This window comes from Ammodytes marinus (genome assembly GCF_949987685.1).
Source record: "Ammodytes marinus genome assembly, chromosome: 20".
In the NCBI taxonomy this organism is placed as follows: domain Eukaryota; kingdom Metazoa; phylum Chordata; class Actinopteri; order Uranoscopiformes; family Ammodytidae; genus Ammodytes; species Ammodytes marinus.
Window position 1 is genome coordinate 20,006,214 of NC_137224.1, and position 72,089 is coordinate 20,078,302.

The following is a 72,089-nucleotide window of genomic DNA, read 5'->3' on the forward strand; positions in this document are numbered from 1 at the left end:
TTGCATTGTGATCAGCCCCAGAAAATTGCAGGATGGAAGGTTTTGCATTCATTTTAAAATATATTGAAGGTGTCTGATTTGGGGGGGGGGGGGGGGGTTCTGAATCTGATCCCATTTCACGGTTGTTATGTTTTGCAGAAAGAAAAATGCTGATGATTGACCAACAAAAAATGTTTCCGAGTCAGTCACGCTCAGGGAAGTGGAACGCCATGTTCCTTACTGTGTAACTTTTAGTCATTATAACCTAGTGTATGCATATTTGTGTTCAAGTCATGCTGCAGTTTTACCAGCCTGGTTCAAGAGTCAAATGCTTATAAAGAAGCCAGGGCTAAAAAAAACATTGCATCCAATCAAGTAATGGTCAGATTCAATTCTCGACCCTATAGTTCTGAAGAAAACCAACTGCACAACGATTGTGATTTCACCTTCATTCACATCCACCTATACGCTGAGTCATGATGGCCCATCACACCTTAATCTCACCCCGACTGATTGTTGACAGCCACCAGCCGCCCCTCTATCCAGGCAGGCCCAGACTTGCCTTGTGAAATGATTAGACCTGCTTGTCTTACACCGGACACAATGGTTCCTTCCTCACAGCAGTGCAGCGCTATTGACCCATCGCTAACAGAATGAAACGAATAGGGCCAACCGCTTACTTTCCTCAGGAACAATAAGAGAAGCAATGTGGGAGAGCTACATTCCAACCATCTTTACAGTATTGACTGGGTACGGTACTGGAAATGTGACAAACACGTTCACTCTTCACTGTAAAAAGCTAATGTTTAATTGGGATTATTTAGTTTTTACATAAAAAGTGTAGTGGGGGTTTAGTGTGAAAGTGATACTTAGTGACTACTTAGTAGTACCCCAATAAATTTAACTAGTGCCACTTTTCTTGATTTAGAATTTTATCTTTCGATACTTTATACATTTAAGCAAGGGACATGTATGACAATCAAAAAATACAAACATGTGTGACGTGATTTGGTAGGTTACGGTGTCACATTTGCAATTCTATCCTACGAAAGTGGTTTAGAAGATCATTACAGTTTTTTACGATCGCTAAACCACAGTGGGCACAACTGGAACGACAAGTGCAAAACTCTAACAACAGTATGCAGAGCAGCGGTTCATTCGGACCAAACTGTAGCTCGTTTTTCATTGCTTAAACACAAATTTCAAAACTCTACACACCTATCTCATGGCTTAACCACAGCCTGCACAACACTGTGGATTTCCAGCACTTTTTTCAAATGCTAACACACTGCTGCCACAACTGTAGACCACACATTCAAAACAGAATGAATGCCTTTCAAACACTGCGGATTGCAATTTCAACTGAAACACTAAGATGTCTTGTTTTAGACTTGTTAGTGAACATACACTCAACAAAAATATAAACGCAACACTTTTGTTTTTGCTCCCATTTTTCATGAGATGGACTTAAAGATCTAAAATTCATTCCAGATACACAATATTACCATTTCTCTCAAACATTGTTCACAAATCTGTCTAAATGTGTGATAGTGAGCACTTCTGCTTTGCTGAGATAATCCATCCCACCTCACAGGTGTGCCACATCAAGATGCTGATCTGACATCATGATTAGTGCACAGGTGTGCCTTAGACTGTCCACAATAAAAGGCCACTCTGAAATGTGCATTTTTTTGCTTTATTGGGGGTCTGGGGACTCAGAACCAGTCAGTATCTGGTGTGACCACCATTTGCCTCATGCAGTGCAACACTTCTTCTTCGCATAGAGTTTATCAGATTGTCAATTGTGGCCTGTGGAATGTTGGTCCACTCCTCTTCAATGGCTGTGCGAAGTTGCTGGATATTAGTGGGAAGTGGTGCACGCTGTCGTATACGCCGGTCAAGCACATCCCAAACATGCTCAATGGGTGACATGTCCGGTGAGTATGCTTGTTTCAGCAGCTGTCTCAGTGGCTGGTCTCAGACGATCTTGGAGGTGAACCTGCTGGATGTGGAGGTCCTGGGCTGGTTTGGTTACACGTGGTCTGCGGTTGTGAGGCCGGTTGGATGTACTGCCATATTCTCTAAAACGCCTTTGGAGACGGCTTATGGTGGAGAAATTAACATTCAATGCACAAGCAACAGATCTGGTTGACATTCCTGCTGTCAGCATGCCAATTGCACACTCCCTCAATGCTTGTGGCATCTGTGGCATTTTGCTGTGAGACAAAACTGCACATTTCAGGGTGGCCTTTTATTGTGGACAGTCTAAGGCACACCTATGCACTAATCATGATGTCAGATCAGCATCTTGATGTGGCACACCTGTGAGGTGGGATGGATTATCTCAGCAAAGCAGAAGTGCTCACGATCACACATTTAGACAGATTTGTGAACAATGTTTGAGAGAAATGGTAATATTGTGTATCTGGAATGAATTTTAGATCTTTAAGTCCATCTCATGAAAAATGGGAGCAAAAACAAAAGTGTTGCGTTTATATTTTTGTTGAGTGTATATACAGTATAAAGGGAAAGCTCAAAGATATTTTTTTTTTGGGAAATGGACCAAGGAAGACAGGTTGTTGGAGGGAGAAGAGTGGCAGTGAGAGTGTGGATGTGTTGAGGAAGACCTAGAAGACATAGAGCTGTAATGTCTGATGAAATACAGTAAGGGCAACACTGATAGACCCTGTTGAGAATCATGGTCTCGCATTGAGAGAGGCAGGGTTGAGAGTGCAACCCAATCTGCAAAAATCTAAAGTTGCATCTGTAATACGAATTTTCCAGCAAACAAACAGCTTAGAGTTGCATCCTTACAGTAAATGACAACATTACAGGAATTTATTTCTGTATTACAATTTTAGAATATTTACACAGATAAATACTACATTTGGAAATGTTTTCAATAAAATATACAAAATGTTTATCTATTGAAGCAAACTTCTGATTTTCATTTCTTTTAGTTTTCCTAAAAAAAACTGGTATGTTATAAATAAACAATTTCATGTGAAAGAATTTCACCCTTTCATCAAAGAAAATATTATGTAATTTGCGTGAAATAACTCAAATTATTCAAACTGTAAAGATTAAAAGTTTGTAATTTGTGTATTGGGGTTTGATGCTAGTGTTTGTACTCTGAGCATATTCTGAGTGACAGTGTGTGTGTTATCTCAATGAGGCTGGTTTTTGCTGCACTGAACCTGTTTTGCAGGTGAAGTGAACTGTTCAGCTCCAATGACTGTTGGTAGTGCAGACTGTAGTTAGAGTTTTGCAGATAACAATTCCATGAACATGAATCCTAAGAGATGTAACCCACAGAGAGATGGAGGAAGGGGAAGGAGGGCATGGGGGTGGGGAGGTCGCGTGCATTTACATACACTGAGTGAGAGAGGGAGAGAGAAAGAGAGAATTACCAACCATCTGATCACACAGGGCATTCAGGGAAAGACTATTGTTAGAGTGATCGCTAATGAGACGTTTGCCTGTAGGTGCACCTGTGTGTGTGTGTGTGTGTGTGTGTGTATGTGTGTGTGTGTGTGTGTGTGAGTGTGCGTGTGTGTGTGTGTGTGTGTGTGTGTGTGTGTGCGTGTGTGTGTGTGTGTGTGTGTGTGCGTGCGTGTGTGTGTGTGTGTGTGTGGTAATTACTGACTGGGAGCGAATGAGTGGAGGAGGTCTTCAGTGCGGCTGGAGGACACATGGCAAGGAAGAGGAGGATTGTCCTGATGACAAGAGAGAGAGAGAGTTAATGTGTGTGTGCAGGGAGGGGGGCACTCAGGAAGTAAGTTATATTAAAGCCCTGAACAAGATCCGGCAAATCCCCCCTTGGCTTTTCTACTGCCAATGCACAATCCCCAAAGTGTTTAGCGCTACATGATGTTGGTGTTGCTAATGATGACAAACAATACACAATAGCTACTATGTGTGAAACAAAGCCGGGTGAATCCAGTCAAAGCAACAGGTTTATAAGGTGCTTCATCATTTCTTGAGTCAAATCGGACTTGCAATTGGAATAAGATGAAACTTTAATGATGAGTTTGCGACGCCACAATCCCTAAGGTCGATGGAAGATCTAAAGGCTTGGATAGGGACCAGGGGACCCGTAACCTTTGCAATGATATTAATATGGGAGATGTGTGTCACATTCTGTTTGATTATGAAGAATTTAAGCATGTTGAGGAAAAAGGAAAAAGAGGACTTTTGCAAAGTAAACAATCCATCTTGCTGAAGAAACCCTTTTACTGCGTCACTGCATTTCGTTAGATGATATTGTTTTGCCATTATTATAATCTATGTATTTTCAGACTGTTTTTATACCATGCAACTTGGTGAGTCAATAAAAAAAATCGGAATCGGAAATGTGTGGGAGCGGTATTCAGCATGAGTGGATGCATGAGCGCAGGATATGGAAAATAAATATAACATGACAGTGTGGTGGGAAAATCAAGCAAACAGTGATAATGTTGTATAGCATCAGGTTTATTTTCAATCAATATAGCAAGAATCTCCGCGGAGAGGTCACTGGTTCCAACACACGTGGGTATGTTACAAGGAGTGATAACCTTTCCTTAAATCGTCACATATTTAAGGAACATTTACTCCCCAGGGGGGGAGGCGTCTAACCGTATTTGAGGAATCTACACTTCAGTTTACACTAAAACACATTCAATATATACATATATCATTGCACTAAGGTCTATACAAGTTTATAGCAAATGTTTCCTATTGCATTAATAAGTATTCCAACATTTGAGTCCAGAGATACATCATATGCAAAATCTGCTACCACAACAGTGAACCCAAGATGTGAAATATTTACTGAGGCCTATGATGCCAACATGAACAACCGCTTACACACCTGAAATTTAAGAAACGTAAATAGATGAATGAAAACACTCTGACACACACACAGAGGAGGTTTGTCACTGTCAGTCCAGCTGGTGTATGTGGTTTAGGGGAGGAGGGGGGGGGGGGGGGCTATAACATTACTTTCAATCAGCTCTGTCATAGGTGCGATCATCAGACAGGTGTGTGCCAGGCCTCCCTTCCACCCTCCTCCCCTCACTCTCTCTCTCTCTCTCTCTCACACACACACACACACACACACACACACACACACACACACACACACACACACACACACACACACACACACACACACACACACACACACACACACACTCACACCCCTCCCCCAATTCGGTCGGCCTCCTTCACCTGATGGCCTGGGTGCTGAGCCTGAGGAGTGTGTGTGTGTGTGTGTGTGTGTGTGTGTGTGTGTGTGTGTGTGTGTGTGTGTGTGTGTGTGTGTGTGTGTGTGTGTGTGTGTGTGTGTGTGTGTGTGTGTGTGTCTTGGTTGGTACAATGAAGAGAGAGGGTCTGTCAGTGGCCACCTGTTTGCCAGCTGTCAGGGTCCCATTTCAGGGTCGCCTTTCTGTGCACGCAACAGCAGCTACCTCTATCTATCTATCTATCTATCTATCTATCTATCTATCTATCTATCTATCTATCTATCTATCTATCTATCTATCTATCTATCTATCTATCTATCTATCTATCTATCTATCTATCTATCTATCTATCTATCTATCTATCTATCTATCTATCTATCTATCTATCTATCTATCTATCTATCTATCTATCTATCTATCTATCTATCTATCTATCTATCTATCTATCTATCTATCTATCTATCTGTCTGTCTGTCTGTCTGTCTGTCTGTCTGTCTGTCTGTCTGTCTGTCTGTCTGTCTGTCTGTCTGTCTGTCTGTCTGTCTGTCTGTCTGTCTGTCTGTCTGACTTCTTTATGCTTCAATCTGTTCATTCACTGTAAATATCTGTCATTGACATGCACAACCCAAGTTTAATTTACAGCCATCCATTTAAGTTGAGATGAGGCGAGGATGAGTACAAGGAAGGAGTGTGTGTGTGTGTGTGTGTGTGGTACCTAAGTGTGTCTCGTTTGATGCTGATCAATGGCTCGTAGATACCATCCTCTTCATGTCACATTACCATCTCTATAGGGGCCGTGATGGGGAACCGGGGACGTGCTGCAAGGAGGGGGGAGGCGGGGGGGGGGGGGGGTTGTAAAAAAAAAGAATGAGTGATGGAAAGTGGGTGGCACGATATGGCCAGGAGGAGGAAGAGGAGGTGGTGACAGGATTGGGGGGTGGACTGGTGAAGGTGTGTGTGTGTGTGTGTGTGTGTGTGTGTGTGTGTGTGTGTGTGTGTGTGTGTGTGTGTGTGTGTGTGCGTGTGTGTGTGTGTGTGCGTTAGCGTGTGTGTGTGCGTGTGTGCGTGTGTGTGTGTGAGGAAGGTGAGTCCAGGGAGGAGAGATAATTTCCGACAAGGAGTGTGCAGGGGATGGGGTGGCAGGGCAGTGTATGGGGGGATGGGGTTGGGGGGTGGGGTGGTGGGGGGTCTAATGGCTTTGGGTGCTGCCTGCCTCTATTAAGCAAAGCGCCCACTACACCGCAGAATAAAGACCAGGGCTTCTCTCTGGATGTCGGCAGGGTCATTGATTCATCACCACTTGCTGCTCTGCCAGATTTCACACAGGAAAAAGGGGAGGGGGACGAAGAATATAATACAATTAGGCCTACGCATAGTGTTTCATGTGAAATCTATGGCACTTTTTTTTATTGTTACTTAAAGCTGCTATAAGAGTTGTTTTTACATAACAATGTGTTAATATGACAGGGCAAAAACAATGCGATAATGTGAAAAGGTGTCGCTAAAACTCACAGAGAATTGTCAAAGACTCTTGCTTTGTGGTATCATTTTTCTGGGTTGCTGTTTTGTGTGTTTTTATGTTAATGGTTTTGGTTGAGTCTCTCAGCTCTCATTGCGTTGCTTTTGCCCACATCAAGTAAACGATGGACTGCGCACTCCCCCCTTTACAGCATACATACACAGTTAGCGACAAGGTGGCTAATTTAGTGGAGTGTTTGGCAGCTAAGGAGACAGATATTACAGTAACCTCATGAGATGGTAGCTATGAGCAGTGCTAAAATGGAAAATATTGGAATAACATTATCTAGACGGCCAAAAACACTACTGCAAATGAATGTTTGAATCACTATTCTAATATCTGCTAGATGTTCAAATCCGCTATGCTCACACATGTGACTTGTCATGTTACCTTAAAAAAATGATAAGTCAACATTGCTTGTTTTTTTTACAGTCTCAAAGAAAGCATCACACAAATCAATTTTAGGTGATCATCTTTTTTGTTCGGATACTGTTTGATGCTATACTCAGCCCGTTTATTTCAAGCCATAATGGTTCAACCTGTAGAGAATGTTTCATTCAAAATTAACGATCAAGAAACTTTGTTATCTCATAAACCCTCAGCTAGAAAGCAAATGAGTTCAATTTCTTAACTGTCAAACTGTTACAGTTTTTCTCAGTCGCTTTGGTGCTTTTCTCACATCACTATTAACATTTGCACAGCAGTTAGTGCATTTCTCAAAACAATTAGTGCAAACTGCAAAACCTAGTGGATAACCTGCAAAAGTATGTCACTTGCTCAAAATGGATAGTTTATTCCTCAAAAGCAAGTATTCATGTCAATGAAACTGCCAGTGTCATCAAAATGAGAAGTCTTGACACCATCGTTTATGAACAAGATAGTCAAATGGCTTTGTCATGTTTTCATTATGACAGTTTATTCTCTCAGTGTTTTCCAATGCAAAAAAACAAGGTCAGAACTCGGTGACACTACCTGAAAATGCTCAAGACAGCACTATACACTACTTGTACAGCCATTTGAAAACTACAGTAAAGTTACACATTGCTGTAGTTAGGGGAGTAAGTGAGTACAAGACACTGAATACGTATGTTTCACATTTTTACTGTATATGCTCTTTGCAATTCTACAGCATTGTGCAAAAGAAAAATTCACTTCAGTCACTTATTTAGAACTAACATAAAAAAACACCCTTTTAGTAGAGCTGTGCACAAATGTGAACAATATAACAGGACATATTGTAACTGAACATATATAGGTAAATCATTCTGGCACATCCAGACGTTCCTGTCTGTCTGGCCACATATTTTCATACATCACAACGGATATTATCCCTTGCAATGCAGCGAGGAAAGTCATTGGTTACAACTAATACTTCACACACCTCCTCGTGAGTGAAAGCTGAAGTCCACCAGAGAGCAATTGTTCAATTTAGGAGACATTCCCAGGAAAAAATGATAAAGAAAGGTATAAAATTTGCTTGACAGAATTTGATAACTAGTTCAACAATTGTGTATGTAATGACTCAAGCAATGAAATGAAGACTATTAGTTTTATTGGGAATGACTATTCAGCATCCATTAGTATAGTTCATTTTGACTGACATGACATAAGCAAATGACAATGTTATAAAACAGCAGAGAATTGTATGAAAGCAACTGATACATGTCCAAAAGCATTTGCAATTTGTTCAGAGGACGGAGAAATTGCTACTATAATGTGCTCAAATGACTAAATGTTGCGGAGGTTGAACTAATAGTTATGAGAATTTTCATTCTGATCTGAGAAAAGCACCAAAGCAACTGAGAAAGATTGTAATATTAAAAAAAAAAAAATTGTTTCTCTTTTTGATTAGTCACCTTGGTCAATAAAATACTGGCATTACAGGAACACACACACATACAACGCACGTGCGTGCACACACATGCACACACACACGCAAAGGCACATGCGCACACATACACACACACACACACACACACACACACACACGAAATACAAAGGTTTGACAAGAAAAAGGTCACTGCAAAAGTTGGACAGAAAGCGCCTCTATACCCTCAAATAACCTGATGACCAAAATGTCAAATAGTTTGACAATCAATAACAGTGGCTAGCCATAGCAAAGGTCTTCATCCCTCCCCCCATATCTCTGAGTGTGTTGGGGAAAACACTGCCTCATTTTTGCACACAGATGCACATGTTCTTTGTACTACTATCTGTTTTTTTATTAATACATTCTTAGTGTGTGACCTCTGACCTGTCTTTGAAAAAAAAAATTGAAATTACAATCAGCTCTAGCATGGAGTGAATACAATAAGGTCTACTGTTGTATTTTGCATGCAGATGAGTGTTGTCTGTGCTTGCACTCTCAGAGCTCCTCTCTAAACATAAGTACACACTTAGTTAGACTCAATTACAGACAAGACGTAATGAACGCCGGAGCGACTGCATGTGTGTGTGTGTGTGTGTGTGTGTGTGTGTAGGTAGGATGAAGAAAAACCCAGTGGTCCAACGCTCGCCAAGGGAGCAACAGTAAGAGTCCTGCACGCCAATAAACCCTCCTGCTTGAATTAATGACATTCAAATCCCAAAGAAACAACATGGCAGTGTGGCAGGAATTCAAGCTTCCAAACAGTTCAACAGTCATGTAGTACTCTGGTCTCCCTGTGGGCTTGGGTTGCCATCTAGTGGGCGTTCACAGAGCACAACACAACTCCTCTCTTCTTCCCACTTATTCATTCCTCCTGAGGTCATATTAGCAATGAAGAGGTAGATTGACTGACCCAATAATGCCAGCAGGATGTAGGATGGTCTGAGGGGGGACAATGAATCTAATCTACATCAAATTATCTTTGAATGAAGTGTGCATGGGAAGCACAATTGTGCATTACACAATGCGTACGCCCATTTATGGCTATAGTCTGGAAGAGAACATCCCGAAAGGGACACAGCTCCCTTCAAAATGAAGTCAGCTGTTGCATGAATATGAAGGCCAGCATTTATAGTTGTTGTTGTTTCAGTAGTTCACCCATTCAAATGTGTATGTGCAATTTTCACGATAGACCATTTTCTTTTAAAGATATATATTTTTTAGGTATTTTAAACTTTTTATCGACATTTGAGAGGAAAGAGCACAGAGTGGTAATGAGGAGGGAGACGGGTATGACATCCAGTAAAGATCCACGGTGCGTTGGATTTGAACCAGCGACCACTGGGACAAGAACTGAGTTAATATGTTATGCCTCTACCAAATACACCACAATACACCATTGTATGTAACATTCTCAATCAGAATTCTTTTTACTTTATATCACCAAGGCTAAAACTTAATTGTTTCGGTTGAGGCTCGACCTCACAACCTCTTGCAGGTTACTGAAGTACTGCTCGCTGACCATGTGCGTCACTGGAGCTCATCGTCATGCAATAATATATCTTTATAACCTCTGATTGTTGAATGCCTGCTGAATAGATATAACACTTCTGTGATTCATTCGCACTGGAAAAAACCATTGATTAACTTGACAAAATGTCCTTATTACTTATTACGTATCCAAATCTATGACTTGTACAATTTCAAATAGATCTCAAGTTACAGATTGCCTGATTTAATGCCAAATCATCCAACTACGTTAAATGATGATCTTGATATTTACCTGAAAGTATCACATGGAATTATCTGAGGTATTGAGTGCAAACCCGCCCAAAGCACTGCATTACATCAATAAGGCTTTTGTCATGTTAATCAATGGCTTTTCACCGCAACTGATTTGGTTTCATCAAAACCAAGAGCTCCAGTGGCGCAATCGGTCAGCGCGCGGTACTTATAAGACAGTATCCTGCAGAGTGATGCCGAGGTTGTGAGTTCGAGCCTCACCTGGAGCACTTGAGTTTTAGCTTGATGGTTGAGGTCATGAAGAACTGATCAACCCACACATTCCAAATCAATAGTGCATAGTAAGGTGCTAAATCATGATCTTGAAACTAGTCAGTTGGATGATTTGACACCGAAATTCCAACAGAAAAAGCTGCTAAGTTTGTATACAGGTTGACTTCTGTTCAGAGGTGCTTTGACTTTTCACATGGAAATCTTACACGGTACAGTAAGTTTTGGGGTATTGAGTGCAAACCTGCCCATAGCACTGAAAAAGCTCATCAATTCTGCTTTGGTCATTTGGTTTTCCAGTGATAATAGATAACCGTTCATCAGACCTTGCAACTTGTGTTGATGGTTGACGGGAATAGACACATCTTGTAAAACTACACCTAAATCAAGCTGAACCCTAACAAAAAATGAAAGGTGGTAATATGTTCCTCCTCCCTTTGATGATCAACTTCAAACTATAACACAAGATTCTATCTGGAATCATATTACAATAACTGATAAGTGACTTAAAATCACTTTTCGGTATTGAATGCAGACATTGCATGAGCCCCAGTGGCGCAATCGGTCAGCGCGCGGTACTTATAAGACAGTAACCTGCGGAGTGATGCCGAGGTTGTGAGTTCGAGCCTCACCTGGAGCACTGGAGTGTTATCTTGATTGTTGAAGAAATGATCAACCCACACATTCCAAATATATATCCACTAGTGCCCAACAAATAAACTGTTAAATCATGAACACAACACTAGTAATTTTGATGATTTCACACAACAATTGCAACAGAAAAGCTGCCAACTATGTTGATTTCTGTTCGAATGTATGATGACTTTCACTCACGTTGAATTCTTACACGGTACAGCAGGTTTTGGGCATTGAGTGCAAATCTCACATAGCACTGAACAAGCTCTTATCAATAATGCTAACTTATGTTAATCAATGGTTTTCCGGTGAGACTGAACCACTGAAGGACCTGCCATCAGACCTTCAACTGTGTGGCTTATTGAAGATAGTGAAAGTGAATGAAAGAGCTCCTGTGGCGCAATCGGTCAGCGCGCGGTACTTATAAGACAGTAACCTGCAGAGTGATGCCGAGGTTGTGAGTTCGAGCCTCACCTGGAGCACTGGATTTTTAGCTTGATGGTTGAGGTCAACAGTAACTAAATATAATAAACTGTTAAATCATGATCATAACACTAGTTAGCTGGATTATTTCAAAAAGGATATCCTACAGAAAAGCTGTTGAGTTTTGTTCTAAGGGCCAGGACACACCGGCCCGATAATCGGCCATCGGAGAGTCTGGAGTGGGCGGGGACACAAATCTGTTTGGTGTGTTTGGTGACGTCAGCTGTCGTAGATGTCGTCGGCCTTCTTTTCAGCCGATTGAATGGAGTCGGGCAGTCTTTCAGTCGGAGCAATTTGATTGGTGGGGGGCTAGCAAATCAGTGAAGCCCGGAAGTGAGGCGGGTAGCACAAACAGCTAACAACAGTATCGCATCTCTAGCCATTGTTTTAATGTGTCTGTTTGTTACGTTCAGCGAGTACTCACATGCATCAACCCTTCTTGACTGCTCGACACCATGCTCGACACTCTCTGCTAAAAATGGTGCTTTTTATGGTCCATAGATATAATACGTATTTATATCTATGTTTATGGTCTAGAGAGCCGTCCCATCATTTCCGGCTTCCGTGTTTTTTTGGGCCACAATACAGATTAGCGCCGCCTGCTGTTATGGAGACATTACGTCCCACGCAAGCGCAAGAGCATACGGAATGTCAGTAGTCGGCTTGGTGTGTTCTTGGCACTTTTTTGGCCACGACGGGCAAACTGGAATTGCCTGAATCGGCAGACTCCATTTTCGGGCGACGGTCGGTAGTCGGACCGGTGTGTCCTGGCCTTAAGGTGATTTTACTTTCACTCACATGATAATCTTACACAGTACAAGTAGTTTTAGGTATTGAGTGCAAACCTGCAAATAGCACTGAATACGCTCTAATCCATAATGTTTTTGTTATGTTAATCAATGGTTTTCCAGTGAGACTGAACAACTGAAGCATGGTTTGCTTCCATCTCAACTTAAACTGTGTGAATGTCGATAGTTAGCCTGCTATCGGTGTATGAATGTGTGTGTGAATGGTAACGTGGGAAAGGAAACAGGTCTCCCTTGTAAAAGAGTATTCGGTCTCAATGGGATTTACCTGTAGAAATAAAGGTTAAAAAAAAAAAACTGTGTGAAGTTATTGAAGTTATTGAAGAAGGTGATGTTATGTTTATCTGCTCCAGTGGCGCAATCGGTCAGCGCGCGGTACTTATAAGACAGTAACCTGCAGAGTGATGCCGAGGTTGTGAGTTCGAGCCTCACCTGGAGCACTGAAGTTTTAGCTTGATGGTTGAGGTCATGAAGAACTGATCAACCCACACATTCCAAATCAATGGTGCATAGTAAGGTGCTAAATCTTGAAACTAGTCAATTGGATGATTTGACACCAAAATTCCAACAGAAAAAATGATTAGTTTGTATATATGTTGAGTTCTGTTCGAAGGTACTTTGACTTTCCCTCACATGGAAATCTTACACGGTACAGTTAGTTTTGGGGTATTGAGTGCAAACCTGCCCATAGCACTGAAAAAGCTCATCAATTCTGCTTTGGTCAAGTGGTTTTCAAGAGTTAATACACTACCGTCCATCAGACATTCAACTGTGTGGTCTTATTGAAGATAGTTAAAGTGTACTGCAGAGCTCCAGTGGCGCAATCGGTCAGCGCGCGGTACTTATAAGACAGTAACCTGCAGAGTGATGCCGAGGTTGTGAGTTCGAGCCTCACCTGGAGCACTGCAGTTTTAGCTTGATGGTTGAGGTCATGAAGAACTGATCAACCCACACATTCCAAATCAATGGTGCATAGTAAGGTGCTAAATCATGATCTTGAAAATAGTCAGTTGGATGATTTGACACTGAAATTCCAACAGAAAAAGCTGCTAAGTGTGTATATATGTTGAGTTCTGTTCAAAGGTGTTTTGACTTTCACTCATATGAAAATCTTACACGGTACAGTAAGTTTTGGGGTATTGAGTGCAAACCTGCCCATAGCACACAAAACACACTCTAGACAATGAAAGCACACACTGATCACACAATCTAAAGCAGTCAACATGAATGGGTAAACCCTGCAATATCATGCCATTCTGCATTTGCGCAGCAGCTGGATTCAGTAAAGGATGTGTTTGTCCTTGTCAAGAGTGACACTAACTTCTGTCAATATTCATCTTGTAAAACTACATCCACATCAAGGCAAGGCAAGTTTATTTATATAGCACTGAAAAAGCTCATCAATTCTGCTTTGGTCATGTGGTTTACCAGTGTTAATAGAAGACCGTTCATCAGACCTTCAACTGTGTGGCCTTATTGAAGATAGTGAAAGTGTACTGCAGAGCTCCAGTGGGGCAATTGGTCAGCGTGTGTTACTTATAAGACAGTAACCTGCAGAGTGATGCCGAGGTTGTGAATTCAAGCCTCACCTGGAGCACTGGAGTTTTAGCTTGATGGTTGAGGTCATGAAGAACTGATCAACCCACACATTCCAAATCAATGGTGCATAGTAAGGTGTTAAATCATGATCATGACACTAGTCAGTTGGATGATTTGAAACCGAAATTCCAACTGAAAAAGCTGCTAAGTTTGTATATATGTTGAGTTCTGTTCAAAGGTGTTTTGACTTTCACTCACATGGATATATTACACGGTACAGTTATGGCGCTTTTCCACCGCACATGTAGCTCGACTCGACTCGACTCGACTCGACTCAACTCGACTCGACTCGACTCAGTTCAACTTGGTTTGGTAGCAGCACGGGTCGTTTTCCACCGCAAATAGTACCTCCTGAACGTGGGCGGGGTTGTCGTAAGGGGCTGAAAGCCGACTCCGGAGCAAAGTAGCAAAGCAGAAATTACGAGCAGTTGTTGCACTATTAACTGAACCAACCGCCAAAAACACGGATGAAAAATGTTTAAGAAAAAACCCCTTATATCTGTTTGCTAAAAGAAGTAGAAGAATATTGCTACGGGCCATTAAAAGGGATGGTTGTTGTCCCGATGTGTGACTCTGCCACACAGTCAGCTGTAGGGATGCGTCACGTACATCCCTATGCACGTAAACACGGGCATGATAAAGTTGACTGTTTAGTGCTTGTTTCAGGATACGTGTTTTCAAATGCAAGCCGTGTCTCAGCCTGAATATTTTATTGAGGTAATCAGTTCAGTCCGAGGCTTGTAATGTAATCGCTCGCTATCATGTCTGTCCCAGCTGGCTACTATATTCTATTTAGCCTAGCTGCTAGCTGCCCTACATGCAGTGTTGGGAGTAACGCGTTACAGGAAGTAATTACTGTAATGCATTACGTTTTGCTGTAACGCGGTAATGTAAGGCATTACAGCAAAAAAAATGGTAATATGTAACGCGGTACGTAGCTCAGAAACGCGCGTTACAATGCATTTTAAACCCGAAATTGACTGGTTTGTTGTTTTTATACAAATTGGCCAACACTGCGAGTTTCGCAGAGGAGAAAAAAACCCACGCTAATGTTACTGCTAGAGGAGAAGAAAACTCGATTTGCTGCTACAATTGATTCCAAAGATGCGCTAGCCTACTGGCTTCAGTCTCACTGCCCAAGTTATTGAAAACTTTTGTGGTGTTTGGAGACTCTGACGTGAAAGCACGTATCAATCTGTGCTCAACGAGCAGCGGATGCTGCCGCGAGCCCCTCCCCGTCTAAGAGCACTCGGAGGCGGTCAGTCTCGGAGCAGCCCCTCGGAGCGAGTCCCTGCCTGCTGTCAGAGCAGAGAGGTGACACACCTCCGCGTCCAGGCTGCAAATGAATCGCGCTGTTGTTAGGTGCGAAATCGGAGATAGTGTGCCACGAAGCTATTTATGCTGAAGCGGTATTGCTGGATTTAGGAGTTATTTAGAGATATGGCAAGCAAAAAGTTGACGAGTAGGGAGTTGGTGTTCACTCTTTCTACGGCCCCGGTCACAGTGCGTCCATGCGCAGCAGTGGTGCAGCCATGCGACGCAGCATTATATATATATATATTAATATTATCATATTATAATGATAATAATGATGATAATAATAATAATGAAGAATAGAAGAAAAAAGGAAATAAAAATGGTGGTGGGTAAAAAAAATCATAAACGCCTACTGTTTATATGAGTTTTGTGGTGTAGTTCTAGTTCTAGTTTACAACTGTTGGCTTACAACAAAGTGGACATCATTACAAATGGATGGAGAGGTGAATCTGATTAAATAAGTTCAACTCTCTTTCAAAATATCAGGTATTTCATGGAAATTACAAAATAGCCTGGCCGCCACCATATGATGTCATAATATGCTAATTAGATGGGAAAATTTACTCCCCAGATAAACTTTAGGTCATTCTCAATATTTGTCTCATTTACACTTTGTCTCTATCTCAAACCACTTTCAATCCAGAGCCTTCTGAAATTTAAGTGTCAAAATCTAGTATTTTTTAAAATAAAACCCGGCGCCTAAAGGGTTTGCTTTGATGCAAATTATGAAATCTTAACATAACGGCGGCAATGATGGTGCGTAAAGGACAGCGCAGTTGGCAAGCTCTCCTCAGCACTAAAAGTGCTGCAGCAAAAAAGTCACAATAAGAGTTGATCGCTTTGTCGATTCATGCCTCTGACACACACGTCGACTCCCAACATAATGAGTGGATGCTTTGAATTAGCAAAGGAGATATATATTTAGGCTACTATTGTTATTATAAAATGTCACGCAAGAGAGACGATAAACAAACATAATGGGCAGTTATCATTTAGATTAGATGACAAGATGATAAGGCAGATTCTTTGGAACAACTAAAAAAGGAAAAAGTTGATGATGATGTGAACAACTTGTTTGTGCTTTTAAGTCGCCAGAACGCAAGAAACAAATCTTTGAGGCTCAATTTACTTTTTCAATCTACAGTAGTAGGCTCTAGCTCTATTGATATTAATATAGGCTAAATAAATATCTAAAGATACAGTATTTCTATTATAAAATGTATTGCACCATGAGCCATAACTGTGACCATTATATTATATAGCATAGGCCTACTTGTGGTAGCCTTAAGCCTAGCTCAGTCATTATGCCATACCATGTCACCTCCTGCTGTGTAATGAGCTGCATTGAACACAAGAAGATCTATTGTGAACACCAAATCCATATTTCATGTTATTTTGGTGAAAGTAATGCAAAAGTAATGTAAAAGTAGTGTAATGCCTTACAATTCAAAGACAGTAATATTGTAATGTAACTAACTACTTTGAAATGCTAGTAATAAGTAATAAATACCGCATTAAGCTTTTGAAGTAACTTGCCCAACACTGCCTACATGTCTCCTCTCGTATAAGTAACTTCCCCAACAACCAACACTGGGTGAGCTTTGCGAATATATGGAAAAAAAAATCGGATCTGTGATGCAAATCAAATGAAAGAGAGCCAGAGTAGGCTGCACGCGGCGTACACTCAAAAGTCCCGGAGAGTTGGGGAGAATAAACAACAGAATGAAGCCGGTAGTCTCTGGCCAATCAGAAGCGTCGGCTGATTGGCCAGAGACTACCGTCTGGCCAATCAGCGGCCGGCTGTCTGCCGACGTCACCTTTTAGCATCGGCTCAGCTCGCTTGGAACCTAGAGCGAGGCGATACCAAAAAAGCAGCCGCTACCAGGTACCATGAAATTGCGGTGGAAACGCCAAAAATGCGAGTTGAGTCGAGTCGAGTTGAGCTGATACCATGCGGTGGAAAAGCGCCATTAGTCACTGTCACAAACGAACTGCAGGAGAGTGCATTTGGAAACGCACCTCTTCAGCTGGGTCTCGGAGCGCTTGTTTGGTCCGCCCCCGAGTGCGATTGCTGTATTCACACCTGCCTGAAAGATGCGCACCGAAGGCGGAAGTGCACCTGAGTTTGTTTCAACCAAACTAAACAAGGCATGTGTGAATACACCCTTATATTAACATAAATAAACCGCTTACTTCACCTTTAATAAGATCCAGTATAGAAACAAGCAAGGAAGCTACCTCTACCTCACATTTGCACAGTACGGTACACAGTTTTTTCTTTCTTTTTTTACAATATATGTATTGATTTTCCTTTTTCTTTTCTTTTTAAATCTCAACATCAACCCTATCCACATCATCAAATTAAACCAAACAATGCAAAAACAGACAAAACTACACCTACAATAGAATATAATAAAAAAACACACCCACACACTCAGCTCATGTAGCCTAGATCAACATAGGCAGGAAAATGGCACAAAATAAGGAAAACACAAAGGCAAAGCAAACAGGGCCTCAGTCATCGCCCCTAGAGATAATAACAGAAATATACAGACCCAAGGGGGCACTTGTGGTGTAGTGGTTAGAGCGTCCACCCCATGAGGCCCAGTCCTCGTCGCAGCAAACGCGGGTTCGAATTTTCTGCATGTCATTCCCCTCTCTACCCCATTCAATCTCTCCACACTGTCATTAAAACATGAAAAATGCCCCAAAAAAATACGAATGAAAAGACTGTCAGACTCTGCAGTGCACCTGGTCCTTAGAAGTGTACTAGGCAAGTCAAATAGTCACGCAACACATTTTAAACCTTAACGATGCCACAAAGTTTTGGATGGGGCCCTCTAAAAGGTCCAGTTTAAAAGAATGCACAGAATGTCAACATGTCATATATCTTCCCTTTGTTTTTATCAATAGTTTGTGTACTCGAAACTCCAAGTAGCATACCATCTAAATCAACAAACAATATTTCATACATTTCTGTGAATACAGTCGGCCAGAACATCTGTATCTTACTGCAATACTGCAGTCAATGCATAAGGCTACTCGTTTCTGTTTTGCACTTATTACACTGTGAAGGGGAGATATGTTTTCTCTGTGTAAAATATTAAGAGGATTGGCTTTAATTATATTGCAGGCGCTCAAAGTTTAATCTATCCATCCATATGATCGATTTTGAGGCTCTTGATCATACCTTCGATCATGACACTGAGGAAAGTCTTTTCTTTACTAATGAAATTATAATGGTTGCCATGACCAGGAACACAACCTATGTTATTTTGAGAAACTGTTTAAAAATGCCAAATGGTTTAAAACAAATGTACTTGTTAAACATTGTTATAATGTCTCCTTACGTCGTTCGTACACTGCTGAAATCAATTGCTCAGAGTTCGATTTTCCATTTCCTGCTCATTTTATGAGCAGCTGCATGACAACACTATAATATAAAACGTATATTGCAGTCTTTGCGAATAAAAGATTGCTAGAAATCCTTCTAGGCCGAAACATTTATTTAACACTAGAAGCGCCAGCATTCTCTTTATATGCTGCATAATCAAATCTACCCGTGCATTTCTAGTGTAATATAAAGTCATAAATTAGTTTGTTTAATCATCATCTGTGTTTTGGACCTCTTGTTTTATAATCTAAGTATTTTTAAGAACACTAATCACATTTCGTGGTGGGTCAGTAATGAAACTGAAAGTAGATATAATATCGCCAATAGCCCAGCGGTTCCCAAACTTTTTTAGCCGCGCACCCCCATCTATTTCCCAACCGGGTTGACACACCCCCAATCCCCCACACCTTCAAAAAACTAAATGCAACAATCTTTTTTGTATAGCCATATTAAATGTGGCATGTTTAATCATGCTCAAATGACCAGAACACACATATAATAATATGATCACGATCACAACAATGCACTCTGGCATTTGAATTACAACTGGTAAATATATTTGAAGACCAGATCTTGTTTTTATAAAGAAATCCATTTTATTTATTTAAATAATATACGAAAATAAAAAGCATTGAATAAAACACTTTTATTCATTGCAAATAAACAGTAGGATGGTGCAAATAGACCAAACTTTGATGTGTTAACCACAGACCATTCCTCAAACGGACATTCCTCTGCCCCGTTGTGATCGCTCTCGCTGTCTCTCATATGCTCTAGTTCGGTCATGGCATAGCGGGTCATCCTCGCTGCTGTCCTCGGCAATTGAGACACAGTTAAAGTTGATCGCTCTGCCGATTCATGTCTCTGATACGTTGACTGGCATCATAATGAGTCGAGGCTTTGAATTGGCTTTGGCGATTTCCCGTGCCTCTTTTTTCTCTCCACACACATCGTTCTCTCTCCTAGCGCTCAAACGCCCCGGCCGCTTCCGAGAGCACAGCCAGTGTTCCACCCGATAAAAAAAATAAAATAAACACAACTTGGACACAGGCCCTTGAGCTGAATGATCTCACGGGTAACGGGCAGTCCATTATTGGAACCGAATATGAGACCCCAAATATAAAACTACCCGACTTTTTACGACCTATTTCCAGGGGAAACCCCCGTCTTATATTCGGATCAATTGATACAGATTGTGTAATGATCAGACCGCCATTACACTTTTCATCTTGCGCACATCTAGCGGCAGCTCACGCACCCCCAGGGCTGCGTGCACCACACTTTGGGAATCCCTGGCCTATATCAATAAAAACAGACGGCCAAAACAGCATCCAAATGAGCTAAAATACAATAAACAGTAACATGGCACACTTATTTTAAGGTAAGCTCTAATTGATTATTCATACATTTTTTCACACGTTTACATTTTTTGAGGCGGAGGATCCGACGCACTCTGCCCGGCTGCTGTCAGCTGAGCCGGACGAGCGGCGGTGTGGAACACAGTGCGGAGGTTCTAGTGTTAACCATGGTTGAACATAGCTACTGATTTTAAAAAAATATATAGAAAATATAGAAACAGCGGAGGAGATAAAAATTAAGATTGTTTCCAGCAATTATTTTCTTCATGAATGACTTTAAACCATTGGTGAAACACCACACTGGCTATGTGGCAGTTCCATGCGCAACAGGGATGTCACTCGTGTCTGTTTTACGCATGGTGTTTTACGGAAGGATATGTGGGGGTTTGTATCTCTGGCGATGCCACAGCGATCGCAGGGACTCAGATGACGGTATTTAATATCAAACTGATAAAAACGATCCGACTGTAGAGTGTAGGCTATCACGTATAAAGTATTTTCATATTGACGGACATCGCATCCATTCAGTTAATGCTGATTGTCAAGTCAGTTACATAGATGACTAAAAAGTACTTGTTCATATAGTTTGAACACTTTGTGAATCAGAGTGAATGCTATTCTGCTAAAATATCAAATAGCATACTTTAAATATACGTGATATACATTACAGTTGGATCGTTTTGAACAGTTTGTTATTTAATACAGGCATCGCTGTGTCCGTTTGATATGAAATACAGTCAGATTTATTAGTTTAATGACACAAGTGAGAGCTGAAACATCACTACGGTAGAGCTCTCAGACCCTGTTTCCACCTGACCAGACCAACCTTACCAACGTATGACGTATACGAAAGAGATTCGTAGCAAAGAACGTTTCGGGAAACAGGCGAAATGTTAAGTAATCTAAGACCCCGTTTCCACTTGGCATTAACATCTGACTTTTGTAATCGGATCACATGAATACAGCTCTAACTACAGATGAAAACACTCTCAAGACGCATTGAGATCGGATCACAAAAACCACATTCGGAGGTGGTTTACGTCGGTTGTGTCGCTTGTATCCACATTCATTTTGTAGTGGGAACACCTATGTGGTTTTTGGTCACATTAGGGACCGCCTACTCAACTGCTGCCCCCTGCCTGAGCAGAAATACGTTGAAAATGCATCACTGGCGTTCATGCAGCTTTTATAGAAGCCTCATGAACGTTAGTTGCATCCGCCAGTATTGTAAATGACAAGCTTTCTGTCCTCTGGTTTCATTTCACTGCGTAAATCTGAAAACACGGAAATCGCTGCTATTGACTGGAGATCTGCAAGGCAACGACTTCCTGTTCTTATCTGCTTAAGAATAAAAGTCGACTCGCGTTTGGCTAGTAACAGGCTTTTAATGTGAAGGCGCACAGGAAATATTCTGTTCGCATGTGCAGTATCTTAACTGCATATAGAAAGCCGTGTAGGCTACTGGTGGTGGTGACAAGAGTGTAGCAGACGTTAGAAAAGCCGCCCGGCAAACACACATCTTTCACCAACCAAAGAGGCGTAATAACTTACTCGCCTAAGAGTTTTTACTTTTATATAGGCCTTCTATCTATGATATTTCCCGCATTTGGCGAGTGTTAATGTAGAGCCCTCTAAGCAGCGTAGTGCATCGCTCCTCCTTGTCTAAATGAGACAGTAGCCTATCTCGTCAACCTAGACTGGTAATTATCTTCGCATGTAGGCTTAATGCATTTTAATAGCAAATGCGATTAAAACTGTGGCACTGTACAGCCCTGTATGTTTACTTGTTTGAACCCCACCGGTTAAAAACAGCAATGCAAACGGAAATTATGTACGTGTTGATTTAAATACAGCGCGGGTAAATGGAATCGGATCACAAGTAGACAGAGAAGTCACATTTGAAAATACAAGTGGGAACACACGGACTGAGAGCTGGCCACTTGTAACCAGATTCAAAAAGTCAGATGTTAATCCCAGGTGGAAACAGGGTCTAAGTAGGGGCTACGAATGAAGGCTTTGGGAAACCGGCCCCTGGACTATAAGGTACAGTGGTAGCGGGTGCCTTCTACCCCTTTAGACACAAACTTTTCAATGTGGGTGAATTGTATTTGAAATACCTGTTACAAGTAAATACAATTTTATTTAAACTGATTGATCTCCTCTTTTACGCTATACATTGATATGTGTGGGTATACCTCTGTGTATCCTGAAGTATTTGGGATGCAAGTATTTGTGAGTGATTATCAGTTGTGTGCTCCCTTGTGACATTTAGAGAGATGCTTTGCTCTCTTACACATGCTTCTTTTTCTTTTTGTACATAATCATATGGATCATTTAATAGATGTGGTAAATGAATAAAGTCACAATTCAATAATGGTCAATGGTAAGGATTTTAATAAGTCAAGTCAGTTCAATTGTAAAATGGAAAATCATAACAGAAATCATTTCAATACACTTCTTATACGAAACAGTTACAGTTGGTATTATGCACTATTCATGTTCCAAAAAGAAAGCCTTATGTAGTATATAATAAAGTAAGACAGATAGCAACAGTCAGTAACAACCAGTGGGTTCAGGAAAGAAGGACAGCAACATACAGCACTACAGAGAGCGAACTAAACAGCCCGGTTAGGTCTGGGTGCAGAGGAAGGTGGGCAGCTGTCTGTGTGCTTTCCCTCTACGCTTCTACCAGCTGACTTAAAGCCCTGACTGACTACAGTGACGCACGCTGCATACATGTAGACCTTTTCCACAAACTTACCCACAACAGTAACACAAGTCAACTCTTATTAAACAGGAAAGGTTGCACATCAACATCACTGTGCATAACGCGGATATTTCAAGACGTCTCCGAAAATCTGTTGCACCCACGCAATTACATTTGGCATTTTAGATTAATTTAGGCAATAGCCTTATTTGGCACCGATTCATTTTGAAAGGGCGACAACCAATGAGGACAGAGTAATAATTGTCTGACCAATCCTGAAAGTTGGTCGCCTCCAGCTGTGTATTTTTATTCTTGTGTGAGTGAGTGTCACCTTTATTTGATATATCAGTGCAGAATAGAAATGGGGGGAGGGAGGGAGAGAGAGAGAGAGAGACACACTCACACAAGTAATATAATGTTCATAATGTATATAATTTTCATAATGTATATAATTGTCATATGTGTTTTGTCTGATTTATTGGACTTATTGTATCTTACTGATACTTTGCTTTGGCAACATTGTTTTTCTATTTTAAACTTTCATGCCAATAAAGCCAATTTGAATTTGAATTTCAGAGAGAGCGAGAGATAAACAATGATATTCCAGAAAAGATCCAGATGTCTGGGAAACACAATGCACTTCACAATAGGAACACATACAATAGAATATAACTATTTAGGCCTGAAAATAAGTTCCACTGGAAGTTTCAACCCAGCAGTCAATGAACTGAGAGAGAAAGCACCCAGGGCTTTTTATGCAATCAAAAGACAAATTTACATTCAGATTCCAATTCGGCTCAAACTACTCCAAGCAATTATTGAACCCATCCTGCTCTATGGAAGTGAAGTGTGTGGCCCACAAACAAACCAACTTTTTGACCAATGGGAAAAACATCCAATTGAAATTGCAAACACCGAATTTTGTAAAAGCATTCTGCAGGTACACAGGACAACTACCAACAATGCCTGCAGAGCTGAATTAGGCCAATATCCACTACTACTAAAAATCCAAAAAAGATCAATTAAATATTGGCTACACCTAAAACAAAGTGACCCCCACTCCTTCCAGCACAAAGCCTTGCAAAGCCAAGAGATGAACAGGAGTCCCCTCACTGAGCTGGTCCTGAGGCTCTGTCCACAGACAGGTTCCCCCTCTGCTCTGCCTCAGGACCAGCCTGAGAACATATCAATTAGAATCAACCAAATTATAACACATCAGAAACAAACCTACCTCACCCATTGGAACACTAAAACACAAACACAGAGCAAAATGCAGTGTTATCTGGCCCTAAACAGACAGTACACTGTGGCCCCCTACCTGATAACAGTGACTGATATTAGACAGAGTGATGTTGACAAAGTACAGACTGAGCGCTCACAGCCTGGCCATCGAAACAGGCAGATATAAGAAAACATGGCTGCCCAAAGAGGAGCGGCTGTGCCAGCAGTGTGGAGAAGCTGCTGTAGAGACTGAGCAGCACTTCCTCCTGCACTGCCCCAAATTAAAAAATGTCCGCAAAATATATTTAAAAGAAATTCGGCCAAAAACATCCAAATTTTAGAACCTCTCCTGAAGAACAATTTAGAATAGCAATGGGAGAGCGAAAAGAGAGCTCCGTCCTCGCAGGACAGTTTATTTCGGCTTGCCACAATATGAGGGAATAATAGTCTACACTGTTTCATTTTGTTTTGTTTTATTCATGATAATCAATAACATCTAATGTGTAAATAAGCAATTATTCTGCCCCCCAACCATCTTTAAGTGGTCACACTATTTTCGACCACTTTCGGATCCATGTATGTGTAGGGCACTTCCAGACCCTCGTTTCTGACCTTGATGGTTGAACTTAACTCTTCAAGCTTTCCTTGAAAAGCCTTTATCTCCTTGCAGGGAATCTCCTCAGTGAAATGGTTCTCCGGGTATTGGCCGAGAGGGACCTGATGGGATCAGAGACACATTTAAACGTTTAGCAAACATAAACTATTGGCAAAACCATGTACAATTGGAGGAACCTTTTGTGGCTAAAATAGGATTGTAAAATAATAACCTATGTTACACAAATTAAATATAAATGTGACTTATGTCATTTTTCATTAGGTATTTGGCACTCACCATGTCAGAAGACTGCTTGCTGAGTAGCCAAGTGATGGCATTTGCCCTCGCTGTTGTCATGATGTCAGGGAGAGTCTTCAGCAGAGTGTCCTCACTTGTTGTCCCCTTTGTGGTTGGTGGAGGAAGTTTCAAAGTGTTGGGACTGTTGGGCATCCAGCCACCATAGCTGTGCTGCAATGAATAAATTAACAGACTTGTTACTCATACTTGTTTGAAGCCCTGCCATGTCACTCTATTGGTCAATCGTTTAGTACTTTTTCCTACACTGAAATATTTCAGCAACTATGAGATGTATTGCCAGTAAATTTGGATTGGAACGTTCATGGCCCACAGGGATGGATGCTACTGAAATTGGCGATTCCCTGACTTTTTCACCAGCACCATGATTAAGGTAAACATTTTAGTTTTTTAATGAAATATCTTGACAACCTTTTGTTAGATTGTCATTAGATTTGGTTTAGACATGAATATTGACATCAGGATAAACTGTGACAGCTTTGGTGACTTTTCACATTGGCTATCTCACATCAAAATATCCTTTTCTCTTACACTTTGGTTTTATTTATTATGTCCATCAAACATGTTCAATACATTGTGTTTTGTGCTAGCTAGCAAATGTTTACTAGCCTCGAAATCCAGATCCACATCTAGAACGATGTAGGGTCTGGCCACGATCAATATACCTTCCCAACTCAAGGGGCGGCACCTGAGCGTGCATTTCAAATAGCACTGCATGCAATTGGATAGCAGTGTTTCTTTCAGGATTTATTCATTTCTCTCCGGTTCAGAGAAAACTGAAAAACACCATTCCATTCAACATCAATAGTAACATTCAAATTGATCATCCCAATAAATTAAATGGATTCACCTGTCCAGAGTTTACAGCCGAGTGCTGTGCTGAGCAGGTGAAGATCACCATGGTGACGAATTTGACCATCTCAGCAACGGAGGTGAGTCTCTGTGGAATTCCTGATAATTACAGGGAATAAACTGTACATTAACACATCAACATGAAGACATTTGACTCATGTTTGCATTATAATAACACAGTGAAATCTTAATAAGCACAAATATCATCATCAATGATTGAGGATTTCTTTAAAACCCACCTGTGTAGGGATTGCTTGACTTTTTCAGCTGTCTTAACATTCCCAAACTCTCATTGGATTTTAAGTAAAGATTGGAAGAACCTATATCACAGGCAGAAATAGCTGCAGCCATCTCTTCGATGCAATCAGGCAAATGTCCGGGCCCTGACGGCTTCCCTGCAGAGTTCTAAAAAAAGTTTTCTGTACTTCTTTCCCCACAATTGTCTTCCGTTCTATCTGAATCCTACAGACAAGGCTCTCTCCCTCCATCCTTTGCCGAAGCCTGCATCACTCTTATTGCTAAAAAAGATAAAGATCCAACCGAATGCGCTTCACACAGACCAGTTTCCCTCCTTAACACAGATGCTAAAATCTTAGCTAAGGTTCTAGCTCGGAGACTAGAGACTGTCCTCCCTACGGTTATATCTTAGGACCAGACTGGTTTTGTGAAGAGCAGACATTCTTTAACGTACGTCGATTATTAGATATCATTTACTCTGCTTCCGAGGACATCCCTGAGTGTCAATTGATGCAGAAAAAGCATTTGACCGCGTCGAGTGGGTTTATCTATAGGCGGCTCTTGACAAATTTGGTTTCGGGTCAAACTTTATATCGTGGATCAGGTTACTATACTCTCACCCTTTAGCCTCAGTTCGGACAAATTCTCAGATTTCCAAGCCGTCCGACTTACATCGTGGAACCCGCCAGGGGTGTCCTCTGAGCCCCATGCTTTTTGACTTAGCCATTGAACCCCTTGCCATAGCCTTCTGTAGCTGTGAGGACATATCCGGTATTTGGAGGGTCGGCATACAGCATAAGGTCTCCCTATATGCTGATGACCTTCTGCTTTTTGTTTCGAGCCCAGACACATCTCTGCAGTCTGCTTTGTCATTGCTCAATCATTTCAGTCAATTTTCAGGCTATAAGATAAATCTTGGAAAAAGCTAACAGTTTCCCATTAACTATGAAGTACAAGCACCGGTCCTTAAAAACAAACCGTTTAAAATAGAAAAAAACAAGCTCTCAAACTTGGGCATTTCAGTTACAAAGAAGCACAAGGATCTTTTCAAAGAGAACTTTATCAATCTGTTTAATCAGATCAAACAAACGATTACGCAATGGTCACCCCTATCAATGTCTCTTGTTGGCCGAATAAACTCAATTAAAATGACCATTCTACCAAAGTTTTTGTACCTCTTTCAGGCCTTACCAGTTTTTATCCCCATGTCCTTTTTTGACCAACTCGACTCAACTCTTTCCTCCTATATATGGAGAGGTAAGTGGCCTTGTCTCAATAAGACCCACCTCCAAAAAACCAAAGCTGCTGGCGGCCTGGCTCTACCAAACTTTCGTTTTTACTATTGGGCTGCCAACCTGCGCTGCCTTTCATTTTGGTCTTTCTTTCACAATCAGCCCAATTGTCCTGACTGGGTAGCCATGGAATTACATACAGACGATAATATGTCCGTGCCTGCATTACTTGGAGCCCCACTTCCACTCCCCTCGATTAAATCTTTAAAAAATCCAGTGGTTAAACACTCTCTAGGGATATGGGTTCAATTTAGGAAACATTTTGGGTTGCATAACTTCTCCCTGCTGAGCCCTATTGCATCAAACCACCTTTTAAGACCATCAACCCAAGATCCTGTCTTTAAAGAATGGCAGAAGAAGGGTATTGTGTACTTCAAAAACCTGTATATGGGTAACACTTTAGCATAATTTGAACAACTAAGCAACAAATTCGGTCTTCAAAGGTCAGATTTTTTCAGATATTTGCAAACAAGGCATTTTGTGCTATCCAAATTGACCAGCTCTTCTATACCAGCAGACAACCCTTGTTGATTTTGTTCTTTCTATTAACCCATCTCAAAAGAGACTTGTCTCTGCGTTTTATGGCAGGATGTTGGATCTAAGACATGCCTCTATGGACAAGATCAAAGCAGCATGGGAAGGGGACCTGTGCTTCTCTTTAGCGGAAGATACATGGAGCTCCATTCTTAAACATGTTAATTCCACCTCGATATGCGCTCGACATTGCCTAATCCAATTCAAAGTGGTTCATAGGGCTCGTATCTCAAAAGCCAAATTATCCACAATTTACCCTGATGTTAGTCCACTGTGGTTAAAGCTCACATATTATGCACTTTGCTGTCAATTTTATATGGTCTAAGTAGTCCCTAATACTTATTTTTTTAGATGTTTCCTGAAAAACCCGTTCAGATCATTTATTGTAGCAAGCCTCTATACCCTGATTGTCCTCTGGTCTCAGGATGACCTATATTTGTGCGATCTGGCTGGCCCCTCCCACCTCTCTGTCGGGCTTTCTTTATATGTCCATGGGGCTCTCCCACCGTCTCTGCCGTGCTCTCGCGATACTAGAGAGACACTGCGTGACTGCGAACACAGTGTTTACCCGGAGCTAAGCCATACTTTTAACAATTTGATATGACCTGACATGATTTAAACCAGTGAAAACAGTAGCTTCAAAGTGTGATTTCTACAGGAATATCTTCCCATCCTTTGTCATGTTAAAAACGAGTCATTTTCAGACTGCTGTGGGGAATATAAACAGTGTGTTATGAGCAAAAGCTGGTTGCTTGTTCCAAAGCTAATAGCTATACACCAGTCAGGCAAAACTACCAATAAAAACTATTATTTTAGTTTCACCGTTTAAAAAAAAGCACAGGTAGCTTCCTATCCGTTGTGTTATTAAAAACGAGGCATTAATAGACTGCTGTGGTTAAGATAAATTAGTGGAGTATGAGCAAAAGCATTCTGTGTTGGTGTATGTAACATTCAGGCTGTACTATGGGCATCTTGTCGCTTAGCGGGGAAAGCAACATGGCTGTCGCTCTGAAAATTTTCCAGAGGATCTCGGGGCCGTGGACCAATAAGAAATGGGGGGGGGGGTGGGGTTATCATAGACTACTGCTAATGTGGGGGGGAAGCATGGACATATAAAGAAAATATGGGGATGTGGCTGTGCAGTTTATGACGTCATAAACCGCGAGAATTCTGAACGGAGAATATTGGGGGGAGAGGTGGGGCTTTTCAGAAAGGGGGAGAGCGAGAAAAGGAGAGATTGTTATTTTTTGGGATATTTTGGCAGTCTCTAGGCACACCGTGGACCCATGGATATGTTGGAACTAGAGGTGGGCATAGATTAATTTTTTTAATCTAGATTAATCTAGATTAATTTTGAAATTAATCTAGATTAAAATGGCTCATTTGAATTCATTCATAATATGCGTGTGCTCCCTAAATAATGACTCAAAGTAAGTCTTTGAGAACGTGTTTCTCAAGCCAGGTGGCGCATCAGACCAGGGGCTCATCTCCTGTTTCCAACATGCATCACAAACTGCTTGAGGAAGCTGTTCTACTATGATAATTGGTGATGAAAATAAATAATGTTCAACAAGATGTACTTGTGTTTACAAACTGTTTATTCAGTTAAACATGAACTTTGAACTGTAGGCCATAAGAGGTAACGATGAATTGTTTAGGGCTGCAACTAACGATTATTTCAATAATCGATTAATCGGTCGATTATTTTTTCGATTAATCGATGAATCGGATAAAAAAAATAAACATTTGTAAATGCTGCATCTTTATTCAAAAACTGAACATTACTTCAAATTCACAGTGCACACTGAAGTGTCAAAACACCAGGTTATTGCTCCAACGTCCCGGAACTATTAAAAGTAATATTAAAGGTACTACGAGTAAGTCGGCACGTTGGCGACACCTTTGAACAAAAGCGGTAGTATTATTACGACGCCAGCTGTCGTGAAGCTGTTTGCTTGCTCGTGCAGGGCTGCAAGATTCAAATAATCAGGAAGCAATATGGTGCGTGTCCGTGTGTGGACTCTTTTCGGCTCGGTGAGAGTGGTGGTGACACAGCATCTACTAATGCCAGTAAGTGCTAAACACACCTGATTGCAATGAGTTGATGCATTGTCACCTCTCACGGAGCTGAACGAGTCTTTAGTAGGCTACCGCTCATTCATTTAGGAGTAAACACTGCAGTCTAGGTTCACTCCGTGAAATTGTGTAGGCCTATACGTTGCTTGGCAACGCCCTCCCACCCGCCTATCACTCTCCCTTTTTTGCTTTTCTTCATTGCATTTTCTTTTTTTGCTTTGATGGTTCAGCCCCGTAACCGTTATGAATTATGACGACAAATAACTGTCTCAAACAAGGCTCCCGCTCCCCTTCTAGGGTGACCAGATCGCATTTCCATTACTTTTCACACGTCCCGCAAATTGAGACGTTGTCCCGCATTGTTATTGAAAGTGAGCCCCCCTTTTTAAATGCGTGTTTTATAATCTGGTAGCCTATATATCCGATAGCTGTGTGGAGACAGCAGTCTGTGAGTGTGCGTCTCTCCGTTTGTCTCTGTGTGTGTGTATCGCACTGTCGGGGGGCTGCTGGGCTCATCGGGCTGTGTGAAGGTGCTGCCTGCTTCAGCATTTCCTTTCTGTTACTTCAAAATAAAAGCCAACTCACGTTTGTCAAGTGAAATGCTTATGTGAAGCCAGTGAAATGCTTTTAATGTGAAGCCGCAGCCTTAACTCTATTTGTTTAACAGTAGCTAACTTAACTGCTGCGCGCTGATCTAAAGATAGTGTTTTTTAATATAGAAAGCCGTGTCTCTGGCATTACCGGTGGTGACACGAGTTTATTTTGTTAAAGAAAACGGCACTTTGTCCCGCACAAACGTAGTCTTTGTCCCACATCTGGTGAATTGGGATCTGGTCTCCCTATCCCCTTCCCTCACCTGGAGCCATAGGCTTCTCAAATCGCGTTCCTGCGCCACACTGAAATCTGCGACCAATGCGGATATGTGACCATAGAGCATGCACGCGTGAACCGAAAATCGGACTGGGTGTACGACCAGATCAAATGCAGTAATAAAAACTATATAAAAACGTCTTTCTTTGCACTGATGGACTTGTTTGCTGTAAAAGGTAATTTATGATTATGAGAGGAAACATGAGGCTGTTTAAAAGATATTTAAAAGTTACTCGTTGCCGCTTTAAATGATAAAAAATTAATAATAAACTTAACTGGGATAACACAAAAAAAAACATACAATGTATGATATACATTTATACAGTATAAGGGATGTCCATGGTAAACCAGTCAACCGATAATATTTTTAACCGGTAAATACTAACGGTTAAAAAAATTAAATCATCTTAATTTCTCTCAGATGACAGGAGAGTTAATTTGTATTGATATTGATACCATTTTCAAGACTCCTTAACGATCCAAGTCTTTATTGATATCAAAATTGATAATTTTCTATTATTTTGTTGAAATAGAACTTGTATTATTGCTTTAATTGCTGATATGATCATAGCTCAAGATAGGACATTAAACAGGTCATAATTCCATTCCATCTTTACTATCTATATTATCTTGCTGGGAAAACAAGTTTCGCCAAAATCTCAAATTTCTTTTTTTTTGTGTTGCATTTGAACTAGTGGTGGGCCGATAACGGCGTTAACGGCTGCGTTAACGCCAAACTCTTATCGGGCGATAAAAAAAATATCGCCGTTAATCTCTTAATTCCACCTCCTGTTCGGCTCAGGGGAGATGCTGTTCGCCGTCGGGGTGAACCCCCTTCAGCACGTGAAGGCTCGCTTCACGTGCGGGAAAGCTATAGCGTGAGCGGCCACAGCTTGTATTTTGGTCATATCTAACACTGGACTGCAGGCCTATATAAAAGTGTTGTACCTTTGCTTTCTTTGGGTTAAAAAAAACTCCATCAACTCAGTATCCGTCTAGTCCAAAAAAACTCTGTCAGCTGCTGCTGCAGACGGTGTGCAGACGTGCTCGGAGAATCGGCATCGGCGCATCAACAGTCATTCAATGCAGCGGCAGTAATCATACAACCGAACGGTGTAGAAAGTCCCGTCAGTTAAAAATAGTGATCCAGATTTTAAATCCATGTTAAAATCGGAAGGATATAAAGCTAGTTAGCTTAAAAAAAGTAGCAAACATGTCAACTGTGATGTGTTCAGGCCGGCTCAGTAATATGATTGATGTGTTCAAATGCAACACAAAAAAAAAGAAATTTGAGATTTTGGCGAAACTTGTTTTCCCAGCAAGATAAAATAGATAGTAAAGATGGAATGGAATTATGACCTGTTTAATGTCCTATCTTGAGCTATGATCATATCAGCAATTAAAGCAATAATACAAGTTCTATTTCAACAAAATAATAGAAAATTATCAATTTTGATATCAATAAAGACTTGGATCGTTAAGGAGTCTTGAAAATGGTATCAATATCAATACAAATTAACTCTCCTGTCATCTGAGAGAAATTAAGATGATTTAATTTTTTTAACCGTTAGTATTTACCGGTTAAAAATATTATCGGTTGACTGGTTTACCATGGACATCCCTTATACTGTATAAATGTATATCATACATTGTATGTTTTTTTTTGTGTTATCCCAGTTAAGTTTATTATTAATTTTTTATCATTTAATATTACTTTTAATAGTTCCGGGACGTTGGAGCAATAACCTGGTGTTTTGACACTTCAGTGTGCACTGTGAATTTGAAGTAATGTTCAGTTTTTGAATAAAGATGCAGCATTTACAAATGTTTATTTTTTTTATCCGATTCATCGATTAATCGAAAAAATAATCGACCGATTAATCGATTATTGAAATAATCGTTAGTTGCAGCCCTAAACAATTCATCGTTACCTCTTATGGCCTACAGTTCAAAGTTCATGTTTAACTGAATAAACAGTTTGTAAACACAAGTACATCTTGTTGAACATTATTTATTTTCATCACCAATTATCATAGTAGAACAGCTTCCTCAAGCAGTTTGTGATGCATGTTGGAAACAGGAGATGAGCCCCTGGTCTGATGCGCCACCTGGCTTGAGAAACACGTTCTCAAAGACTTACTTTGAGTCATTATTTAGGGAGCACACGCATATTATGAATGAATTCAAATGAGCCATTTTAATCTAGATTAATCTAGATTAATTTCAAAATTAATCTAGATGAATCTAGATTAAAAAAATTAATCTATGCCCACCTCTAATTTGAACACATCAATCATATTACTGAGCCGGCCTGAACACATCACAGTTGACATGTTTGCTACTTTTTTTAAGCTAACTAGCTTTATATCCTTCCGATTTTAACATGGATTTAAAATCTGGATCACTATTTTTAACTGACGGGACTTTCTACACCGTTCGGTTGTATGATTACTGCCGCTGCATTGAATGACTGTTGATGCGCCGATGCCGATTCTCCGAGCACGTCTGCACACCGTCTGCAGCAGCAGCTGACAGAGTTTTTTTGGACTAGACGGATACTGAGTTGATGGAGTTTTTTTTAACCCAAAGAAAGCAAAGGTACAACACTTTTATATAGGCCTGCAGTCCAGTGTTAGATATGACCAAAATACAAGCTGTGGCCGCTCACGCTATAGCTTTCCCGCACGTGAAGCGAGCCTTCACGTGCTGAAGGGGGTTCACCCCGACGGCGAACAGCATCTCCCCTGAGCCGAACAGGAGGTGGAATTAAGAGATTAACGGCGATATTTTTTTTATCGCCCGATAAGAGTTTGGCGTTAACGCAGCCGTTAACGCCGTTATCGGCCCACCACTAGTTGGAACACATTTAAAAAGTGCATGTAGCATAATATGTGACCTTTAAGATGTAACATATATGAAGCCTCTCTACTTCATATGTATTGGTTGTTTCCCAGCCTTAACAAATTCTGGGTAGAGGTCTTCCAAACATTATCTCAGGTGTTAATCAATTTGGAACCAAAACCTTTAATTGCACTTTTTGGGGTCACAGACGAGGTTTAACTGCAGTTAAGCGACGTACTATAGCTTTTGCCTCTCTTCTGGCCCGGCGAACCATTTTGTTGAGGTGGAGGGAACCTGTCCCGCCCACTCATGCACAATGGCTGAGAGATGTTATGTCCTGCCTTAAGCTAGAGAAAATTAGGTACTCGCTTCGGCACTCTAGTGCAGGCTTTCAGAAAGCATGGGGACCTTTTTTGGGCTCATTTCAGGCTCTGTGAACAGGCAGTGATTTGGGAGGGATTATTTTTGGGTATTTTGATGTTTATTTTATTTTACTGTTTGTCTTGATTTAAGTGGCATAAGTTGTTTTTTATTTATTCTTTCACACCACTCGTCTGCAACAAATTAACAACTGTTTCACTTTTCTATACAAAAAAAACAAATAAAAAGATCTTGATTTAAAAAAAAAAAAAAAAAAACCCACCTGTGCATTCTTGGGAAAGGAATCCTTTTTCAAAAATGTCCGAGATCCAATCCTGCAATTCGGTGTCTTGCGCGACCTCACCATCACTTTTGTAGTAGTAGCTGAGCACTCCATGCACGAAACTTTAAGAAATGAACATACAGTAAGTTCAGTAAGGGCATGTTCACACCAGCTTTGTTTATTGCGGTTGAAACGAATCTTGGAACATTTAAGCCCTTGATACGGTATTTGGGTTTGTTTGAACGCAGTCCGAGACTCTGGTGCGCACTAAACAACTCTGACTCCGCTTGAAAGAGGTTGTCTCGGGCTGCTTAGTAGATGGTAGAAATTGCGAGCGATTTGCTTTTACACTCACCAAACTGTCTGACAGCATTTCCATGCATGTGACTTAAGTTAACAATGTATAGTCCGTTTGAGTTTTGCCTTTGTGAACGCGAACCGAAACATCTAAAAAAACTAAACTATGTAGGGGAGACCGGGGTAAGTAGGCACACTTTTTACTCTAGTGAGAATTGCTCATCACCTAAACATCTTTCAATATTCATTCCTACATTAAATTTAAGCTTAAGGTGTTGGCTTGAAATGTGAACCCCTCACTTTTTCTAACTTATTGTAATAAAGAAGAAATTTACCATCAAAGACACTAACACATTGTGACAACCAACCCCATCAAGGGGTCGGTTGTCACACACTATGGGGTTGTTTGTCACAATGTTATCTTTATGGGAAAAATGTTAAAAAGAGGGCAAGAAAGCAGAACTACATTTGAAAGTTTAATTTCATTTGTCAAGTTGAAAAATAGGCCTACATAACTTTATGCATCTTAACACAAAATGAGCAAGGAATTAACAAAAAGGAAATCCATATTAAGACCAACCTACTGTATGTAACAACATAAAGAACAAAACAAATAGGTCTAACAATAATAGCCTTCTCAACTAGGATACACACATTCACTATCTGAGTTACAGTGATGGCAAATGTAGGGTCTGCTCACTCTAACTAAGCAGAGATTGTGTGCCCACTGGTTGCACATACAACACTTCTCCCTTACCTCCCCTGAACGGGTGCTGGAGAACGTTTCCATACAAACCAAACACAAACTATCCTCTTCATCTGATGAAGATTCCTCCTCCTGTCTCTTTCTCTTCTGTTTCTTCTTCCCCAGCTGGGGTGGAGTGCACTGGGGTGCAGTAGCCTTGGCAACTGGTCTAGTCTGGGATGCACTTGGTCGTTTTGATTTTGTTGCCCTTTTTCTCTTTTGCATGCTAGCTGCCTTTCCTGCTCAATTCTCTCCTTCTCTGCGGTGTCAGTGAGGATACAGCTTGACATTTCCTTTTGTTATTGGGTTCCTTTCCTGGCTGCACCCTTTGGATAACATGTGAAATTCCTTTGTAAGACGCTATTTGGCAAGGAACGCAATAGGATAACATTTCGTCTCTAATCCTTTTTGGTGCACCCTGTCAGATTAATCATATTTACTGTAACATGCTGTGCAAAGAGCACTGTATTTCTTTCTTTTTTTCTTTGAATTCTTCACGGCCTTTAAATGTGTTCTAACCTCACAGTGTAAGACTTTAGACTGTATAGTTTTGAAACTTCATGTCCTTAAAACTCAATAGAAAGTGCCTATTATACCCGTGAAGGATATCCCAAAGCTTGAGTCCATCATCCCTGTAGTAGTAGTTTGGCACATCCTGGAGCCCACGGTCAGCAATGTCATCTGGTATACAGAGAGATCTGTAGGTAATTGAGGAGAGTGATCTCTGCAGGATGGTGATCATAGCCTCTCCACCAGAAGCTGCAGACTAGGGAACAGTCAAACATGTAAGGGATATTGTAAGAGCTGAATACTATGCATGGTAATAAAAAAAAATAACAACATTGTTTAGACAGTTGTCCACTGAGGGCATTGGTCTTCTCATACCCTTGTGAAAGCTCCTCCATCAGATATGAGAAGCGCTCGAGCCAACAAGTTGATGTTCAGAACGTAGCGAGTGTGAGGTATGAGAAGCTGGGGGGAAAAAGGAACTCTGGTATTGACACTATTACTTTTTAAGTCAGGAATCTTGATGCATTCATGCCATTTAGCACGGTGAAAAACTTTCAGTTACCTTGTACAGTGGATGCACCATGGGCACATTGCGCAGCAGTGAAACTGCAAATACTTCAGCCAGCAGATGAGTGCGCATCAGGTGGACATTGAGTTGGTGCTCGCTGAAATCTGCACCTCTCACAAAAACCTTGGCCAACAACCAGTCATACTCAGTGTCAGTAGGCAAGAAGATGGGATTGTCCTCTGCTGGAGTCTGCTTCAGCTGCAGGAAAAGGAAGTGGGATGTTGTTCATTCAATCCATTAACAGGATTTGTCTAAAATATTTAAGGTTTTTGTTGTTGTTGCTGTTGTTTCAATACTTATTGCTTAAAGTAGATTCAGATGAGGGGGATTTGTTTACATTTGCGGAGCCTGCAGTTTGTTTACAAAACATATTTACTCTACATACTGTATAATTCTTAGTTTTTAATAATTCTATTATAACTCAACTCAGTTATTTTTGAGGAACTTGAAAAAAAACCATAGATAGTATGAAAAAAACGCACGACTAGAATATGATTTAAATCAAAACTGTGGGTCAGGCTGCTGTAAACAACAACTGTGAAACAGTGACTTTTCAGGAAGCTTTCTAACTTCTAACAGTCTTCCAGAGATCCAATATTCTTGTGAGTGAAGTTTGTTTACTTCCCTCACACACCCAAAGTTACAAAGTGCACATTTAGGAGGTTGCCTCATGTTGGTAATGGCAATGAAAATACTTTAAAAGGATGCTTTTTCTCTGATGTATACTCTTCATTAATGTTTTTTCTGTCTTATCTATCATATGTCAACTCCATCATACTCAGTTTTAATACATATTTACTCTTTGCTATAATCGAGTTCTAATCTCACCTGAATAGCAATCGGAATCAATTTATATCCTTTCTTCTCATCAGGTGTTTTGTGGAGAAGCACGAGGGGAGCCATCAAGTACTGCCTCTTGTCTTTAATGATGTTTCCCTGCAGTCCATCCAAAAGCTTGTAGTCGCACAGGAATATGTTGCCTTCCTGTTAGAAATTTTTGTGTAAATGATAAATTATTTGACTCATAACACAGAGTGTGCACATAACATAATCTAAGTAAACTTGTGCAAATGAACCATGCTATTCTAAATTTGACTTGTAATGTAAGTTTCACCTGTCAAGCTAAACTAAAATGACAAAGGAGTTTGGAAGTTAAACTAGTATACTATCAAAAAAGAAAAAGAAAAATACCTGCATTTCTTCAGTTAAGTTGATTGACACCATGGCCTCAGTGACTGGGAAGTTCTCTGGCAGTAGTGAACAACGTCGGATCAACATGGGGTTAACACCATTCAGGTACTGGTAGCCAAAAAAGGCATCCTCTCTCCAATGTTCCTGGACATAGTCTGGAAAAAGAACAGAGTTGAAGTTCATTGGGTTTCAAAGTTTGGGCTAGAATATCTTTCTCTACCACTGTTAGTAGCTGATACAAATCATGTGAAATTGGAAAAAGTTACTTGTTTTCCCTTGAGCAAAACCTACAACTAGGAAACTTCTAAATGTTTCCATACATGCAAATCCTTCTTTAAAATAGACAAATTAGTATTTACTAAACCAAATTACTTATCTTAGCTAAGGAACAAAAACAATTACAATATTTTTTATGTCGCATAATGGAATGCCATTGAGTATCTGAAAGAATACAATTAAGTGTGTACTATTATGCATACAATGTCAAGAATGACATTAAACTATATTACAGTACCTGATATTTTGGTCCGTTTGTCGCAGAACACCCGTTTTATAGTTCTAATATCAGGCCAGTCGTCCGTGCAACCCGTCAGGGCTTTTAGGTTTAGTTTATTTAACCTAAAACATAAAAGGGAGGAATAATTTTATTATGATGCCTCAAATCGTTTCAAAGATAGATAGATAGATAGATAGATAGATAGATAGATAGATAGATAGATAGATAGATAGATAGATAGATAGATAGATAGATAGATAGATAGATAGATAGATAGATAGATAGATAGATAGATAGATAGATAGATAGATAGATAGATAGATAGATAGATAGAATTCACCCTTTGTTCATAGTGTAGTCAAACTCTCTAGCCTTGATGAATGAAAATGTGACTTCAGGAGGCAGAGGTTGCTTCTGATCCTTCTTTGCCTTCATGTTGTGGGGCATTCCCTCTGTATCATTGAACACAACCCAGCTGGGATCAATAGAGAAGAAGAGAGTGGTGAGACACTTATCAGTGTATCTGCAGTTTTCATTTGGAGAATGCAAACGTAATGTGTGCATGTTATTATGTGCACGCCCGAGAATAACAAGGGCATGCAAATATTAATATTCCTCAGGCTTCAACACATTATTTTTCCGCCAAAGTTTGAGTTGCAACTCCTCCCGCACTGTTGCACCTAGAATGTACTCCTCCCCCACCGGGAATCGTGTGCTATTACTTTTTCTATTACTTTTCTAAGTAGTCCTCCACATGGTGGCGCTGTTATTTGGCCCCGAATGAAAAGTTTGATAGTCCCTCTTCACACCATAAGTCCGTCTGACTTGAAATTTCTCACCCAGGTCCAGCTCCAGGTGCTCTACAAAAAACCCTGTGGGACCATATAGGGCCTCCTAGAAAAATGTTAAGATAATGTGCTTGAGCTGAAATACAGTTATTCAAGTACACTTTTTTCAAATTGTAATATTTCAGCCCCGAAATGTCTGGGCTTAGCAGCTAATTGGCCATACCCCATTAACCATTGGGCCTGTCATCATACAACTTGGTATATATGTGCATAACACGGGTGGTAGCATGCTCAACCTATATGGGGCACCACAAATGCCAAAACCATAAATGCAATGTTTAGTCCACGCCCCCTTACTCCGATTGACTTGGAATGTTTTACACAAGTACAGTTTATGATGCTCAACAAACTAGTCTCTCGGACCATAGAGGTCAGCCATTATAGATTTTACCTCATTTGAATAAACTGCATGTGTAATGTAATTCATGGATTTCCAACCTATCATCACCAAATCTGGTACACAGCCTTAGTGGGCCGACATACACATGTGTATAACATTTTAGCGAGATAGCTCAAGAAACATGGCCGCCATTAACGAAAATGTCTTCACAAGAGGGGGCCTTTGCTGTAATTTGCCATGACTGTTTGACCAACTGTCCAATCAGACCCAAACTTGGGACTTATCTTCAGAAAGAGTTCACTTTGAGCCGGGCTTACAGGGGGCGCCGCGGATGCTGGGTTAGCGGTCGGAGACGGGCAGCATGCACATTCTACAGTGGGGGAAATAAGTATTTGATCCCTCACCGATTTTGTAAGTTTGCCCACTTACAATGAAATGAGCGGTCTATAATTTTACTGCTAGGTTTATTTTAACAGTGATAGACAGAATATCAAAAAGAAAATCCAGAAAATCACATAAAAAAAAAAAGATAGAAATTATTTTGCATTTCATGGAGTGAAATAAGTATTTGATCCCCTACCAACCATAAAGAATTCTGGCTCCCACAGATGAATCCTCGTGCTTTAAAAAAGCATTCCTAATCTCAACTAGTTTCCTGTATAAAACACACCGGTCTCAACTTGTTACCTGTATAAAAGACACCTGTCCACAGAGTGAATAAATCAAACTCCAAGATCTCCATCATGGGCAAGACCAAAGAGCTGTCTAAGGACATCAGGGACAAGATTGTAGACCTGCAAGGCTGAATAGACTACAAGACCATTGGCGAGAAGCTGGGTGAGAAGGAGACAACTGTTGGTGCAATTATTTGAAAATGAAAGAAACACAAAATGACCATCAATCTCCCTTTGTCTGGGGCTCCATGCAAGATCTCACCTTGTCGGGTATCAATGATCATGAGAAAGGTTAGGGATCAGCCCAGATCTACACGGGAGGAGCTTGTTTATGATCCCAAGGCAGCTGGGACCACAGTCACCAAGAAAACATTTGGTAACACACTATGCCGTAATGGATTGAAATCCTGTAGTGCCCGTAAGGTCCCCCTGCTCAAGAAGGGACATGTACAGAACCGTCTGAAGTTTGCCAATGAACACCTGAACGACTCAGAGAATGCTTGGGAGAAGGTGATGTGGTCAAATTAGAACAAAATCAAGTTTTTTAGTATCATAGTGACTCGCCATGCTTGGAGGAAGAGGAATTCTCACTATAACCCCAAGAACACCATCCTCACAGTCATGCAGGGAGGTTGAAGCATTATGCTTTGGTGTTGTTTCTCTTCTAAGGGGACAGGTGGACTTCACTGCATCGAGGGAACTATGGATGGGGCCATGTATCATGAAATACTGGGTGACAACCTCTTTCTCTCAGCCAGGTCTGTAAAAATGGGTCGTGGATGGGTCTTCCATCACGTCAATGACCCTAAAAATACAGCAAAGGCAACAAAGGAGTGGCTTAAGAAGAAGCACATTAAGGTCATGGAGTGGCCTAGCCAGTCTCTGGACCTTAATCCAATAGATCTGTGGAGGGAACTGAAGCTCAAGCGACAGCCTAGAAACCTTAAAGATTAGGAGAGGATCTGCAAAGAGGAGTGGTCCAAATATCCTCCTGAGATGTGTGCAAACCTGGTCATCAAGACACGTCTGACCTCTGTACTTCCCAACAAGGGTTTCTCCACCAAGTACTAAGCAATGTTTTGATAGGGGATCAAATACTTATTTCACTCAATGAAATGCAAAATAATTTCTATCTTTTTTTTTATGTGATTTTCTGGATTTTCTTTTTGATGTTCTGTCTATCACTGTTAAAATAAACCTATTAAAATTATAGAACGCTCATTTCATTGTAAGTGGGCAAACTTACAAAATCAGTGAGGGATCAAATACTTATTTCCTCCACTGTATATAGTGTTGTAGTATTATATATTTGAATAAACTCTAGCAGGTGTTACAATGTCACATGGGGGGGGTTAATTTATCATCATAATCCACAAATACAATCAACCAAAGAGGGAGCAGGCTTAAATGCAGGTTAGTTTTGGGATGCATGAAGCTAAAAATGAATATAAGCGCTATAAAAGCGCTGAAATCTCACCGATAGTCTTTCTTTCGCTGCCTCAGCTCCTCCTTCCGACTGTACTTGCCAAGATCATGGTTCTCATCAAAGACTCTCAGAGCTTAAAAAAGAAATCACAGCGAGGATTAAAAATTGTTGATAGCTACAGTATGTTAGCATTAATATTCTCCTTATAGCCATCTTGCATAAATTGTCTTTCTACCGTTTTTCTTCAGGCAGTGAACCACACACACACACACACCTGTCCCCTCTTTAAAACGGTGCACCTCACGGTCGGTGATCCAGTGGTAGATGGGAAAGTTGTAGGTGGGTTCGTCATGGACTTTCACTACCACCTTGGCAGGTAACCAGCGGTAGAAAGGAATCGGTGGGACAGACACTATGTCCAACTCTATCAGGACCAGCTTTCCAATGGAGGAAGGGCAGGACACGGTAAAACTAGACTCCTGCAGATGGACAAAGAGAGGTGACTGAGGCTCTGTGCTCTGTTTATGTGCAGATGCAAACCAGGCAAAAACAAGTGCAAATACAAATTTGTTACACAAATTATAGTTGAAAAGCACTTTGAGTGGCCTTGTGTTTGAATTGTGCTATATAAATAAACTTGCCTTGCCTTGAAGCACCTTGTGCTGGGCTTACACCAAAGGACTTTGAAAAGACTGACACCCTCTCACATCTAAAGACAATCAACTTACACCTGAAGACAATTAGTCATTAGTTCTCAGTCACAGACTGAGATTTTGAGAAGACAGGGGGTCTCATATTGCAAGACTACAACTAGATTCCTTTTAAAATTAATATTATTTCCAATCCTGCTACGGGGGATTAAAAGTGATTTCAGTGAAATCTAACGTTTTTTTTTAGCAGGTAAAATGGACTGGGTGTATAAACAACTATATGCCCTTATCACGTATGCATGATCACGTTTAAAACTGCAAATGCGATTGTGATTATGTTTAATAAAAAAAAAGTGAATTCAATATTCCGAGCGGGGGACATGTAGTTATTTGACCAAATGTATATGCTGATATCGTCCCAAAATAACTCTCACTCCTAACCCTGTATTTGACGGTAAAGTGTTAAGGTTGCGCGTGACAACCTGGTTCTCCACCTGAGGCTGCTACGTGAAAGTGTCCGGAAAAAGTGCATCGAAGCTGGACACAGGTCGCGACTAATGCCGCTCCTCCTGCGTCGTGTTTGGTGCTGAGAGAGTGTGACAGTGTGCACGTCATTTCGCTTGAGCCAACCCCTTAAAACTAACGATAATATCAAACCTGTTTGATGTCTATGTCGGAACGTCAAGACGGGGAGAAGACTGGCTGAAATCGGGTCGGAAGACCACCATACACTTAACGACCGAGATTACGGGCACGCGCCACAACTCCAGTAAGACTCCCGTGATTTCAGTCCGACATTGAAAGATTAGGCTCGTTCGACCTAACTTTCAGCTCGTCTGGAAAGTAGACGAGAGTAGCCGAGTGCAGTCGGGGGAGTGACGAAAATGCCTGACTGAAGCCGGACAGCTCCGAGTCGGAAGTAGCGTCCTTGTTGCGGATGCAGTTCGTTTTCTAGTTTTATTTTGAAGGCCTATTAGAAACATATTCGCAGGAGAGTCACACATGCTACAACCGATTAGAAGCAGAACACAACACAAAGACGAGTAAACACTTTAAAAGCGAGGGGCATTTTCAAAACAAGAAACGAGATATAAGCTAATATCCCCATTCCCCACACATCTTTATCTTTCTTGTTACTTTACTAGAACACCTACTTTTAAGTGATAAAGAATAATTTACAAGAATAATTTACAAATCCAAATAAAGGAGGTTTAGTATTTCTCCCTTCACATAACGAATATGATCGGCCTAAATAAAGAAGGTCTAAGAAAAGATCCCTTATTATTATTGTAGAGATGGATATGATGAACTGTATTATGATGTGTAACAAACAAACTACTTGTTGTAGTTTTGGTCTGGCTTTGCAACACTACATGTAAAATACAATCCCCAGACCATTTAGATCACTTGAAATAAGCCTATGATTTAATCTTAATGGTATAAAAATCACTTCACCAAGATCTTATGTGACTCAAGTTTGTGTTCACTTTTAAATATATCTATACAGGAGAGTTACACATCCAAATTATTTCTATGTCAAGGGTTCAGAGGTTTAACTCTGATTAAGTACATTTCTGCTTAAATGCATATTGTGGCGGCCTAATGATTAAACATAAATTAAAATCAAAAAGAATGGATCGTAATTTAATTTTGAGCGGTGATGTCAGACTTTTGCCTAACCAATTGGGGAAACGCATCAAAGGCACGAGGTTTAAACTCCCAATTAGCGCTCAGCTCCGCCTGTCAGCAAGACGTTTCCCATCAGACATTTCGCTCCCGCAGCCCGTGGGGAGCAACTGCAGCGACTTGCTCCAGTGTCTGTGTCCGTCTTGATACCGCGGGACTTCAAAGTCTCAAGCAGCCGAGCCGCAGCCAGCCACGGGTGCAAGTGGGACAAAAAGTCTAACCATAATGCAGTGCGCTCAGCAAGACGAGCGTCATAATTGCGCAGGTCTTAGCAAGACGGCGACAGGTCGAACGAGCCTATTGTCTGCGACTGTCAAATCGCGTGAAAAGTCGTGTAGTGTAAGCCCAGCATTGGTTGCGGAGTGGCATGCATGACCAGGGCTGGACTGGGACAAAAAATCGGCCCTGGCATTTTTGGCCATGGCAGCCCACCATGATTATTTATACGTTATGCGGAGGCAGGGGCGTTGCACCAAATTCTGTGCCCCTATACAGGAAGTCCTGATGGGCCCTCTGAGAGGCGGTCTTACAAAACAAACATATAAAAGCTATGTTTGTCTATAGTCCAAAACGTATCAGTGACTGGTCCCTCTCTGAGCCAGATAACAACACAATGTTTCTATTGATGAATGACCAAATTATTACGCGTACTTGAACACAACCTCTGGTCTAATGGCTCTTAATAAACATGCACACACACAGAGTGTTTCTCACAGGAATTTGGGAGACTGTGTCGTGGACCCTGGACCTTCTAGGGGGTCCGGGGGAATGCTACCCCGAAAGATTTTTTTTAAAATGTTAAAGTAAAATTCATCAATCTGGTGCACTTTGAGGAGAAAACTAAGGCTAAATCAACCGTTTCCTATGTAAGCTATTTAGTACTATTTTCTGGAATAATTTATAGACACAGAATGACCAAAAAGCAGAAAGAAGAAATGTTTAAAAAAATCCAGTCAGCTTCGGGAATTTTTTCCCTTTGTTTGTATTTTTTAATGGCCCAATATAGGCCCCTGATCTTCGTAGCCCCGAACAATGTTATTTAAAAAATAACAAAAATGTACTGACGAATGAAAGGCCCCTGATATCTGTTTTTTTTCCTAAATAACATTTTTCTGGGCCTTCAAAGATCAGGGGCCTATATTGAGCCAGTAAAAAAAATAAAACAATTAAAAAAATAGCCCCCCTCTGTGCAGCCCCCCTCTGCCTTGGGCCCCCCAAGCCTGTCCGCAGTCCGACGGCCCTGAACGTAACTGACCATCGTCAAATGCTCATAATTACCGAGTAGAAGTTGAATGCGATATAATACAATTCAATGCAGCCTCTGAATGGGCGGCCCTCTGCTGTGTGTGTGATTGGGCCAGGCCCAGCCAGCCTAGAACCACTCGTAATGAGTAATGGCCTGGGACAAAGTTTTATTTAACTTTCAGGTGAAGTTGACAGCACGCACATTTATATGTCCATGGCACTCCCGAGAGGGAAGGGCCGGGCCGAGTCACACAGCCGAGGGTCCATTAAAAAAAATTAAAAATTAAAAAAAATGATTTTAATTTTAATTTTTAATTTTTTTATCCTTTTTTTTCAGCATCCTGTTGCTGTACATTAGCCCCGATTAGCCCGAGATGGTGGGGGTTTACATCCGCTTCTCTGAAGTGGAATTAAATGTGCCTATAATCTACCAAAATTGAGGATTTGTGTTATAGCCTACACTAAAAGAGAGATATTTCAGACTTACCTTTCCTTGGCAAAAATATCCATCGTTCCTGAGGCACTCGCGGTTGCTCTCCCCTTTTGTGCCAACCAGCTTGATGTAGACATCGTTAAATGTAGTGGCAGATTCACGATCCACAGTGGATACGATCACTTCATAATCCACCATGTTCACCCCAGAAAGCAGAAGAATCCTTATGGGGAGACAATATTAGTTAAGGCGAGACACGGCAGACAAAAACATTTTGAGATTTGTGTCTATTTAGCTTCCATAACATGTCTTATTTCAAACTAGTATGGATAAAAGGTCCAACATATACGTTTTAGGTGTTTATTTTACTAAACATTGACTGCTTGCGTCTGTATTTTGCTTCTTAGCCCAGTTCAGACCAAAGATTAGCCTTGCAACTGCTTGCGACGAGACGGTATAGAACGTTGCGGGGGAGAAATCGCAGCAGTGTGAACTGCTCGTTGCAGCCATGGACATATGGTTGCAGCGCGTTGCAAGCAGTCGCAAGGAGTAGCAGAAGATTCAACATGTCAAATCGCAAGGTCCAGTTTTAGAACGTCCAGGCCAGCTCGTTGCGAGCAGTTGCGTCTCATTGCAAGGCGAATCTTTGGTCTGAAGCTTTAAACTTTTTAAGTTCGTCAAAAGTGAGCATTCTAAGGAAACATAGCGAGTTGCCCTAATGTGGGACACTTTTTGCAATTTCAATTTATGTACGATATTAACATATGAAGCCAATACATTTGACCCATACATGATACCATTCTGAAATCCCCAAGATGTTGGCTAATTAAAAGAGAAGAAATCATTCAGATATCATTCTCAGAGAAGTAATGGCACGTATATTAGTGATCCATGTGCAAAATTGCTCAAGAAAATGGGTTTGCTCTAATCTGGGACAGTGTGTCGCTCTAATCTGGGACAGTCTGTATTATGCAGGAAAAAAACAATATTCCTTTAACTAATTCAAGTCAAATTTATCTGCTCATTAACACATGGTCTTAGGTACATTACTCAGGTTTGATGGTTTCAATTTGAACAATACTTTTTTTGCCCTGGCTTCATATCCCAACTCTGCGCTTTGCCATTATAGCCTGACCTGTAATACATTGCATTGAGTTAACATAAGACATGAGAAAATTACTATTTCCTAGGCACATGATTGAATTAATTTCTATTTGCTTCAGGGAAGCTTTCTTTATAAGAGTATTGGACCTGTAAACCTTGAATAAAATTAATTTTGCAAATTTGATTTTCCTACATGTGTATTCCCCCACTTTAAATGACTGTCCCAGATTAGGCAAATCATGCTGTCCCACTTTTGGAAACACCTGTCCGAATGTGGGACAGCTAAAGATTGATTGAAGAAGAAAAAAACGTAAAACATTTTCCCAATATTATTGCATACTTTGATGCATAGTTATATCATAAACGTAATCTGATAACAAATGGCAACATTGTTTTGTTAATGAAAAATGTACAGCCTTAGCATTGAGTTCCTCTCAAACCTATGTCACTGTCCTTTTTCTGGACTTCACATGGTTTACTTCCTTTTTGACTGTTTCCCCTCCCTTATCTTTATAATCAAAATTGTGAATTCATGTGATTTCAATCACAGGGAACCCCTGCTTGGATTTGACAACAATATTATCTATTTACATGTGTCAGAAATAAGAGATAAATGCTCTGGACCTTAAGTGTCCCACATTAGGCAGTGTCCCACATTAGGGCAACTCACCCCAGCACCGCGGCCGCTGTCTGAACCATAATAATCATCTTCATCACGTCGGAGAGACACAGAGGATCAGAGGGGGAGATGGTGGGGAGAGAGGGCGTCTGTGCCGACTGCGGAGCAGGTTGACAGACAGTGCTCTACGGTGTTTACTGTTTTGTCCTCCCAATGGAGCCTGCAAGGTATCAACGTTCTTAGCCAATCACGGCACTGCTCTTCTTAGCCAATCACGGCATTGCTGCCAACTTCCAACTGACCGGCTACTTTTTCCATCAACTTTCTCCGGACACGTATAGTCCAGGCATTATATAACCCATAACCTGACCTCTCAAAAATTGCAACAGAAACCATTCCAACTTCATGTGACTCATGAATATGTAATACATAACATACTAAAAGTCTTAAGGAATCCAAGTGGTGGAAAGTTATTTTCTAAGGGGTTTCTTAACCATACCTTTATGTCAATTTTCGGCTTCCCAAAGTACTGTTTTATGGTAGAGGGGATATGTGCAAAATTGTTAACCTTTTCAGAAAAGCTTGAAACTTGGTACACTTATACAGTTTGGGGCTCTGAACATTTTCAGATATTAAGCCATTGCAAAATCGAATCATGGTTGCCATTGCGACCATTTTACTTTCCGCCATAGCCTAATTATGCATTGTTCATCATAACTCCTGAACCAAACATAATACCACATAACTAGTGATGTCTAACCCTATGTTTTCATGGTCAGGGATTACTATGATACCACACAACATCAGAAACAGTTAAGGTTGGGCGCCCTTAGCTCAGTTGGTAGGGCGTCCCCCCCCCCCCCCCCCCCGGGCCGGGCCCAGCAGCAGATCCGGATTCGATTCCAGCCCGCGGTCGTTCTCTGCATGTCACTCCCCTCTCTGCCCCATTTCACCTCTGTCTCTCTGCACTGTCAATAAAGCATAACAATGCCCAAAAAATATCTTAAAAAAAAACACATACATGTAATTGTAGAGAGAATAACTATCTTATCAAGCAGGGACAGTTGGGGGAGCAAGGGCTTATTATTTTACAATAGTAGCACGTACATGTCTGACTAAGCCCAGCATACCAATTTATTTTGAATACCCACTCACACAATTGTTTAACAGATCAGCAGATCTCTACAAAATAATCAGTTCACACAGAGACATTGTTCTTCTTTAGTATCCACTAAAGCAATCTAAAAGTTTTTTCACAATTTGCACGTTTTCTATGCTACTAGTTTCTGGTATAAGATACATTTACACTAATTGACTGCACCAAATATTGCACTCTTTTGTATTTCTGCACATGACAATAAATCATTTGAAATATTTTGGTGGTATTGTTGAAATAAATAACGCTTAAAAATTAACATCAACAACAAATTCTTCACACAAAAAAGAAAAAAAGGCGTTTCTCTACATGAATAACCAAACCAACCTACCCTTCAAAACTATAAAGTTGGCCTATATTTGGTTGCAACATTTAGGCTTAGTTCATTCTGCTCTCATCACTGCAAAATTACTGAAAACATTACTGAAATCATTACAAAAAAGTTCTTAATCTTTGAACACAAATCTGTTCCTTCAGTTATTTCCAACTTCTTTGTGCCTTGTATCTTTCTTTGCATTAAGAACTTTTTAAGGTCTATTTTCACTTTTAATTTTTAGAAACAATACAGAAAGCAGGATCTTGGTGGTTACAATGATTAAAACAGGATGATGATGCTCGTCAGCTTCATTGCGGTATCACTCGGCTGGTTGGTCAATTGGCCAGGTTTCTGAAAAACTGGTCAGACCTGGCTGGCCGTGTCAACCTGAAGACTTATGTCCAAGCCTTTAGAAGTTATAGTCCCCAAAGGGAAATTCTTTTTCACAAAAATGTACGTTATGGGGAGAGAGAATTTAAATCTGTTTGTAGACTCAGGACAATGACAGAGTAACTAGCCTGTCCTGTTTATAAGAATGTAGAAGAACTACAAAAGGTACCCAACCTGTTTTTTCATGGGGTCCAAATACTTTTCACATCCACACCCAGACACAAGTAGCTTTTCTACTGCTTTTTAAATGGCCTTAAGCGGAGCCGCGGCTCTGTGTAAACACCCAACTTTGAATAGATATTGACATAAATATCTAAAAATCTAAAAATAAAGGTTATCTAGGTAGGTTCTTGGCTTCCAAAGACCATGGGCCCCCCAAGTGGCTGGGCCCTAGAAAGCTTTCACACTTTCTACCCCTTATGGGCGGCCCTGTCTGCACATACTGTAGATGTGAGCTGATTTTGTGTAGAGATTATGCCCTGATACTGCCATGAAATAAAGCATTTCTGATATTGGTTGCGTTCCGAATCGCATACTCTTTCTTTTTTCTATTCTACATACTACATCTGACGATAAAAAGAATCTAGTTAGGATGCAGTAGGCATACTATTGGGACATACTTTTCTCTCTTATTTCATCATAACATTGCGCCTTGATCTTGCCTCTTGCTTTTATATCCGTCGCATCCCCGTTTGTTTTCATGTGGAGGCTTCGTCGATGTTACGTCACTTCACGTGCGCACTGGATTGTGGGTCAGAATCGCCCAAATAGGATGCACTTTTCAACACTAACAATCTTGGCCGCATGAAGTAGGACATCCGGGTACTTCTAACCATCCTAAATCTGGCCACAAGAATCGGGACATCCTAAATCTTTTTTCTACATACTATATAGTAGAAAGTATGCGATTCGGAACGCAACCATTGTTTCAAGGTGAAGTTCCCAATTCTCAGAAACTTGCAAAATATGTCTACCAATGGATTTTAAGGATTCAGTTTTGCATTTGAGAAGTCATCTTATTCTGAGAATCACATCAGAATGGCACGCCTTCTCTGCAGACATCGTCTATCAGCTTTGCATAGATTGCAGCAACTTAATTGACACCAGAGTTTTATAAACGATCTCAAGCAGGTATCATCTGCTGATGACATCTCTTCATCATAGTATTTTGGATCTCCTTGCAGCTAATGGGGAGTTACAACAAGTGCATCAGGCAGAATCAGGCAATTAAGGACTCTTTCAATGCAAATCCCATCCAAACATCTTCCCTGTCATAATGTGCACAATGGCTGCAAAGAAAATCATTATCACTTCCTCTTCCCAGCATCAACCATAACATGTCCAATGGACCCCAACAACTCATATCAGTGTGGAAGCCTCCAAGTCACTAACCTCTGGCTCAGCTGCTTTCATAAGAAAATGCCTTCCACCAGTGGTTGATAAAATTTGATGATTGGGGTGGGATTGTGGCAGTGGGCATGTTCACATAGGAACTTACATGCGGAGTAGATGCATGTAGGGTCACTACGTCTCATATCAACCAATGGGGTAAACACAAAGGATGTTTACCCCGGGTGATTGCCATGCTGTGCAAATTGCATCATACTAGACCATGCTGGCCTTTGTGAGACAAACAGGATGGCAGTTTTCCATATGAATTCCAGGTCTGCTGTCGGGTCATATGGTTCTGATCTCTCTCTCTAACTAATAAAGGCAAAAATTACCCAAAAATAACTTGACAGTGTTATCTTGAAAACGTTTAATACATTTATGGCAAGAAAGTTAAATCAAATGAATATTATGACTTCATAGTTAATCATTTATTTGCACATGCATTGTACCATATCTCTTGTTAAAAAAAGTTGTCGGTTGATTTGGACAGTAATGAACGATTTGTGTGGATATCAGAAAAGAATGTATAAATAAATAAAAAATAACATTGGATTCACCCTTAAGGGATGCACCGAAATGAAAATTCTTGGCCGAAACCGAATAAAATGAAACAGTTGGCCGAATGGCCGAAACCGAATACCGAAAGAGGCTTTTGCAGTTTTGTTTATTTATTTTGCCAACATTGCATACATGAACTCCCAAATGTTCTCCTCAAACATAGCCTACAACTAAAAATCAACCCTAAATAAATAAAGAAACAGTAAAACCTTCAAATCTAAGAGTAAAATTAACATTTTACTATGTGATTGTGAACCACTCATTGATTTGTACCTTGACTTATATGAGGAAGAATCTACGAAAAGATACACTTATTGTTGAGTTGCTCTAAAAAACTGCACCACAACTCCCACCATAATGATCAGACTTCAGAATGTGCATCAAAGCCCTAATGATCATAACAATGAGAGGCTTTAAACGATATCCATGCTTAGGAGGTGATTGTAACTTTTTCGGCTGTAGACTGAAACTAACGGGGGGAGGCGGCTCACTGGACATATATTTAGTTACGCAGTCAGTTTGCCGAGATGGCTCTGTATTCCATGGACATATAAAGAAATGTATTCAGGCTCGAGCAATGCAATCAGATCGCAGTGTCCCCCCCCCCCCCCTCTCCCACAGCGCTAACGGACAATATGATTATCATTTTCGCCGTCAAACCAGATTTGTTTTGCGCTGCGGCTCTCACCGGCGAGGAGTCACTGTGAATGACACCGTTACCAACCGTTAGTTTCACTGGGTGAATCGCTGTTTCGCTCGCGCAAGGCTTTTGTGTTTCTAATGTGATAAAACATCAGTCTTGGACGAGCGTTTTATCTTAATGCTGCTTAAAGCATTGCAATGCGCCGTGTTTCATCCTGTATGAAAAAATGCTCCCACACTGGACTCTGACATTTTCATGCACGCAGCCTACAGACTGCTCCTGCTGCTCGCTCCCGACCAGGCGTGGACTTGCATACACGGTTACGTCTCTCTTTACTTCCATTTCCTGGTTTGCAAGCAGCTCATTTAGTTTGTCAATATTCGGTAATTTTGTTCGGCCTTTTAACTGTTTCGGGCCGAAACCGAAAATGACTTATTTTGCCATTTTCGGCCGAACATTTTCGGTGGCCGAATGTTCGGTGCATCCCTACCCTTAACTATTGACCTTAACTGTTTCTGATGTTGTGTGGTGTCATAGTAATCCCTGACCATGAAAACATAGGGTTAAACATCACTAGTTATGTGGTATTATGTTTGGTTAAGAAACCCCTTAGAAAATAACTTTCCACCACTTGGATTCCTTAAGACTTTTAGTATGTTATTAATTACATATTCATGAGTCAAAAACAGTTGAAATGGTTTCTGTTGCAATTTTTGAGAGGTCCACCCATATTTTCTCACAAAATGCCTGTACTAGTAAGGCAAGTAGATATTTTAGGACATTATTTTGTACTTCTTATTAGTGGATATTTTAGGACAGTATTTAGACTTTTTATTTGAAAATTTAAATTGCGTGTCCTTTGAAATATATCGTTTACAAGTAATCTGTGGATATCAAGGATATGGTTTACTAGCTCTAGCTAACTTCCAGTCAGCCAATTAATTTTTTGAGTGGACACTCGCACTATTTAATGTTTGATTGTTAACATTATCTGGTTAACCACTCCTTCTCCTCTGTAATCCACTGTGTGTCAAAGTCTCATCTAAAAGATCTAGTCAAACATAGAAGTGATCGAACATACTTCTATCAATGGAAAGTAATCAGTTTCGGCTCGCCTGGAAAGTAGACGAGAGTAGCCGAGTGCAGTCGGGGGAGTGACGAAAATGCTCCGAGTCGGCTCGACCGTCGGAAGTAGCGTCTTTGTTGCGGATGCAGTTCGTTTTCTAGTTTTTTTTTGAAGGCCTATTAGAAACATATTCATAGAAGAGCTACACATGCTACAACCGATTAGAAGCAGAACAAAAAACAAAGAGTAGTAAACACTTCAAAAGCGAGGGACATTTTCAAAACAAGAAACGAGATATATCCCCATTCCCCACACATCTTTATCTGTCTTGTTATTTTACTAGAAAACCTACTTTTAAGTGATAAAAAATCATTTACAAATCCAAATAAAGGAGGTTCAGTATTTCTCCCTTCACATAGCCTAACGAATATGATCGGCCTAAAGACAGTTAAAGGTCTAATAAAAGATCCCTTATTATTACTGTAGAGATGGATATGATGAACTTTATTATGATGATGTGTAACATGTAACATACAATTCCCAGACCATTTAGATTACTGGAAGTAAGGCTATGATTTAATCTTAATGGCATAAAGATATCACTTCACCATGAATTAATGTGACTCCAGTTTGTGTTCACTTAATAAATCTATACAGGAGAGTTAAACCTGCATGCTAATTATTGCTTTCCAAATTATTTCTCTGTCAAGGGTTCAGATCAGTGGAGGTTTAACTCTGATTAAATATATTTCTGCTTAAATGCATAGGCCTACACTGCGGAGTAGGCCTAATGATTAAACATAAATTAAAATCAAAAAGAATGGATCGTAATTTAATTTTGAGCGGTGATGTCAGACTTTTGAGTAACCAATTGGGGAAACGCATCAAAGGCATGGGGTTTAAACTCCGAATTAGCGCTCAGCTCTGCCTGTCAGCAAGACGTTTCCCATCAAACATTTCGCTCCCGCAGGCCGCAGCCCATGAGGAGAAACTGCAGCGACTTGCTCCAGGTTGCGTTCCGAATCGCATACTCTTTCTTTTTTCTATTCTACATTCTACATCCGATGATAAAAATAATCTATGCAGTAGACATACTTTACTCTCTTATTTCATCATAACATTGCGCCTTGATCTTGCCTCTTGGGTTGCGTTCCGAATCGCATACTTTCTACTATATACAGAGGTGGGCAGAGTAGCCAAAAAATTTACTCAAGTAAAAGTAAGTTACTTTAAGATTATAATTACTCAAGTAGAAGTAAAAGTACTCATACAAATTATTACTCGAGTAAGAGTAAAAAAGTATGCAGTGAAAAGACTACTCAAGTACTCAAGAGTACAAGTAGGCCTACTGAATTACTCCGGATTTATTTTTGAAATATACAGAGCAACACAAACGGTACAGAATAGAACATAATATAAAACAGCAATGTTCAAATAAAGATATTTTAAATAACATAATTTTAAATAAAACAATAAATAAGGTCTTTAAAAATCAAATGAATAACCCTTGAACTCAAACAATAATAAATTAATTATCTGCCAAATTAAATACATCACCCTTCAAATAAAATAATAATAAATTAGGCTTGTCCAAAATTATATTAATTAAAACCAATACACTTACAGTGTCGTGCGAAAGTTTGTGAACCCCTTGAGCCTTTTGGAATTTTATTTATGTTAACCATTATTAATTCATTTTTTTCAATACCAGTATTTTTTATATGAAATAACAGATGTTTGTTTATCAATTCAACATTTTTCTTTTCCAGAAATCAATTGTTAAAATAGATAAAACAAATTATTTGACAAATGTTGTATGTGCAAAAGTTTGTGAACCCTGAGCTGCATTGCTTAAATCGAGCAAGGTAAACACAATCAGGTGGGCCAAATTGATTGATGAAATAGACCAATGTAATGAGAGATCTTTAGGGAAGAAATTGGGCGCCACTAGATAGAACACGGATAAAACCAGGTCAGTTTAGGCCCACCAAACTGAACCCATACAGGTCAGACATGCTAAAAGGGAAAAAAATCTCAGAAGATCTCAGGAATAGAGTTGTGATGCTGCACATTTGTCTGGGGACAGCTATAAATTAATTCAAAAAAAGTTTGAGCTCCATCGGTCCACCGTGAGGCAAATCATCTACAAATGGAGAGCTTTAAGAGTGACTGAACATCTGCCTAGAAGTGGACTTCCTTCAAAAATATCTTCAAGCGCCACAAGAAAAGTATTTTTTTAGTTAAAAGCCAACCCACACATTACATCTAGTGATTTGCAGACCTCTCTTGCAACATCTGGGACAGATGTGAATGGTTCCACAATAAGAAGAAAACTCAGTCAACATGGCTTTCAAGGGAGGGTTGCTGAAGAAGCCTCTGCTCTCAAAAAAGAACAAGACTGCTTGTCACAGCTTTGCCAGAGAGCACCTGGAGATTCCTGAAGTCTTATTCTGTGGACAGATTAGTCCAAAATTGATCTGTTTGGTCATAACCAAAACCGCCATGTTTGGGCAAAAACGCAACTCTGCCTACCACCAACAGAACCTTCTCCCAAGTGAAGAATGGTGATGGCAAATGGTCTGCAAATCTCCAGATGTAATGTGTGGGTTGGCTTTTACCTGAACAATCCCTTTTCTTGTGGTGCTTGAAGATATTTTTGAAGGACTTCTAGGCAGATGTTAAGTCACTCTTAAAGCTCTCCATTTGTAGATGATTTGCCTCACGGTGGGCCGATGGAGCTCAAACTTTTTTACACGAATGTATAGCTGTCCCCAGACAAATGTGCAACATCAAAACTCTATTCCTGAGATCCTCTGAGATTGTTTTCCCTTTGAGCATGTCTGACCTGTATGGGTTCAGTTTGGTGAGCCTAAACTGAACTGGTTTTATCTTTGTTTTATCTAGTGGCGCCCAATTTCTTCCCTAAAGATCTCTCACTACATTGGTCTATTTTATCAATCAGTTTGGCCCACCTGATTGTGTTTACCTTGCTCGATTTAAGCAATGCAGCTCAGGGTTCACAAACTTTTGCACATACAACAGTTGTCAAATAATTTGTTTTATCTATTTTAACAATTGATTTCTGGAAAATAAAAATGTTGAATTGATAAACAAACATCTGTTATTTCATATAAAAAATACTGGTATTGAAATTTTTTTATTAATAATGGTTAAAATAAATAAAATTCCAAAAGGCTCAAGGGGTTCACAAACCTTCGCACGACACTGTATAACACTGTTGCAATTGTTTTGCACATACACATTTTAAAACTATTCCTACAATATGTCACTGGCCCTGAGAAAATTATCTAGGTTGGGTTTAGCCCCAAAATTATAAAACACACAAAATTAAACTTCGTTACACATCAAAACCTGCTGGCACACTCACTACAGAGTGGCTGAACAAAGAGACCACTCTCAGACTCTCACACAGCCAGACTGGGGCATGCGAAGTGAGTAGGCTACAGGGAGAACAGGACATGTGTCAAAGAAGAACAGTGTCTCTGTAATTGCGAGTGTGTGGGAGTCTGTGTCAATGTAGTCTCGCAAAGCCAGACCAAACTACAGCAAGTAGTATGGTCTGGAAGCACTCCGTTTAGAGCCGTCTATTCGGGGGGAAACTGGGCTGGCCTGTTTTTATTTCTTTAAACCAATCACAATCATCTACGGCGGGGCTAACCCCGGGAAGCAGCCAATGGAGGCGTAGCGTTGTTTGCCGACGCCAGCGCTTAATAGACGCTGGCTGAAGTGGTCAAGCCAGACTAGTGTCAATGCGATTGTGAGTGTGTGATTGTTATTTTGTGAGTTAGTGTGATTGAGAGCTTGCGAGTGTGTGAGTTTGTATTTGAGGCCAGGGGTGTGGCTATTGCTCCTCGGAATCAGCGGTTTCTTCCATTTTCTCGACTCACCCAGATAGTCGGTAAAATATGCGTTTAACCTACATGGCACGGCCACGGACACAACATCGGTGCGGAACCGGAGCCTTTAAAAAATTCTGCGGACATTTTTGAGCCCATGGTTGAGCCCTATGACAACATGACAACACTTGTCATGTGACTGAAGTGGCTGCATTTGATTGGCAAGCTTTTGTAATGTGGTTTTTATTGGTTGAAATAGTCACGTGATAGAGATGTTGGCTGAAGACGTCCCCGGGGAGAGAAATCATGAGAGAAATAGCTCTCGCATGTAATAAATAAAATATATAAAAAAATTAGGTAACGACCGCCACGTAGCCAAATGGAACGGCGTAAAAGTACCGTTCTTTCTTCAAATATTTACTCAAGTAAAAGTAAAAGTATGTTCCAATAAAACTACTCCTAAAATTACAATTTATTCAAAAAGTTACTCAAGTATTTGTAACAGAGTAAATGTAGCGCGTTACGACCCACCTCTGACTATATAGTATCATGGACATATAAAGAGATGGACACCGTATTGAAAAATGGCGCCCATTCATTCCTATGAAAGCTGCTCAGGCGCAGAGAAGCAACAAGGAAGCTGCCATATTGCTTTCATGTAAGCCCTGGCACGCCCAAGTGTATGACGTGCCGCTCCCTCCTCCTCCCTCGAAAACAAACTGAAAGCCGTTAAAAGCCGTTGGGCTAATAAAACGCTTTATGTGGCGTTTTGAAATGAAAAAACTTCAGTTTTAATAGTATATGGTCTCAAGATAAGTTTGAGCCTATGATTGATATCCAGAATTTTTTTGCAGCGACACAATCTTGTTCGCCGCTTGTATTGGTGTGGACGGGGAAATCTGCCTTAGGGCTACCATGAAAATAAGCTCCCATTCACAGCATGCAGTACCAATGGGTTGGCCACTAGTCCATGCTGGCTGCTCGGAGAAGGCAGCATCCTGGGGGCCTGTATAGTATGTAGAAAAAAGAATTAGGATGTCCCGATTCTTGTGGCCAGATTTAGGATGGTTAGAAGTACCCAGATGTCCTACTTCATGCGGCCAAGATTGTTAGTGTTGAAAAGCATAGACATAATAAAGGATAGACGCCGCGTTGGGCGTTGAGCGCGAGAAATGCGGGCGCCATCTTGGACCGGTCAAAACTGATGAAAACAAATGTCCCCACTCGGTGATAGTAAACAAGATGCCTCCCTGTAGCTTTTGAAAATAATTGCTTTGTAGCTTTTTTTAAAGTCAATTGGCCCCCCCTTACCCATTACTCCTATCAACAATGAGTGTGAGCATCCCTCAATAATAATATAATGATACATTTTATTTATATAGCGCTCTTCTCTCACTCAGAGCGCTTACATTTTTTTAATAAACACATACATGTATTTGTAGAGAGACTAACTATCTTATCAACCAGGGACTTGCAGGGACAGTTGGGGGAGCAAGGGCTTATTATTTTAAAATAGTAGCACATTTCTGACTTAGCCCAGCATACCAATTTATTTTGATTCCCTTACACTCACACAATTGTTTAACAGATCAACAGATCTCTACAAAATAATCAGTTCACACAGAGACATTGTTCTTCTTTATTCACTAAAGCAAACAGTTTTTTCACAATTTGCACGTTTTCTATGCTACTAGTTTCTGGTATAAGATACATTTACACTAATCGACTGCACCAAATATTGCACTTTTTTGTATTTCTGCACATGACATTAAATAATTTGAAATCTGTTGGTGGTATTGTTGAAATAAATAACACTTAAAAAACAACATCAACAAATTCTTCACACACAAATGAAAAAAAGGCGGTTCTCTACATGAATAACCAAACCAACCTACCTTCAAAACTGTAAAGTTGGCCTATGTTTGGTTGCAACATTTAGGCTTAGTTCATTCTCCTCTCATCACTGCAAAAGCACTGAAATCATTACAAAAAAAGTTCTTAATCTTTGAACTCAAATCTGTTCCTTCAATTATATCCAACTTCTTTGTGCCTTGTGTCTTTCTTTGCATTAAGAACTTTTTAGGTCTATTTTTATTTTTTTGAAAAAATACAGAAAGCAGGACCTTGGTGGTTACGGCAATAATTAAAACAGGATGATGCTGCTCGTCAGCTTCATTGTGGTATGACCCGGCTGGTTGGTCAATTGGCCAGGTTTGTGAAAAACTGGTCAGACCTGGCTGGTTGTGTCAACCTGAAGACTTATGTCAAAGCCTTTAGAAGGTATAGTCCCCAAAGGGAAATTCTTTTTTTGTAGACTCAGGACAATTACAGTGTAATGTAGAAGAACTACAAAAGGTACCCAACCTGTTTTTTCATGGGGTCCAAATACTTTTCACAACCACACCCAGACACAAGTAGCAGGTACATGTGTTTTCCGTGAGCAGGAACGACTCAGGAAATATAATCCAGCCAAAACTGTTTAATATCAAAACCCAATCTTGTCACCATTTGGCACACAAAGGGTTTATAGGATGGATTATGTTTGAAACAGTTACACTCCACTGTGCTCAATCTGAAACATTTTGAACATTTCTGCTTTTCTACTGCTTTTTAAATGGCCGTAAGCGGAGCCGCGGCTCTGTGTAAACACCCAACTTTGAATAGATATTGACATAAATATCTAAAAATAAAGTTTAGCTTACTTAGGTTCTTGGCTTCCAAAGACCATGGGCCCCCCAAGTGGCTGGGCCCTAGAAAGCCTTCCCACTTTCTACTCCTTATGGGCGGCCCTGACTAGTGGTAGCAAGGCAAGGCAAGTTTATTTATATAGCACAATTCAGATACAAGGCTATTCAAAGTGCTTTACAGGGGCAAAATACAATACACAATACACATTAGAAAAGCGAATGAATAGAAATAAAACATTTAAATAAAATTACAGATTAAAATTGAAACAGAAAAGTCTTCAGACTTGATTTAAAAGCGCTGAGAGTTGCAGCAGACCAAGTTTTCTAGCAGTGAGCTTTTGTAAGTTAAATAAATAGATAAGGTCTGTACTTGTTTTACAATTATTGCACATTGTCCTTGTGTGTGTGTTTCAGTGCCCGCTTGTGTTCAGTGCCCGTTTGTGTTCAGTGCAGTGATGGCTTGTGGAAAGAAGCTGTTTCTAAGTCTTCTACCATAGGCCTAAAACAACTGTCATGTATCTAATGTAGGCTATTCTATTATTGTTTACTATGTATATTTATATATCCCTAATTATATATTTTTTATTCAACTTATTAAAATAGCTGACGTTAATGCTCCTATCTGTGTCTGCTTCTCTATCATATTTATAGTGTGTGATTTGCAAAATACCGATCATAGCCTACATCACATCATAGGCTATCATAAAGGTGACCAGACGTCCCCATTGTTGGTTGCCTGTCCATGGCTTAACCATGGACATATAAAGAAATGGACACCGTATTGAAAAATGGCGCCCATTCATTCCTATGAATGCTGCTCATTGGCGCAGAGAAGCAACAAGGAAGCTGCCATTGCTTTCATGAGAGCCCTGGCACGCCCAAGTGTATGACGTGGCGGATGTAGAATCCTCATCCTGGTTCTGTAGCATTGTAAGTTAAAGGTTTTAGCCTTTTGCGAGCACAGTTGCTATAAGTCACTAAAAGTCACTAACCCCCCTCCCCCGATGATTTGCTATATGTGATATTTAAATTACACTCCGCTTTTGGAAAGTAATATAGTGGTTAACAATTTCTTAACGAAGATTCCTCTGTCATCTGGTCAACCATTATTACCTAATGAAAGCTAAACCTAGCACTGTTTTGATAGCGTGTGTTACATCTTTATAGGTCCATGGTGCTTAAGTGAAATCAACCAAACAAATATTCAAATGCTGTGCGCTTTTTAAAGTTTACTTATAAGACTAATGTTGCAGCTGTGAACGGAATTTCCTAATCAGAATGAGTCAGAATTATATTCATTTTATTTTCCTACCGTGAGCATTTTTGGTATATAAAAATCACACAAGCTTATAATTCCATATAGAGTTAAACAGTCATTAAACAACAGTGTTCTTTAAAAAAAAAATCAGTTTTTTGACCTGATAAAAACACCTTGTATTAAAAAATTACCACTCGTTTTTTAATATATTTTTCTGTTTCTGAAACAAGAATCAAATGACCAAATATACAGGTGAAACTCGAAAAATTTGAATATCGTGCAAAAGTTCATTTATTTCAGTAATTCAACTTTATAGGTGAAAATAATATCTTATACAGACTCATTACATGCAAAGTGAGATATGTGAAGCCTTTATTTTTTATAATTGTGATTATTATGGCTTACAGTTTATAAAAACCCCAAATTCAAAATCTCAGAAAATTAGAATATTACATAAAATCAATAAAAAAAATATTTTAAATACATAAATGTCGGCCCTCTAGAAAGTATAATCATGCATATGTACTAAGTACTTGGTTTGGGCCCCTTTTGCATGAATTATTGCCTAAATGCGGCGTGGCATGAATGCTATCAGCCTGTGGCACTGCTGAGGTGTTATGGAAGCCCAGGTTGCTTTGATGTGGCCTTCAGCTCGTCTGTATTGTTGGGTCTGGTGTGTATCATCTTCCTCTTGACAGTAGTCCATAGTTTCTCTATGGAGTTCAGGTCAGGAGAGTTGTCTGGCCATTCATGCACAGTAATACCATGGTCAGTCAACCAGTTACCAGTGGTTTATGGTACCGTGGGCAGGTGCCAAGTCTAGCTGGAAATTTAAATTGTCATCTCCATAAAGCTTGTCAACAGACAGAAGCATGAAGTGCTCTAAAATCTTCTGGTAGATGGCTGTGGTGACTTTGGACTTGATAACACAGTGGACCAACAGCAGCAGATGACATGATACCTCAAATCATCACTGATCCAAATTAAATGTTGCGTTTCATTTGGAAATCAAGGTTCCACAGTCTAGAGGAAGAGTGGAGGGGCACAAAATCCAAGGGGCTTGAAGACCACTGTCAAGTTTCAAAAGTCAGTGATGATTTGAGGCACCATGTCATCTGATGGTGTTGGTCCACTGTGTTATCAAGTCCAAAGTCACCACAGCTGTCTACCAGGATATTTTAGAGCACTTCATATTTCCTGTCTGTTGACAAGCTTTATGGAGATGCTGAATTACTTTTTCCAGCAAGACTTGTCCACAGTGCCAAAACCACAAGTAACTGGTTGACTGACCATGGTATTACTGTGTTGATTGGCCAGACAACTCCCCTGACCTGAAACCCATAGAAAATCTATGGAGTACTGTCAAGAGGCAGATGAGACACACCAGACCCAACAATACAGACGAGCTGAAGGCCTCTATCAAAGCAACATGGGCTTCCATAACACCTCAGCAGTGCAGTGCCACAGGCTGATAGCATCCATGCCACGCCGCATTTAGGCAATAATTCATGCAAAAGGGGCCCAAACCAAGTACTTAGTACATATGCATGATTATACTTTCTAGAGGGCCGACATTTCTGTATTTAAAATCCTTGTTTTATTGATCTTATGTAATATTCTAATTTTCTGAGATTTTGAATTTGGGGTTTTCATAAGCTTTAAGGCATAATAATCACAATTATAACAAATAAAGGCTTGGAATATCGTACTTTGAATGTAATGAGTCTATATAATATATTAGTTTCACCATTTAGGTTGAATTACTGAAATAAATTAACTTTTGCACAATATTCTAATTTTTCGAGTTTCATCTGTACATCAGTCAACTGCCACAGAGTGAGTTACAAAAATGTACAGAGTGCAAGACCTTCAGATTTGGTGATGGGAACGTTGTTCATTCCACGAGGAACGTGATTATTCCAGCCAAGATGGGACATACTAAATGCAACATAATTAATAATAATTGATTGGATTTATATAGCACTTTATTTCTCTGTGACTCAAAGCACTTTACAGGGTTCCAGGTTCAACAGCCCCTCCGACTTTCTTTATATGTCCATGCTCCAACCACCACCTCAAACATACAGCAATCATACAAGGCAAGGTGGGTGAAGTGTTGACACAGGTGGATGGGCAGGGATTGAACCACCAACCCTTGGATTGTTGGCCAACCCGCTTAACCACCTGAGCCACAGTCGCCCCAAACATAGAAACAGAAGTTCTACCCCGGCATATATACCAATTCAATTAAGCAAGACTTTGTTAAAGGGGGAAAGTGCAGTTTTGGACATTGCACCTGACAAAGCAATAATGTTTGAGCAACCTGTTAAAGAGGACCTATTATACTACTTTTCTGGTCTTAATTTCTTGTTTTACACTGCTATAGAGCAACCTGACACGAATCACATCACAAACAACTATGTAGATTTTCGGGAAGCTCTTTCTCTTATTTTGGCGATCCAGCACGTCCTGTCAACACTTGAGTGTGTGTGCTTCGGCAATCTCCGCTCCCTCCGCCTGTGCATCGGCCATCTCCGCTACCCTCCCCCCCCTCCTGCAAACCCCACTCCGTTGTGATTGGTTACCTTCCTTCCGGAACACTTTCAGTGGCGGGAAGCGCGAGCATGGACCTATAAGGGCGCGAGGCAGACGCGAACAGGGAAGTGACAGCATTACCATACATGGAAACATCCGCGTGGTCACGTCACAAATTTTTATGCGACGTCACAAATTATGAAAGGGTAGACCGCTTTGAAGACGTGACTTCTCGACTGGCTAGAATAGTGTTTAGTGCTCTGCACAGACACCCCAGACGGTCAGCAGGGAATACGTCGAAATGCATGTAAGTCATTATTTGATAATTTAGTATGGTTAAGCATGACTATGAATCATCATAACAACGTTTATAGGTCATAAAAGTCAAAAAGCATCATAGGTCCTCTTTAATCTTCAGGGCATTATTGTGTGAACTTGTGTGATAGTGACTCAAACTGACACAAAATGATGTGTGTGCAGATGACACAATTATACTGTATAGCCTACTGCATTCAGCCTCTGTTCCGCATTCCATGGAGAAACTACAGTACAGCTTGCTTTTAAAAAGGTTGATTGATTGATTGATTTTGGTGAAGGTGAAGAGAGACAACCAATATGACTGGAAGACAGCCCTGTATTGGGCCTTGATGGCAACGAACTCAATGCACAATGTACATGGTTACCTAGCAGCTAGGGGTTTGGCAGAATCATAGTAGCCTATATAAGGCAGAACCCACTTCGACGAAGGCATAGCCAGGTGGAAGGATGTCACCGGTTGACAGTGAGTGACACTGGTTGATCTGAAACGCCGGTTTAACTTTTGCATCATATGAACAATAACACTACACAACGTGGCGAAAAAAGCAGTGTAATTTGCAAGGTTTCCAATCTTCTATTGAAATAAAAAAAATATATCGACCAACTCACCCTTTAAAGCATAATGCATCCCTCCTATTCCACTGTAAAGCTCGAGCACCCGCAGTTTCTCCATGGCACACACGTTGTTAGAGACCAGCCAAACTTTGCAAGTTTAAGATGGTACGGTCCACTGTAGGGGTGTTATTATTAATAATTGGGGAATGAATATAAACAATTAGGAGGGATATTTAAGTGTTTCGACCCCTGTATTGGTTTTACTGTTTTACTCCGTGTGTTTCAATTAAAATTTAAATATATATATAAAAAAAAAATTATTATAATATATATATAGGGGAGAACGGGGTAATCTGAGCCACTGTTTACATTTGCTCCCCTCTAAGCGAGCTAAAAGGATTTATCACTCAAATTTACACATTTCCCATTAATTCAGGATGTTTCCTAGAAATGGGCATTAGCAGAATTTTTTCAAGACAAAGGGCAGTGAAAATATGATTGTTTTAAAAAAAAGTTGTCATGTGGCTCAGTTTACCCCAGCTGTGGGGTAAACTGAGACAGACCAGAAAAATCAAGGGGGTAAACTGATCCACTTACTTTTTCCACTCTGAAACTACCATAACAACACATATTGTAACAGTTAGAATCCTGAAAGCTAGCCACACATTCCAGAAATAATGTCGGACTAGTAAAAGAATGATGGGGCTTGGTCAATTAAGCAAAGCAAATTTTCTAAACACTTGAAAGTAACTCTGAACAAAATCAAATACAAGACATACAAGAAAACATATATCTCACATGACCAAAAATTTTTTCCGTTGCCTAGATACAGGGGGTGGCTCACATTACCCGATGACTCAGATTCCCCCGTTCTCCCCTATATATTTTTTTTTATAATTCATAATTCAATGCGGGCCGCCAGATATGTTTCCGCACTTTGAGAACCACTGCTCTAGACAATGAACACTCACACTGATCACACAATCTAAAGCAGTCAACATAAATGGGTAAATCCTGCAATATCATGCCACTCTGCATTTGCGCAGCAGCTGGATTCAGTAAAGGCAGTGTGTGTGTGTGTGTGTGTGTGTGTGTGTGTGTGTGTATGTGTGTGTGTGTGTGTGTGTGTGTTTGTCCTTGTCAAGAGTGACACTAACTTCTGTCAATTTTCATCTTGTAAGACTACATCTAAATCAAGCTGAATCCTAAAAAATGAAAGGTGGTAATATGTGCCTTCTCCCTTTGATGCTCAACTTCAAACTATAACACAAGATTATCTCTGGAATCATATTACTATAACTGCTAAGTAACTTAAAATAACTTTTCGGTATTGAATGCAGTCTTAGCATGAGCTCCAGTGGCGCAATCGGTCAGCGCGCGGTACTTATAAGACAGTAACCTGCAGAGTGATGCCGAGGTTGTGAGTTCAAGCCTCACCTGGAGCACTGCAGTTTTAACTTGATGGTTGAGGTCATGAAGAACTGATCAACACACATTCCAAATCAATGGTGCAGAGTTTTAACTTGATGGTTGAGGGGAAAAAACACTCTCTAGCGCGGACACACATTGGGATGCCCTTAGCTCAGTTGGTAGGGCGTCCCCCCCGCTCAACTTCAAACTATTACACAAGATTATCTCTGGAATCATATTACAATAATTGATAAATAATTTGATATCACTTTTTAATTTTAACTTTTTTTTTATCCAAAATATTATTCAAACTTTTTTTTAACCCTAATATTAGATTGTGTTGTCATTAACTTTTGTTTAAATTTGTTCAAATGTACTTTGAATTTAGCAAATGAACATATATTAATTCAAAATAAATGAAACAATAAAATTAATTTATTAGCTTATTACCATTTGTGTTATTGTGACAAATACGTCACTCCAAATTTCTATGCCTATTTTGAGGCTCATGGCCCGATGTGATGTATACGTCACAGCGATATTTACGATCGAGCGATAGGACACCCTATTAAAGCATTAGAATTGTTAAATGGGTTTTAAATCACCTTTAGTAACAAAAAAACAAGCTTTTAAAATGTGCTCATTTCTCCAATTGTATATTGGGTATTGGGTATATGATTTCTGTTTGGTCAAAGTTAACATGAGCTGTACACTTTGACCAATCAGAGCGAGGCTCCGATTCTCTGTTCTTATTGGCTGTTGGGACTGTCCATTCACTTTGGCATGACTTTGTTGGTGTAGAGCGTGTCAGGGAGGGACCATAGGGGAGGGACCAAAAAGAACAAGTGGAGCGGTTGTGGTATTTGGATTCGAATCTCTATCCCAACTGCCATTTTCTCCCCAAATCCTCCACCCCAGCTTTAATGAGTAAATATCTAGTATAAACTGGTATGAGGAAAATTTTGTCTGATGTGTTAATATTGTATTATTATATTATATTTTCTCCTATGAAGATGTGTACTGGCTGTGGAGTCTCCTCTGTATGCACTCTGTTTGGTGGTGTTATCTTCCACCTTTATCTTTTCTCATTGTGGTAACCACACAGCATGGCTCCACTCAAATGACACCTGGGAACACCTTAGGGCGGGCTCCAAATTTGCAATTGCTCAGTGTGTGGTATAGTAATATGTTTGTAGTTGAAATTATCAGGTTGCACATCTTACCAAAAAACCAGCTGCTCGAGAAGGCCAAAACCTGTGTTTTGACTTTTAGTTATATAGTGATTAAAACGTACAAGATATTTTTATATTCATACTTAAAGCTTTTTGCTCCAGGTGAGGCTCGAACTCACAACCTCGGCATCACTCTGCAGGTTACTGTCTTATAAGTACCGCGCGCTGACCGATTGCGCCACTGGAGCTCTCTCAAACAGTCTCACCTCTTCCATAACCCCACACAGTTGAAGGTCTGATGGAAGGAAACGGTCATCTATTAGAATGAAGACTTTTCTGGTTCCCATTTAACCTATCATTTTTATTTCACTTAAATGATTTTTTTATGTGTATTCTATGCTTGATGTATTTTAATCTTAATGTGTTTCGTGACCCCTGTGAATCACTTTGAGTGGCCTGAATTGTGTCTGAATTGTGTTTTATAAATAAACTTGCCTTGCCTATTAACACAGGAAAACCACATGACTAAAGCATTGTTAATGAGCTTTTTCAGTGCTATGGGCAGGTTTGCACTCAATACCCCAAAACTTACTGTGCCGCGTAAGATGGCAATGTGAGTGAAAGTCAGAACACTTTCATATAGAAGTATGTATACACTTTGCAGCTTTTCTTTTGCATTTTTTGTGTCAAATCATTCTACTTACTAGTGTTATGATCATGGTTCAACAGTTTATCGACCAATATTGGATATATCTTTGGAATGTGTGGGTTGATCAGTTCTTCATGACCTCAACCATCAAGTTAAAACTCCGATGCTCCAGGTGAGGCTCGAACTCACAACCTCGGCATCACTTTGCAGGTTACTGTCTTATAAGTACCGCGCGCTGACCGATTGCGCCACTGGAGCTCGGCACTTCATATTCACTATCTTCAATAAGCCCACACAGTTGAAGGTATGATGGAAGGAAACCATTCTTCACTCGTTCATTCTCACTGGAAAACCATTGATTAACATAACAAAAGCATTATTGATAAGAGCTTGTTCAGTGCTATGGCAGATTTGCACTCAATGCCCAAAACCTACTGTACCGTGTAATATTTCAATGTGAGTGAAAGTCATCATACCTTCTAACAGAAATCAACATACAGCTGGCAGCTTTCCTGTTGCAATTTTTGTGTCAAATCATCAAGCTTAATATTGTTGTGATCAGTTCTTCAACCATCAAGCTAAAACTCCAGTGCTCCAGGTGAGGCTCGAACTCACAGCCTCGGCATCACTCTGCAGGTTACTGTCTTATAAGTACCGCGCGCTGACCGATTGCGCCACTGGAGCTCTGGAAATAAAGCAGCTACAACTAGCGTGTTTTCATAAATGACCTAAATGCCTCAAAAGATCTACGTAATAGACATTTAAAGTTTGAGGCAGATGTAGGTAGTAAGTGACAATGGGTTAGTGTTTGGTACTTGTTAGACAGGAAACTGTAGAGTTTGTCAGTTCAATCTTCAATTGATTTTTTTCTTTCTGGACATTCAGGAAACAAAGAAACATTAAAATGACGTGTATCTTGTTGTGTTTATTGTCAGGTAGCTAAAACGCCACCACGATGAATAAAATAAAAACTCATTCACCTCAGTAACAGATATTGACAATGGAGAAGGTTAACATACAAGTGTGTTCTGTACAAACCGCACAGGGACAATATACAAAAAATCATCCATTTGTGATTGAAGTGCATAAAAGGCTGTGGCAGAAACTAAAGGTTTCCAGTGTGGTAACGATACAAAACAAAAAGTAAAATTGCATTTCAGTCACCAAATACTGGAGTAAAAACATATTAAAAATGCAGTTTCTGCAGAGGTTAAGGAACAGGACCCTCGAGAAGTGCAGACACAAACCGATACATGGCACAAAAAGACATAGTGTGTGTGTTCGTGTGTCAATAAGGCACATTTAAACTTTTGACAGTCTCATTTCTTGGTGAGTTTTAACTCCAAGGACATCCTGTAAATGGACAAAACTGTTTGGACATCAGTAAAGTAAAAAGAAAAAAGTACAAAACAAAAAAACATTGCAGTTGTCTCAAGTTGTGTTTCCCTCTTTAGCCACTAAGGAGTGCTGTTGAGTCTTGTTTTACTCCATTTTTCAGGATTTAACTGCCTTTGTAACTCTCCTCCGGTGTGACTGGTCATTGATTAGCCCAGCTAGAAATCAATCAGACATACACCTATTATTATTAGTCCTTTTTTTCAGTCAACTTGACATAGTTACTTTTTCTTCCCATGCGCGTGAGCTTTTCAAACACAATCGCCTGAAGGCTTTCATTCATGCATACATTATACTCATAAGTGGGTCTGTTGAACTTGTAAAAAAAAAACAGTGAAAGAAAACACATCCACTTGAGATCATAAAAAAATGGTTACTAGCTATCCTAGAGGGAAAACTTGCACAGTCAAATTTCAACTTCATGGACATCCGTCAGCACACTGTCTATGGAAAGGTTTCAAAAGGCTGGCTGGCTGGCTGGCTGGCTGGCCGCTCAGAGGAGGTGTGCGTTCAGGTCGTATTTCTCACAGAACTTGTCGGTGATGGGGATGCAGGTGAGGTACTCGCACCAGTCACACTTGACGGGGTAGACGTAGAAGAGAACAGCCAGAGCAGCCAGCAGACCCAGGAAGACCAGCAGGAAGAGGCAGATCTGAACCCGCTTACGGTACATGTCCAAACGCCCGAAACTGAGGAGGAAAAAAACAGCAACAACAACATGTTATTCATTAGCTCTGGGAGCCATACATGGTGATCATGACGGATAAAAATATAGAATAAATGTAGCCTTTTCTTTAAGAGAGAGAGAGATTTTTTTTTATCGACTTTTGTGTCAACTTGTTTTGAAAAAGTTATATGAAAAAGTTACACACTATAGCTTTAAGGAAACATGTCCCCCCCCCCCATGTACCTGATGTACGGCAGGAAGGCGAAGGACAGGAAGAATCCCGACACGAAGCCGCAGACGTGGGCGAAGTTGTCTATCCAGGGCAGCAGGCCGAAGGAGAAGAAGAAGACGGAGATGCCCGCCAGCTTGGCGAAGGCCCGCCACGGCCGCTCCAGGATCTGCCAGCTCTGAAACAGCTCCACAAACAGACAGGCCAGGATGCCAAACTGGCTGCCCGCGGGACCCACCTGAGAACAGGGGATGAAAGACGAGAAAAAATGGATGACAATGGATGTTTGAAAAAATAAAAAAAAGGAGAAAACAATATAGTGGCGGTCCTGGTATTTGTAAAAAAACAAGGACTTAGGTTTCACGTTATTAAGCAGAAGGCGTTGAGTGTCAAACAAGTAATTAAATGCATTGTGGGGGAATTATTTTATGAACCAAATGATGCCTTTTCTGTAGCAATTTATGGTGGAAATATCTTTATTTATTGACACTGAGTTCAAGAAAATTACTGCAACAGTGGGAAGGCAAGTCTACAAGGTTAAGATGGAACGGTCCAGTTTAGGAGGTGTCTGAAATCATTGGGAAATATATAGTTTCAGAGGATGTACAGGGGATATATAAATGTTTCTACCCCCTGATCTGTTATTTTTTTAACCTCTTCTTGGGGAGAACGGGGTTGTCTTTCATATTTTTTAAAATTTACCTCTTCTAAATATTGAGCAATATTTGCATCCCTCCCCCCTCTCAAATCTACACCTATTTAGAAACATTTGGTTTAGATGGGAGTAACAGTGAGTGTACCTCTGCTCTGTAAGGCAGGAAGATGGCAGAGGCTAAGTTCCCCGTGATGCCACTCAGCATGTAGATGATGGAGATCCTCAGCCAGCCAGCCAGCTTCTCTATGTCCCTCAACACTGTCATCTGAAAGAACACTGACACCAGGCAGTGCAGGATCCTACACACACACACACACACACACACACACACACACACACACACACACACACACACACACACAAGACAAGTTCATTTATATATAGCACAATTCAGACACAAGGCCATTCAAAGTGCTTTACACATTAGAAATGAGCAATTAAGAGATAAGTAAAAACAAAGAAAATACATCAAGATTCAAGAATAGACATTCAAACATTTAGACAGCGATGTGGAATGGATGCAATGAAAATGGCGTGACCATATATAATATATTGGGGAATCTCTATTCACAAAACCAAATGTATTTCGAGGCAATCTTCGCCTACATTAGACATTATGTAGGCCGATCACATCCGTGTCTGTTCGGACTGAAGTCTCTTTCCCCTTAAATTCGATCCCATTCGTGGATTTAAATGGATCTATCGCATGCCATGTGCCTTACTAATGAGACAAGTTACTTTGAATTTTGACTTAAATACACCAGATATGTTACACTATTGTTATATGATATCTGTTAGATTTTTACAGTTGAACTAACCCAGCATGAAGAAAGAGAGACAGCCAGAGTCTGGAGAACTGGTCTGGGATCTCGGGGTTGAGGAAAGGCAGCAAGCCACACACGTCGTCCATACAGGCAACCTGGAAGAGACATTGAAAGCAAAGACAAAAGAAAAAGTCTGTCAGGGAATTTAGTCAGCCTGAGGGAAGCACTGCCCCCCTGTGGAGAAAATGTCTAATGAATTCAATCCAGCTCCTCTCTATTCACAGCAGACAACACAGGGCTCCAGTGGCGCAATCGGTCAGCGCGCGGTACTTATAAGACAGTAACCTGCAGAGTGATGCCGAGGTTGTGAGTTCGAGCCTCACCTGGAGCAGAGATAATTTAACCTAAAAAATGTCTATGAACATCACAGCAATACAAAAAATAGCAAGCATTGTATAGTTTGTGAATGAAAAGTAGCTGTCAGGTTGGATTTTAAGAATGTGGTGTGTGTGTGTGTGTGTGTGCGTGCCCTACCTGTGAGCAGAGAGTTGCCTCCTCGTGGAAGTAGCCGTGCATGAAGTCGCAGTACTCTCTGGAGGTGATTTCACATCTACACAGTTAAGCAAAAAACACATTATTAGCAACGGCTCGCAGGGAATTATAAAGGTGATGTTTTATTCTTTTCAAAGTAAAGTATGGATGAAAAGTTCAAATATACTAGAGATTTATTTTATTTTATTAAACATCTGTACAAAACATAGAATAACTAACATTAAAGTAAAAATAGTCAATTTAATTCCATTTTAGATGGTTAACACATGGCACATACAGTATATGAGGTAGTGTAACTTAGTCTTTACATGTGTGGCCAAGTCGAACCTGTCTGTCTGACACCATCCTTACCGTCCTTTGGTTCCGATGCAGCAGGGCCGGCCTGTGATGGTGCAGTCTATGTGCGGGAGGTTGGTGTGGTTCCCAGAGTTATACCTTGTACAAACCTGCAGATGATCAACAGAGGGAAAGGTTTTTCAGCATTCAATCATTTAGCCATTCACCCAATATGTGTCACAGAAAGTGCTGCTTCCGGACCTCAAGTCGGTGAAACTGAATTAAATTATTATTTTTCTCCTTTGTAGCCAGCTTTTAGAAAAATCCTCTCTTTGCTCCCTATAGCATTAACATATGTTTACGGGCCCCAATGGTGCT

At 40.4% G+C, this 72,089-nt stretch overlaps 2 protein-coding genes across 3 annotated transcripts in view; both read right to left on the reverse strand.

Moving 5' to 3' along the window:
• Positions 1 to 24,641: 24,641 nt before the first annotated feature.
• LOC307266480 (polyunsaturated fatty acid lipoxygenase ALOX15B-like) lies at positions 24,642 to 45,707 on the reverse strand. Its single transcript, XM_080048515.1, has 14 exons — positions 45,543 to 45,707; positions 41,749 to 41,953; positions 41,526 to 41,607; positions 38,527 to 38,661; positions 38,205 to 38,308; positions 37,691 to 37,845; positions 37,328 to 37,483; positions 36,494 to 36,697; positions 36,307 to 36,393; positions 36,018 to 36,187; positions 34,380 to 34,501; positions 25,885 to 25,985; positions 25,017 to 25,187; positions 24,642 to 24,841 (listed from the first exon to the last, which is right to left on the reverse strand). The coding sequence occupies exons 1-14, from the start codon at positions 45,684 to 45,686 to the stop codon at positions 24,662 to 24,664; spliced, it is 2,016 nt and encodes a 671-aa protein (XP_079904641.1). The 5' UTR covers positions 45,687 to 45,707; the 3' UTR covers positions 24,642 to 24,661.
• A 22,371-nt stretch (positions 45,708 to 68,078) lies between these two features.
• Positions 68,079 to 72,089, reverse strand: part of rhbdf1b (rhomboid 5 homolog 1b) — a 37,524-nt gene continuing 33,513 nt past the window's right edge. For both annotated transcript variants that reach the window (XM_080048947.1, XM_080048948.1), the window contains 6 exons: positions 71,787 to 71,881; positions 71,418 to 71,493; positions 70,938 to 71,038; positions 70,265 to 70,418; positions 69,479 to 69,702; positions 68,079 to 69,257 (listed from right to left, as the gene is read on the reverse strand). In XM_080048947.1, the coding sequence (XP_079905073.1) occupies positions 69,062 to 69,257; positions 69,479 to 69,702; positions 70,265 to 70,418; positions 70,938 to 71,038; positions 71,418 to 71,493; positions 71,787 to 71,881 (846 nt within the window). In that variant the 3' untranslated portion in view covers positions 68,079 to 69,061. The remainder of the gene's footprint in view (positions 69,258 to 69,478; positions 69,703 to 70,264; positions 70,419 to 70,937; positions 71,039 to 71,417; positions 71,494 to 71,786; positions 71,882 to 72,089) is intronic.

Bases quoted from the DNA above. Each gene is read 5' to 3' on its own strand.
- LOC307266480 (XM_080048515.1), bottom strand. From the start codon at position 45,686: ATGGTGGATTATGAAGTGATCGTATCCACTGTGGATCGTGAATCTGCC. The intron at 34,502-36,017 runs GTATAATAGGCA...CATTTCTTAAAG, and splicing joins CTTTGGGATATCCTTCACGG to TTTCGTGCATGGAGTGCTCA. The intron at 24,842-25,016 runs GTGAGTGCCAAA...TGATCCCATCAG, and splicing joins GCAAGCAGTCTTCTGACATG to GTCCCTCTCGGCCAATACCC.